A 72,089-nucleotide genomic window follows, 5' to 3' on the forward strand; every position below is an offset into this window, starting at 1 on the left:
TAAGAGAAAATACATTGTGGGTTCATAACGATATTTCTAATTTAATATAGGATTATGTAGTTTCTACTTCTTTGATTTAATATCTATATCTGTTTTTTCACCAGAAAAAAAAAATCATGGTTTCTAATGACATTGACATTAGGTTACAAGGCATTCAAATTGCAAAGTGAAGCTGAACGGCCCTTCTTTCTATAGATCACTGTGGGGCTGAAGTGATCTGAGGACTCTAGGGTGCACAGTACTGTTTGGCATGTCAAATGAGACACCTGGTTGGAAGATGGACAGTAAGAATTTTGAATGACACCTATCAGGGTTAGTATAGGTTGTTTATATGATTTGGAGCTAAATGTGTTCTTATGCAAGTTTCATTTGGAAATTCATGGATTGTATCAGAAGGAAGGGCCATACTCTGAATTAATGGAAAGAAGGGAAATTTTGCTGCTTATCAAATACTAGGGGCTTTACAGGAAATTCATGTTTTTCAGTGTTTTCTTATCCAGGGCTGGGTTTTACGGAGTTGGAGGTATGGAGTCTTTGTATGTGCATGTGTGTATGTGTGCATGTATGCGTGTGTGTGTGTGTGTGTGTGTGTGTGTGTGTGTGGTGAGGTAGAAGCAGGATGGTATAGGGGATTTAAAAAATTCCTCTCAGTGCTCAATTTACAAGCATCACAGTTTAAAAGGTATGATTACATGTGGCCCCTGGCTGGAGGTGGTAGTTAACAGCTTTGTAAGACCAGCTTATTAATATTAGCACATAGGATGGAAGGGACATATTTATTCATATCCACTTTTTTTTTAGGTTTATTTATTAATATTGAGAGAGAGAGAGAGAGAGTGAGCACATGAGCAGGGGAAGGGCAGAGAGAGAAGAACAGACAGAATCCCAAGCAGGCTCTGCACTGTCACCCCAGAGCCTCATGTGGGGCTTGAACTCATGAACGGTGAGATCATGACCTGAGCTGAAATCAAGAGTCAGAAGCTTAACCTACTGAGCCACCCAGGCGCCCCTCTTCACGTCCACTTTTTATCAGGTCCCTTTGCACACCACATATTTGTTACCATCCTCTAAAGAGGAAGAAAAGCAGGCCGTATCCTGATTTTGTTTTCCCCTTTTGATTTGATGGTCTTACTATGTGTGGTCTTACTGCTTACCCCTAATTTTGGCACAGCTGGTTTCTTGGGAATCACAGTATTTGGAAAAAGATAAACTAGAAATCCTTTTGACTAATTCATAACTCTTTTGAGTTGAAGGTTGTGGCCAGATCACTTCATGGAAGTGCTTTTGAAGAGATTCTGCAGTTTGGGGTGAACATTAGGGATAAGAAAAGCAGGCCATTTCTCTTGCTGTCCTTAAGTGGTCAGTTGTATTAGAGGAAAGTTATAACGCACAGTGATGGGTTCTCTGGATTAACACCAGCCTAATTTATTTGTTTCCAACTGCTGTTGTGAGCTGAATAGCTTATAATTCGTTTTGGATGTACTGGGGTTTATCTGAATTTATTATTCTATTTGACCTATTGACACTGATTTACATCAGACTGAAAACGGAAAGCTGACATCCAAAAAATAATTTCTCAAGCAGTAGTCTTGGAAACAAACTAATGCTTCCCTCTAAAGTGATTTCTTGGCTCACACTTTTCTTGGTGAAGGCAAACTCAAAATGTTTTGTTAGACAGAGTACATGTCTGTTCGACAATATCTGTCTGGATAGTAGGCAAACGACGTTTACAGAAGAAAATAGAAAAATAAATCTAATTTCATTATAATATCAATCACTTTCCTTTTCCCTAAAAGAAAGGCCACTTATCCATCTAGGTGATCTGAGCTCAGGTCACGTTGCTCTATTTATGACGAGTAAGACGTGGTGTTTCCCTACACCACTGAGCTCAGAATACGCTCTGGGCTTGAGGAAAGATGAAGAAGTACACTACTGGAAAATCTCATCTCATTGCTCTCACTGACTGTAATCTATGGCTAAAAGAAAAGAAATCAATTCAGGAAAGAATTATAAAACCACGCAATTTGTTAGAGGGAAAATTTTTTTGAAAGCTTCCAGATAGTTGGATTATTTATCCAGAACAAGAGAAAACTTAAGGCTGAAAGAACAATTGCTTAAAATTATTTTAGAGAGTATGTCTTATAGATGTTTCACTCATTCAATAGACATTACTTGGCCACGTGTGCCAAACATACAATGGTGAATAAGGTAGACGAGGACCCTGGCCTGAAAAAGTTTTGCCTGGGAGAGCCTCCCACCCCCAAATCAAATAAGGAATGAATAAATCACAAATTGTGATAAGGGCTGTGAAGGAAGCATGCAAAGGGCTCAGATAGAAAATAAGAGAAAGAGTCCAATAGGAGAGTCCTTTCTTTTCAGTCTCAGCTTAAAATGTCCCCTTTAGAATGGGATATCACCTTTAGAGGAGGTAACATTTGAACTAGGATCTGAAGGGCTCTTGGGTGGCTCGGTTGCTTGAACGTCTGACTTCAGCTCAGGTCATGATCTTGCAGTTCGTGAGTTTGAGCCCTGCGTCAGGCTCTGTACTGACAACTTGGAGCCTGGAGCCTGCTTTGGATTCTGTGTCTCCCTCTCTCTGTGCCCCTCTTGCACTCTGTCCTTCTCTCTCTCAAAAATAAATAAACATTAAAAAAAAAAGAGAGAGAAAATAAAATAAAAATAAATAAACTGAGACCTGAAAGAGCTAGCCATGCAAAAAGTGGCAGGGAGTGGTGGGGAGGAAGCGTTCTAACTTCTCTGTATGTGCAAAGGCCTCGGGGCAGGAAAGTGGTTGGCTTTGAAGACCCCTAGGAAAACTACGGTGCCTAGATGATGGAAAGCAAAAGGGAGAGTGACTCAAGATGTGGAAAGATAGAAAAAATCTACATCATGCAGACATCATAGCTCATGTTAAAGATTTTGGATTTTATTTCAAATATAATGAGAGTTTATTGACGAGTTAAACTCAAGTAGTGACATGATCCAACATACATTTAAAATATTACAATTTTATAGATATGGAAGTAGAGAGACCAATCAATAGGCAGATGCAATATCCAGATGACAACAGTTCTCCTTCTTAGGGAGAGGCATGGAAAGGAGAAGATGCATGGATTTGAGAGACACAGTGGAGTAGAACCCAGAGGTAGAACTTCCTATTGCATTGGGCATGAGAAGTGAGGAGAAGGAAGAAATCAACGTTCTTTTGAGTTATTGGGGGCTGGTAGTACTCTTTGCATAACAGGGCATACTCAGAGTGGTGGCGTGGAAAGCAGGTGTGGTGAGAAAATGAAGTTTTATTTTAGATATGTCAGGTTTTCTATGTCCATGGGACACCCACGCAGAGATGTCAAATAGGCTGTGGTGAAGAGAAATGTGGAGGGGCGCCTGGATGGCTCAGTCTGTTAGGAATTCGAATCCTTGATTTTGGCTCAGGTCATGATTTCAACAGTTTGAGTTTGAGCCCCGCATTGGGCTCTGTGCTGACACTGTGGAGCCTGCTTAGAATTCTCTCTCTCTCTCTCTCTCTCTCTGCCCCTCTTCCACTTGCACTCTCTCTGTCTCTTTCAAAATAAATAAATAAACTTAAGAAAAGGTTAAGATGGCAAATAAAAAAAGAGCAAAGTGGAGCATGGCCTGGGGTGGGGGCTGGGTTAATGATATAAATGTGGAAGTCAGCAGCTGCCTCAGTGCTGTGGGATTGGATTTCATCAGGTACGAAGAGAAGGAGGGAGGGAAAAGACCAAGGCTCATAGAGCACAATAGAGGCTGGGTCAGGAGCCACAGGACCCTAAAACAGGCTGGTCAATGAAGCAGAATGAAAACCCGGACATGGGGCACAGGAGCCATGGGGAGAGAGTTTAAAGGAGGGGAAGCTGGTCAGTCGTGCTGGGTGCTCGTTAGCGGTCTCAAGCACAGAGTAAGAACTATTGAGTTTGACAACACTGAGTTTTGGGTGATCTTGACACAGGTGTTTCAGTGGAATGGTAAGTCTAGAAGACTATTTGCATTAAGTTGAAGAATTAAATGGGAAGGAAGGTCATGGAAGATAACCTTCTGTCCTACTCTCTTCAGACCCGATATGTTCTTGATACATGGAATAATTTTATGACAGTCAAAATCAATTTCCTCTTTAAAAGTATAAACTCTCTTTTTTTGAAAGCATTTTAAAGCTACTCAGCTCCTGACGTATCTGTAATGCTTAATGGAAAGTCAAGCTACCAATATTAATTATGTTATGTGACCTAGAATTTAAAATTTGCCATCAGTCACTAATTGTAGAGTTTGCCTGCCTTACCCAAGTCATCTCCCACAAAAATTTACATCTGCATTTAAGTGATTACGAGCTGGTAAGGTTAGAAAAGATGCAAAGGCATAATCACCAACTTCCAAGGAATTTACAGTTTAAGTTCAAGCTGCCACCCAATATTTATAGAAAGCAATTCTATAGGTAATTCTTATAATAATCTCAACAAATTCCTTGTTGTCCTTAACATGGTTTATTATATATAAGGAGACTATTCTGCATAACCAGCAAATTAAATAGAATGTATTTGCAGCACTCCAAAATATATTTTGTAAATACATGATTATATGTATCTTAGTAACAACTTTTCAGAGGCAACAAGATGAGAAAACAGACAGGAATGAAAATTAATCAAGAGTTGTCTCTTTCCTCCTCCTCCTCCCTTCCTCCTCCTCAGTCTGTCTCTTTCCCCTCCTGTCTAAACCCCATCTCTCCTATGACTCCAATTCCATCTCGTCACACTTTCTCAGATTTTTCTTCTCTCAAATATCTCCCTTCTTCTGTATCTCCGACCCTCACTAGCAATTTGCCTCCATTATTAATGTAAACTCTCTCCAGACTCTCGTGTGTTGATGAAAAAAAGTTGAATGCTTTACAAGTCCCTTAAGCGTAAGAAGTGTCAAGTTCAATTCACGTAAATACTTCTGTTTTCACTTCTGGCACACACACATGCACATCCTTTAAAATAATTACAGGCTGCCCTCCAATAATCCTGTTGGTGCTCTACAGTTAAGTTTGGAGGGGAGGTGGGCGGGGGGGAGGGGATGGGCTACGTGGTGATGGGCATTAAGGAGGCACTTGTGATGAGCACTGGGTATTAGATGCAAGTAAAGAATCATTAAATTTTACACCTGAAACAAATATTGCACCGTATGTTAACTAACTGGAATTTAAATAAAAATCTGGAAAGAAAAATAAGATAATTACAGGCTGGGTTTTCCTTGTGAATGGCATCACCCATGCTCAAAACCTAGGATGGGGGTGGCTGGGTGGCTCTGTCCGTTAAGCGACCAACTCTTGACTTTGGCTCAGGTCCTGATCTCATGGTTCATGGGTTTGGCCCCTGCATCAACGCAGAGACTGCTTGGGATTCTTGCTCTCCCTCTCTCTCTGCCCTTCCCCTGCTTGCATGCATTCTCTCTCTTTCTCTCAAAATAAATGAATAAACTGAAAAAAAAAAAAAGCACTGACTCTCTCTTTTCCCTTTCATTCATCACTAGGTCCAGTTTATTTACCTTCTTTATATCTCTGTAGTCCAGCTACATCTTTCCAGAATAATCACCCTAGTCTAGGGCACAATATCTCTTACCTTAATCACCTATGGCCTTTTAACTGGTTTCTTGGATTTCACTTATGCTTTTCCTCCATTGTCCACAGTGCATCTGTGGCCATCTTTCTAAATGCACCTCCTGGATTAAAAGCCATTAGTGTCTCCCAATTGCTACCCAAGTCAAGTCTGAACTCTTCAGTATATAAATCCCTTTCTGAGGTGGCTTTTTTTTTTTTTAAACTCACCTATCATTTTCTCCTTGCCTCTGTTGACACACACACACACACACACACACACACACACACCCCTTCAGTGGTCATATCCTCTTTAATCTCTGTGCTATGTACATGGTGTCCTCTCTCCTGGAAGACCTTTCCCTGTTCTTGCCCTCTTTTGGCTAGCTTCCACTCACTCTCAGACTTCAGCTTAAATGTCTCTCACCTGAGGAAGCCATTCTTAAGTGTCATTGATTCTGGGCTCCTCTGTGTTTTCCTATCAGAGTTCTTACCAAACTCCATGTCATGGGATTGATTTTTGGTCTACGGACAAAAATAAATGAACCGCTGCGCTTATTTAAGATTTATTACTTTGTTTTCTCCACAATCTTTTAAATATGTACTGAGACAATGAATTTCCAAATTGACTACAGTATCAATTTAAGCAATTGAATTAAAGCTTTCCTGGTCTGAAAGTGTACCAGGATTATGCTTATCCATGGATTCTTGGTTATACTATGTTTCAACCTCTTGGAAAAATCATTTTTGTAGTACCACCTATAATGTGTTGAGATGAAATTCAGTTTCAACTACCCTTCACTTTTCTTTTCCCCCATGTCCTTTGGTTTGCTAAAGAGTTTAAACTTGCAAGAATAAATTTAGGAAGGCACTTGAATTTGCCTGTTTATTATATTGAACATATTGTAGTTTTAAAATCTGCTTTGGGATTTATGTGCTTAATAGATTAGCCAACACGACAAAATGCTTCCAAATTGCCTGTTTAGTAAAGTAACCTGTTTATACTTCTGTCAACTCCAAAGAACCCAGATACTCAGCATTAATAAATATCACTGTGATTAAGAAGCATAAAAAAATCTAACCAGAATGGCTACAGAGCTTATGATTCAAGATGTGTCCACATGCTTCACTGTACTGCTACTCCATTTTTTAAAATTAATTTTTATATTTATTAAACTAGTATATGTACCTAGTTTCCTGTAATAATGCTTATAATGAATAATAGATGCTTCCTGCCCCTACCTCAAATCCTTTGGTCTCATGAATGCCACACCCCTAAAATAATGACATTTTTTTCTCATTTTTTCATAGACTTTTCTTATTTTTCATGTTTTAATAGTTTTCCCTTCATGTTTCTAAAGAATATATGCTTACTGCTGTTTCTTTATTTCTAAATTGGATGCTGTCTATAGACTTCCTGTTTCTCTTTACTTTTTATTTTTATTTTTTAATTTTTTAATATTTATTTATTTTTGAGAGAGAGAGAGAGCGTGCGCACGCGTGTGTGCAAGTGGGGGAGGGGCAGAAAGAGAAGGAGACACAGAACCTGAAGCAGCCTCCAGGCTCTGAGCTGTCAGCACAGAGCCTGACGCTGGGCTCGAACTCACAAACCGCGAGATCATGACCTGAGCCAGTCAGACACTCAACCTACTAAACCACCCAGGCACCCCTCTCTATACTTTTTAAATTGTGAAATATAACACATATACACAAAAAGGGTGTAAGATATGTATACTTAAAGAAATATTCAAAATAATAAAGAACTTTCTGACCCAAAATGTCAATAGTGCTGAGGATGAGAAGCCTGTTGTAGAGCATGCCATTGTGTGGATCAATCCCCAAATTTGGCTCTTTAAATGATTACTGATGGAGTTTGAGTTTTTCTATTTTTTATGGAAACAAACAATACTTCTATGAACATTCTGGTATCTATTTATTGGTCATAAATTTTAGTCCTAGGCTAGCATATCTCCAGCTTTCCCAGATGGTTCCCAATTGTTTTCCAAAGTGGAGATTAAATTTTTATCATAGATAACTAAGATTCCCTTTTCTTGCATCACTTTCCTTCTCCCTTTTCTTCCAGTTTATTTGTATAACAAATCTGGTTAAAACAAACTTCCATGTTTATTCTGGCAAAGAAAATTTGCTTAAATCCAAGTCATGTATCTATGATTATATATATATATATTTTTTTTTTTTTTTCCCCTACAAGAGAAAAACTTTTTATGTGTGTGTGTGGGGGGGGGTATTAATAATTGCTTAGTTACTTTTTGTTTGACTTTCCATGGAACCGTTATTCGTTTATCCTTATGCTTTCCTGGAACGACAAAGTCCTATAAATATGGTAAGATAGCAGTCAGTCTCTGTTCCTTTTTTTTCCTTGGAACTATTCTTTCTTTGCTCTTCTGCTCTGACCCAGACTGACCACCTTGTAGACTGGTTGAATATAAGCCACCTGTCCCTGCCATCATCTTGCAAATCGTTTTTGAGTCTTTCCTGTTCTGGATTCACCTGTTTCCTGGTTTTCTTAATTTCCTCCCTTAGTTTGCTTAAGCATCCTTTGGTAGAGTAGCTTTACATTCTACTTTTCCTCAATGTCACCTTCAAAATTCTGTTATTATATTTTATTTCTGTGAACATATTTTCAATTAACCAAGACACTTTCTCAATCTTTGAATGCTTCTTTTGTTCACATAGCATTCTGTTTTTGCTTCTTGTTTCTTATTGCTCTTGGAAAATTTATTTTAATTTTCTTGAATTTTACTTGTTCCCCCTGTGCTTTTTCTGTTTCCTAAGTTCCCCCTGTTGTTTGTTTGTTCGTTTGTTTCAGGTTCTGTCTTTAACGTTAGACGTTTTCTTAAAGTGTCTACTGGCCTTAGTCTGCTAATTCATATTGAAAAGTGTGGCAAATTGGAAATTCTACTTATGTGGGCAGAATGAAGCAGGCATACAACTCATTTTGATGAGAACCCTCCTCACCCCTGTATTGATACCTATGGGTATCTTCTTCTTGAACTGATTTTTTTCCCTGGAACAGAATCTTCAATATTTTGCTGCTAGTTGCTTTTTTGGTTGCCGAGCGTGGGATGAGGGGTAAATTCTGACTGCCTATGAGGCAGATGTTTCCTTAATCCTTTGATTCCAGTAAGAGACCTCATTTCCACCTTCAGCCTATCCTCATTGTGACCAAGTCCGTGGATAATCTGGCACAACGCTCTAGAGAATAAGCCACCTGTCTTTTAGCTGGTTAGGGGACAACCACCCATTGTACAGGCTAGAGATGGATGCTAGAGTCTAATCTTTTAGAGTTTGAATCAATTCTTTTATTTTTGGCCTCACTTCAGACCCTGGCTTCCAAAGGTACCTGCCACCTCCAATTCCTGAGTCGCTTCTGAGATGTGAAACATGGTACCCTGCCTCCCTGGCAGACATTTAGCAAAGAGAACTGAAATCTGAGTAAGTTGTCCTGTACCATCTGGTGTTTATCTTACACAATGTTGGTAACATTTCTAGTCATCTTGTGTCTGCCTTTCATCTCTGTCCTCGTGGGTTTATACCATTTTTAAATATTTTTTTTGTCATTTTAATGGAGTGTTTGGAAGGATGACAAGAAAAGCATATATGTTTAATACACTATTTTTAACCAAAAGCTTTACCCTTCGCTATTGTTAAGGTAACATGATACATGAGATATATATACAGTATATCTATATCTATATCTATATAGATATAGATATACTGTATATATAGTAGACATTACTGAGTGAATAGGAGTTGAGGAAATAGAGATACATCATCATCACACCATCACACATACGTGCAGTAGCTGCTCTGGATGAAGTTTCTGACGCGTCTCGAATTACCAGTTTCAAAGGTAGCTTCTCATTCTCCCATTCCTCTTATTCGCATCCCATCCATGTTTTTGCTTGGGCTCCCCTGACTTCCGTGGGACGGGTTGCTCTTGCTCCCTGCAGCCTCCTGAATTTCTCTGCCCACTCCTCTTGCCTTGGTGACCCCTGTTGTTTTATTTCTCCATCTCTTCTTTCCTTTTTTTCCCCCTACTTTTTCTGATTCTCCTTGGGCATTTCATTCATCCCTTTTAATTGGCATCTCTAAACCACTCGAAGCACACTTTTGTCTTTAACCCAGATAGACGTAAGTTTCTCCACGGATGCTCCATGGTACCTGAAGCTCATTATATCCCAAACAGAATTCATTCTATCCTCAGAACTCTTTCCTTCTCTGCAGTTCAATTGCTGTCTCTCTTTTCCCTTATTATTTATCTAAGTCAAGGATCAGCACATTTTTTCTATAAAGGCCAGAGAGTAAATATTTTAGCCTTTGTGGGCCGTAGGGTTTCTGCTACAACTACCCAACTGTGCTGTTGTCGTGAAAGGCAACTATAGTCCATATGTAAACAAATGGGTGTGACAGTGTTCCAATAAAACTTTACTTACAAATACAGGCCAGCAGGCTGGATTTGACCCTGAGCCATAGTGTGCTGATCTCTGATCTAAGTTCATGATCATTCCAGCCAGAAACCTCTAAATTGAGCTTTATTTCCACATCAACCTGGTCAGTGTGTCTGGATGACTATCTTTTCAACAGACCAGACCTGTTTCTACCATCCCCACACATTTCCTGTCTCAGACCCTCAGCTTTTTGACCTGTCAGTTGCAGGAGCTGTTTATCCAGTCTCACTACTTTCTGCCTTGTAGTCCTCTGATCCTGCTCCACACTGCTTCCAAAGTAGTCTTACAAACACCGAACTCATTTTGTTATTCCTTGTTTAAAATACTCAGGGCTTTGCAAATATCTACACTCTAGACTTCCCCAAGTTTAGGTCCATAAGAGCTATTTGAAGTCTTTGTTAAATTAAATACTTCTGGGCCTCACCTCAGAGGTTCTGATTGTAGGAATCCAAGTTGGAGGCCAGGAATCTGTATTGTAAACAAGACATCCCAGATGAGCCTGTGGTGTGCAGTCCTCAGACATTTGAGAAACACTGGTCACGGGGGAGGGCAAGCCCCACTACGTAGAACACGGCCGCTCCCCCCCGGCTTGCCTATCTCTCCAGCCCTACCTCTCATGGCTCTCCCTCAGCCTGCTAGGACTCAGGCCCTTTCCCTGAACTGGCCATGTTGCTTTACCCCTTTTGGTTCTCCCACTTGACATTTAGCCAGCTGCGCCATGGACTCTTTGTTTGACCAACTTCCTTTAAGGTCAAGTAACTGACTCTTCCCGTGAGTTTCCCTAAACTTCCAGATTCTTACCATGCATGTATCTATATACCAGTACCTATAACTTGTTAGCTGCCTTGTTTGCTTGTCTCCCTTATTAGACTGTAAATATCTAAAAGGCAGGGATTATGTCTTCTGCATTTGTGTATGCCTATATGTTAGAGGTTACACTGAAATTATATAGTAAGTACACTAGAAATTTGTTGATTTGATAAAAGAATTAGACTGGGGATATTAATATATATTTTTAATAACATTAACCTAAGAAAATTAAACTGAGGCTCTGAGATGTTCATTGACTTGAGGTCACATTGTCAAAACAACTAAGGACATATTTTTCCTTCCTTCCTTCCTTCCTTCCTTCCTTCCTTCCTTCCTCCCTCCTTTCCTTCCTTTGTCCCTCCCTCCTTTCCTTCCTTCCTTCCTTCCTTCCCTTTGGTGATTTTTCCATTACACATGCTGCCTTCTTAACATGATGCATTTATTCCCTGTGCTCACATGAACCTTGAATCCTGGAAGTGTCCAGTGGGATTTACCAATTTGGGTATATTTATTCAGTCTGTTGATTACTTAATGTTGTCATTTCTGAGGATGACAAATGACCGAAAGCAAGTCATTCAGAATCATTGCTCTTATAAAGAGCTTGGCCTCTGCGTTGTTTGGATTTCTGGCCATTTCCATCTTTTGATTTTCTTCCAAGAATCTAAATTATATTTATTCTGCCTACTCTCTATAATAAGTTGTGCATGCATTATTATTATTATTATTGTAACTTGACAAGTGACTGTTCAAGAGAAGGTAGGATCTTGTTGGTGACGGCTTAAGGAGAGTAACACTTATGTTTGCTCTTCCTGTACTTCTCACATAGCCCCTGGAACTCTGGACACCTATATCTCAAATGCTCAGCTGAGATTAGGCAGCTGAAATCCAGCAAAGGTCAGGGATCACTCAGAAGGGTCTGGAACACTAGGCTGGGTTTAACATCATTGTATGGGAAAAGAGTAAACGCTAATTCTTGGTTATTTTGGTCAGAGAGAGAAAGGGATCATGTGCTAAGAGACACAACACATGAGCCTTGAGGGCAGTGAGTTTGTGGTTACTCAGTACTCATTTCATTTTGCCTTGTATTAAAATTTTTTATTACTTCTGTCTCCTATCAATAGGAAACTTGCATTTTATTAATTTCATCCTACTTCACACATAGCAAACACTGAAAAGAAGCTTGTGAAATGAAGCGAGTAATCCCAAAAGCTCATTTCAACCTTTCCCCTTTGACCTTTGGTCCAATAATTAGTAACCAGTGAAATGCTCCAAAGGCAGGCAACCAGGGATAGGAAGACAGGAGGGGCCATCGCAAACTATCAACCAGATCATCAGCCTTGGAAAATTGAATGTCTTGTGTGTATATCTGGTTATTCACAACAATAAAACACAACAATAATGCAGCCTGGAGACCAGAAATTTAACAACTCTTATCCTTCCATGATCATTGTATGCTTAACATAAATAATGTCTACCCATAACATTTGTATAACCTTTAAACACTTAATCAATTGGTATTTAATAAATTATTGCCTGCGCAGTGAAAAATAAGCTGGTCTTTTTTTTTTAAACAATTTAACTTTTTATTGATTTTGTTTACATAATAAGAAATCAGCAACTACAGTAGTTGCCACTTTAAGTGACCACAAGAAGACAAAATACATAATTATTTTACATGTTTATATTACAATTTTATAGAGTTAACAACAGCATACCCATGTTTTGCTACAACCTGAATTCCTTTGGCCATATTGGTTTTAATTATGTCCAGAAATCATATTTGCTTCTTACCAACTTTTATCAGATGTTAACATTTTCAAATCAAACATTTTTAGAAAAGCTACTGAAAGCAATTTCGTTATAAATAGTCCATGTACATACTCTTTGCGTGCGGTTTCAAAATTTGGAAAGATGATTACAGACCACAGTCTGATATGGAAAAGGAAAGGGTATTGGGATGTAAATGAGGAGGAAGAACCAAAACTCAGTACATGGGAATAAAAATGAGCTAAAACTTAAGTGGGAATAAAAAATATATTAGTTATCCAAAGTTAATTTAAAATCCAAAGTTTGAAATGTCTTTTGTGTTGACAAGTGTCTGAGAAAGTGATTGGGAAGAAACTAATAAACAAGACCGTGAGTGATCTGTAAATAGAATCCATGTGGCATGTGAATTAATTATTGTCATTTCTTTTTGGCCACATCTTGGGGTTTTGGTTTGCTGTATTGTCACATTAGGTGCTGGCAGAAAACAACATTGCTAGCTCATTTCCAGCACGTGGCCCAGGGTTACTAAAGGAAAAAAAAAAAAGTAGAAACTCTGCTATATTTTAAGACAGAATTAAAGCTCTTGGGCCCAATTTATTCTTGCAGTCACTCTGAGAACATTGCACTGTGTTTTGCTGGAACAGAATCAGGACCTTTTGCATTGATGTGACGGGGCAATGACGAACGTCAGGCTAAGAATGGGAATCCGTCCCTGTGGGTTTCCTCCCACCCCACCTCATTTCCTCTCTCTTCCGTTCTCTCTTGTACATATTTTCACACACATATCATCCCAAGTTAACCTAAGGCGCTTTGCTGGGGAGATGAAAGAATTAGGCAAGAATGCACAAAGAAAGAGGTCCTTACAGTCCCCAAAAGCACTTTTGCCTGTATGTGACAAAAAAGCACCACATCAAAAACGGTTTTTTATTAGTTATTTATAAAAATGATATAAAAATTAGTAATAAGCTTTACAAGTAGTTGTTAAATTGGTTAATTTGTGTGATTTCAAAAAACAGTGTTTTAATTATCATATTACCCCTACGCCAGAGATCATTTTGACTGCAGCAGGTGGAAGAGGACCCTGCTTTCTCCTGCGCCCTGTGGGCCCTGCTCCAGGCAACTCACGTCCTGTCCCTTAGGTGGTTACTGGCATCTCTCCATTGTAAAGGTACTAAACGCTGGGGCTGGCCCTTTGTTGAATCATCTGCATGTCCTATAATTGTAGCTAAGTACTTGCAGATGACAAAATAAACAAATAGTGTTTCAACTATAGTAGTGAAAGGAGAATATTGTAATAATCTTGAAAAAAAATCATAGGTAGCATTTTCTTCGCAGAATACATGAGTAGGAGACTTCAAAGCAGTCTTTTGGGAAAGCATTCCAAACCTTCTCTCTCCTTCCCTTTGTGACATTTGGCCTTATCTGAATGGAGAAAGATGAATGATTTTCAAAAACCTCAATCTCTCTGATGCTACCTCCTGATCCTTTAATTATGTTTCTAATGTGAAAAAAAAAAAAAAAAGATACACCAGCTAAACTTGCTTTCACATTTTATAGTCCAGCCAATGGTTTGACACCATGAATTAAGAAAAGTTTCTTTTAAAGGATTTTTTAAAATTTTAAATTGAGTCATTTAAACTTTATCCAAAGATTCCATTTTACAGTGACACAATTTTCCTTTATATCAGATTCACATGAATTTAAAACATAAACCTCTTGAACAGGAATTCAGAGTGAGTTCAACCTAAACCTAAGCGGTGCAGGAATGTACTGGAAGTTATTAAGAGCTACACTGGAGTGCTGGCTGTGTAAAATTAAGTGCTTTCACGAGGAGGCTTTCTTAATTCTCAAGGCTTTTGTTTTCTCAGGCAATAAATAGCTCATAGAGAGTCATGGGTCACTGTGAGTGTTAAGAAAATAATCACTCTCACACTTTTACATTGTTTTGTGCAAGCACACAGTTGTTTTGTTTTGGCAAACGCCTCCTTGTTTTAGTGACTTCTGTCCACAATAAAGAAAATGAAATTAAGTGACTATTCCTTCTCCTAAGATGAGCTGTATTTATTACTGGAGCGGAAGTTGTCATATCCGTGATCATTAGCTTTGAACTTCAGGCATGACTGCTTTTCCTCCAAGGACTGTTTTTCTTCAAATGACTGGCACCAGCAGCATAGGCATGACTGTACAGAGCAAAGTAACTCGTTAGCCGTTCACATCAGTTACTGTCATGACTCTTCCTACTTTCTAGGGTTCTGACTGTCTGGGCATGATCGGGAGTTCTTGGCCACTTCCTTTCTATGCTGTCTTATTTTTCCCTTTAACAGCATATAATTACACAAGTAGTATATGATAGTTTTTTATACTAGAAAATACAGGGAAAGAAATGTATATCACTAAAACTCACATTTTCATTAAAATTAAAAGGGAAAAGCACTCATTCTTGATATATACTCTTGCTTACTTGAGAAATTCTCTTAATATTTGATAAATATATAACGCAAGACTTCTTCCTATGCAAGTAGAAATATTACCACACACCATACATATAAACACGACCGTATATGTGCATGTGTGCATGAGTGTGTTATCTTAATAAAATTGTACTATATGTACTACTCTGTAGCCTGCTTTCTATGTCAGTGAATTTAATGTTGTATTGATGTTTTTGTCAGCCACGTGTTATGCTCGTGGGCCTTTTTAATACCGTCACACAATGAACTTAGAAAGTACATTAATGTCTCGGTTTGATCCATCCAATTTCTTTTCTTGGATTTTTTTTAAATCCCCAAACTTTGTTCATACTGTTTGCTTTCTGAGGATCTGTATGCATAAGGAACTGGGAGGTCCATTGTTTTCTGTTCTCTAAAAAGAGGGAGTCGATCTTGATGAACGTTCTCTTCTAGCTCTACAATTCATGAGCTTATGAGTGGGCAAAGAACTTAAGACTGATTTAGATGTTTTGAGGAAGCTGAGTTCTTTCCAGTAATGAGCTACCAGGGACAAATGGATCATTCCCATGTAAGGGAAGGGAATATGTCATTCATATTAGATTGTCAAAGGAGTGAATGAATGGATGGATGTTACAATGCAAGTGGCCAAACGAAGAATAATACACATATTCCACATCAAGTAGCACAACTCTGCTCTACAAGCAAGGTGGCAAAGAGGAGGTAGAACCTGAATTACATGTCTCCATTAGACTTGCTATTTTCATGTCCCATATGAAAAAGATACTAAGTTAGTTATAATCCAAGCCATGCTGCCTTATTCCAAAACCTACTGAAAATGGGAACAAGGCATTTAACTCATGTTTAGCTCTTATCATATGACACCTGTCAGATATCAATGCATGTCCTTTTTGTTAACTTTCTGAGCATTTCTCCAAGTACAACTGATTGGTTGAGGCAGAAGGGAGTGGTTGATGAGGATTTATAGGCAGAAATCAAGTAGAGTGAGTTTTGAGCAGAAGTCATATTTTAAAAAATTATCTGTGATGTAACGCAAGGGAATACTGTAAAATAATTGACTAAATCTCTTTAGATATAAATCTGAATCGTTTGGAAAGGTTATATTTGATGCCAGGCTAAAAAAGAGCTTTTTTATTTTGAAATACTCTCACCTTAAAGCAGTTTTTGAATCTTTTGCTCACCAAATACAGAGCTATAGGATTAATGCAGGAATTCAGGGAGGCCATGTTGATGCCAATGTAGTCCAACACCAACAAAAAGCTGTAAGAAATATTCCAAAACATGTCTTTGTTGCTTTAACCCTATATTCCTTGCAAACTCTTGAGTTTTGGGGGAAAAACATTACTCATATACAATAGTTTGACTTTATCACTAGTCTTTGCTCATAATGATCTCTCTCTCTCTCTCTCTGTCTCTCTCTGTCATCATGCCCATCCCTCCCATGCCCAATTCTCTCTTTGACAATAAAATCTCATTCGGAAGTGATGAGGCTGGCTGAGAAGGCTTTGCAAAGTGCCAAGGAGAATCGGAGCTTATATTTTCAATCGTGCCACCCACTCAACATTTCGATCATTTTACGATCGAATGGAGAGAGCTCTGCTTCTCGATTCTCAGTGTTCTTATTAGTCTACTTTATTCCTTCCTCTACAACAGGAGTGAAGGGGGAAAAGTGAAAATTGTAACTGCTCCCTAAAGACTAGCAAAATGGTACTCTGTCTCTGCAAGGCACCAGTGGAAAAAACCTTCTGAATGGCGTTTACCTACAAAAATCGGTCTAGTTTACTTTTCTTACCTCAAAAGTTCACATCTATTAGGATCATTCTGATCATAAAGAGTGAGCTTCAAAATCCTGCTGAGGTGAAGGGGAAGCCAGCACAGGGCAAAGACGAGGACCAGGCAAAAGACCGTTTTGGCCACTTCCCGTCTCTGTAATAAAACCATAGTCAGGGACTAAATAGAGGATTCAGATAATCACAGTGTTCCCACTTCCCAAACAGAATATTTAATATTGTTTACAAAAAGCCAGTGGCATTTGTACAAATTCAGAACATCAAGCTTTAAGTCGAATAGTTGATGTGAATTAGAAGTAAAGTGACTAGAGATTCACCTTAAAAAGGTAATGGATCTTTCTAGATCTTTTTAGATTACGTAGAACAGAATTATCTCTCGATAGATAATATAAAAAATATTCTTTGTATTTTCAAAAATACTGGAAGCAAGAGAATGGAAGTATGGTCTAGTGTATAATAATTTTAATTTGTTGTCATTGTAATAATTTTCTTATTCATAATTATAATCATGAGTCAGCACATATTTCTATTTTCTTACCTGCTTTAAGTGGTCATTTAAAGCAATCTGCATGCCACTCTTCTTTCTCAACATTTCACAGGTCATCAGGGTATAAAAAAATGCAGTGATGGCCAATGGCAAGCAGAAATAGAAACTAAATAGCCACCAATCTTTAGCTGTCTTGTAAAACTATGGAGAAGAGAAAATTCTATGAGTTAACATTCCTCTGTAAAAAACATCTTCTACACCACACGTTAAATTAAAAAAAAAAAAACAACAACATACTCATCTACTTCTAAAGTAGATACATTTCCTAAACACTATATAGAATATTTCAGGCCACATCTACTGAACAAATAACTAAATACTTATACGAAGTATAACAAACATTCCTTAAAGGGCATTTCAATTCTCTAAGGCAGTGTGCTGTAATTCTGCTCAAAAATTTAGGCAGTTGGGCAAAATTAAAAATATTTGGTAATTCAAATATTTTTGCCTTCACATAAGCAAATTATCCTTAAGCAAAAACATTCTTAAGGTACTCTTTCTGTGAAATACCACATCTGAATATGTGAAGACATCCTAGTGTTTAAGGGAAGCATTCACTTTTTAACAAGTGTGTTTCCCAGACAAAAATAGATGTGGAAAGGTCTGCATTAATTATTTAGCTAAGAAATGTACGAATCTCACTTATCAATTAGAAAATCAAAGCTGCTTATGACTTAGGCTTTTTTTTTTTTTTTTACTTTATTTCTGCTCTTTTTTTCCAACTGTGTTGGAGCAGAATTTATGTAATCTATGCAGAAAACTTTTTCCTTTTAACTAATAAGACACAAGAAGATAGCAATCTCATTCTCAATTTCACATTAATGTCCCTCTTTTTTCTTAAACAAATTTTTTTTTAACATTTATTTATTGTTGAGAGACAGAGACAGACAGAGCATGAGCAGGGGAGGGGCAGAGAGAGAAGGAGACACAGAATCTGAAGCAGACTCCAGGCTCTGAGCTGTTAGCATGGAGCCTGACGGGGGGGGGGGGGGGGGGGGGGGGGGGGGGTGTGTGGGGGGGGTGGGGAGGCTCGAATCCATGAATCACGAGATCATGACCTGAGCCAAACTCGGACGCTTAACCGACTGAGCCACTAAGGTGCCCCACTTCTTTTTTCTTTTAATTACCGGGATACATATAATCCCTAAAGTTGTATATAGTCTTCTTATATGTGAAATAGAAAATAACCATTGGTGACACCTGAATTAACACCTCTTAATCCATTCTGTTGGAAAGAGTCTTTTATACTCAAGATCTGTCTTCAAATACCAGCATTGCCATTTTCCCCCGTTTCCTGATTCAACGTTCTTGAATAAATGGCCAAGACGAAAAATTCTTTGCAATGGCAGCTTTCCCTTTAGACAGAGGGCAGGCTTGCCATTCAGAATCCTTCCATATCCGGGCATCTCCTACTGGATCACTCACTGAACCACCCACTCCCTCTGATGGCTGCTGTGTTGTCTTATGAGGAATATGTAGTAGTTGGCAGTCCTTATGGAGGAGATGAGTAGAAAAGCTATACGTCCAAATCGATCCTCTCATGTGAACTTGCTTTATCTGTATCCCTGAACACCAGGGAATTTTTGTGGAAGTAGTGACCTAGCTTTCCGCAGCATTGGTCATTAGTCACCGTTAGCCCCCCGGTCCAGAGGCTTACACTCTTAATTTATGCCAAGGACAGTCATAAATCAATAGCTTCCCAAGAAGGGAAGATCAGGCGGAAAGTAGCTAAATATTTATAAGGCAAGAATGGAAAGGAAAGGAAAAGGTAAAATTCACCTGCATGAAGGCTGTTTTCTGAGTGGGACGAAGCAAGCAGATTCGCAGGTAACGTCCTTTGTAGTCAATGGTTATCATATCAAAACCCACGGCTTCAGGGACTGCCAGAACCACAGAGACCACCCAAATTAAAACAATTTCGACTGCTGTCCATTTTGGAACCCCGATTCCTTTAATTCGACTCCAAGAAGCAACGGCTCGATATCTGAAGTACAAAATAGAATTATTTGTCAAGCTGCAGAGCCTGCTTTTATTGAATTACATACTTTAGTTTCTAAGTAACATAGCAATCACTAGTATAGTGTTCAGGATATACCTGGCTTAAATATACGCTCTTACCTGTCAATACTTAGAGCACATAGACTCAACACAGTGATTCCCACGGAGGCCTTCTGGATAAAAGGCACCAGCTTACACATCTCAACTCCAAAGGGCCAGTCCTCGGCAAGCAGCTGCATTGAGAAGACATGAAGCTCTGTGAGCAAGATTTTCACACGGTGCCCTCTGAACTGCATTACTTAGTGGACGGTAATTAACATGCAGAGTTAGATAACCAATTCCAGTTCTTCTTCTTTTCCTCATGGATTACTCCTTTGAAAAGCATCAGTGTTCGATATATGGATCAGGAGAGCGGTTGGGAATAATGAAAATGCGGCCAGTTCAGGAGAATTTGTTATGCATACACAGTAGCTTAGGATCAGAATCTCCACCATGGGGCTAACTGGGGCCGATCCTGTAAGTTCCCCTTGGAAAACTGAATGTGATGCACTGAAAACATCTCTTCTACTGTCATGGAGTCTCACATGCTCAGGTCATGGCCAAACCAAAATATAGATGATAAATGTTAAAAACAGATGGCAAATGTGTATTTGCATATTTCCACTTTACTGTAGTCAACTTGAGTGCCCAGAAACTCAGCGGGAATACGCACACTGCTCCTTGAACACCCTAGACACACTGCTGTGTTAGGGCTTTACTCTAGGTGTTTCCTTATTCTGGAAGGCTCTTTCCCCACAGATCCACTGGGCTAACTCCCTTACCTCCTTCAGATTTTGCTCAAACCTCATCTTTTCAACATAACCTACTTTAACCCCATTATTAGTACAGTAACTAGCCGGGTTCCTGTCTCTCTTACCCTACTCGACTTTCCTTTTTATCCATAGCACCTGTCAACAACTATTGCATGTATTATAACATTTACTTGTTTGTTTTGTTTAGTTTTTGCTCTCTTGAATCCCTAGAGTATAAGGCAGAATACGGCCACTGCAACTGCCTAATTCAGTTCCTGCCATGTTGTGGATGCCATATTCAAACCCCTAAAACATATAGGCACTGGCTCTACCATGAGTAAAAAGACATAAGTTCTTGCTATTATACATATATTTCTCTCCTTCCGGCTTTCACAATAGATGTACAACCATCTCTTGTGAAAACCAGTTAATTTCTTTCTTAGGACAACTGGGTGTGCCCACACTCGTTAATGAATCACTTTAGGTGAACATCTGGATTGAATGTTCCTGAGGTTTTGAAAATAAAGAAAAGTATTTCAAATCAATGTTTTTTTTTTAATGTTTTAAAAAATAATCTTCCAAAAGTGAAAACTATTTTGAAACACAATTGAGTCTTTCTGTCCTTTCACTTTAGTGGAGTTTCTTTGTGGAGTCTGTCAAGATGTGTGATTGTTCCAAAATGGCACCAAAGACTGAAATGTGTGTCTAGTATGAATACGACTTGGAGCTCCAACATGAGACCAATTTCGTTTCCAAGTTAGATACAAAAAGTTACTCTGACATGTAGGATAGATGTTGACAAGCTTACCACAGACATGCTTCATCTAGGGTCCTGAAGATCTACAGGGCCAGGCAGGCAACACAGAGGGGTAGAGAAGCCGGGTGTAAAGAAGTCATCGGTGTCAGGAAGATAATAGAGAGTGGTAGGGTGTGGGGTAAATCCCATCTAAAAGGGGAAGCTGCTTAAAGACCATGATATGATTTTTGCCAAGGAGTCCCACATTAAAAACCAACAACAAAACACAACTCTTGATTTTAACTAAAAAAATCAAATTTTTATATAAAACCTCATAATTATAAAAGTTTTTAAGTCATTTAAAAATTTTTTTTAACGTTTATTTATTTTTGAGACAGAGAGAGACAGAGCATGAACAGGGGAGGGTGAGAGAGAGAGGGAGACACAGAATCTGAAACAGGCTCCAGGCTCTGAGCTGTCAGCACAGAGCCCGATGCGGGGCTCGAACTCACGGACCACAAGATCATGACCTGAGCCGAAGTCGGCCGCTTAACCAACTGAGCCACCCAGGCGCCCCTAACTCATATTTTTAAAAAACACTGTCAAATAACATTGTATCAAAAAATATATATCTGTAGATCAGACTACTTGTGACTTCTGGATTAGTCAATTGGGTCAGAATTCTGCTTGTTCATTCATTCATTCATTCATTCAATAAGCATTTATTGAGCATTCACTATATGCCAGACACCATTCTGAGTACAGGGTGCATATCAGTGAATAAGGCAAACTCCCTGCTCTCCTAGAGATTACAGGCTAGTGAAGGAGTCATATAAAAAAGTGCACACAAATATTTAATATGGTGTCATACGGTTATTGCCATTATATGAAGAGGGTATAGTGGGATTTGGAGTAATTTCTTGATAAGCTTCTCAAGCAACATCTTTCTGAAGAGGCAACATAGGAGTAAGGGATGTGACTACAGTAAGAAAGTGAGCCATGCAAAGTGCATTCAGGGCAGAGGAAGGAGCAAGTGCAAAGGTCTCGGGGTAAGAAAATAAGCCTAGTGTGCTGACCTTACACAAAGAAGTCTATCAAGACCCAGGCCAAGTGTCTAAGAGATGATGTTGTAGAAGGAGTCGTCTGAATAATTTTCGAGGAAGTACATTGTCCGTTTTTAAACAGGGAAATGGCATGGTCTTATTTATGGTTGAAGAAGATCACTGTCAGGGGAGCCTGGGTGGCTCAGTTAAGCGTCTGATTCTTGATTTGGGCTCAGGTCGTGATCTCACAGTTCGTGAGTTTGAGCCCCACATCAAGCTCTGTGCTGACAGTGTGAGCTTGCTTGGGATTCTGTTTCCCTCTTTCTCTCGGCCCCTCCCTGCTTGTGCTCTCCCTCTCAAAAATAAGTAAACATTAAAAAAATAAAAATAAGTAAAAATATCAGTGTGGATGCTCAATGTAGAATAGAATGTGGGGTTGAGAAAGGAAGCTTTGATGAGAGATTGTGGTCAGCTGGACCCGGTGGTAACCTGGGGCTGAACGAATGGGTTGCAGACCAAATATATTTTTATATTTGAAGGTGGAGCCGGGAGGATTTGTTATGGTTTGGATACAAGACACGAGGAGTCAGGGAACTAAGAGGTTTGTCACATGAATGATGGAGCCATTCAGACTCATTCATCAGACTCAGGATGCCTTAGGTCTGAACCGGCTATGAACTTAAGATACTTTAAAGGAACCGCCAATTGCCCTTGGAAACATAAGAATAAAAAAGTTCCAACCAGTTCCAAGGACTCTACCAGACCAGCTTCTTATGAATTATCCAGACAATATTTCTAATTCTGATTGCTCTTAGAGGTATCAGGAAAAAAAAAAAAAAAAGAAAGAAAGAAAACAAAACTAACAGTTAGGTGGCACTTGCAAATGGGTTAGGCATTATTCTAAGCACTTTGCACATACCATATCGTTGACATCTCTGAAGAAATCCTAGGACATAGTACTACTGATCCCCATTTTACAGATAAGAAAACTGAGGCACTTAGAAGGTTATTAACATACTGTGTTGGTTTTAAATACGTCCACAAATTCTTTGCTGCTCCTCCCTTCACAAGGTGAAGAAGCCTCGTTTCCCTTTCCTTGAATGAGGGTTGGCTTTAACAATTTGCTTTCTACGAACAGAATGTGGTGAAAGGGATGATGTGTGATGTCGGAGACTAGTTCACAAAAGGCATATGGCTTTCTCCTTGTGGTCTGGTGGATCACTCATTCTCAGGAGACCAGGTGCCATGTCAGGAGGACACCCAAGTGTCTGTGGGCAGGCCAGCATGGCGAGGAACTTAGGCTTCCTGAAAACGACTAGCAAAAATTTGCCAGGGGCACCTGGGTGGCTCAGTCGGTTAAGCATCCGACTTCGGATCAGGTCATGACCTCACAGTTTGTGAGTTCGAGGCCCACATCAGGCTCTGTGCTGACAGCTCAGAGCCTGGAGCCTGCTTCAGATTCTGTGTCTCCCCCTCTCTCGGACCCTCCCCCACTCACACTCTGTCTCTTTCTCTCGAGAATAAGTAAACGTTAAAAAAAAAAAAAGAAAAGAAAAAAAGGTGAGACTAGCACAAATTTACCAGCTGTATGAATGAGAGATTCCTCCAGCTTTAGGCAAATCTTCAGAAAACTGAAGCCCTTGGCAAATACCTTGACTGCACCCTCATGAGAGACACTGGACCAGAAGCACCCAGCTAAGCGGTTCCTGAATTCTAGAGCCACAGACAAGGTGTGAGATAATAAAAGTTTATTGTTTCAAGCCACTAAGTTTTGGGGTTATTTACTATTCATCATTTGACAAGTAATATATCTGTCCTTGCTTTACTCACTTGGTTAGTTGTCCTGGTAACTTGGTTTATTACTCACTGAAGTAACCGATCCACATTTGAACCCACATGGTCTGATTTTAGAGTCTATATAGCGTTTTGGAGAAACTGACCATAGAAAAAAGATTGTTTAGAATTAAATCAATATTCGCATTTTGACCCATACCTATGTGTCAATGGTAAAAATATCTAGATGCAAAATAAAATCTCTCCTAAGCACGTAGCCATTTCATTCACATAATATCCAAAAATTAACATATTTCCAAATATCTTATTTGCCTCAAACTATTTCCAGATATGCAAATATTAGGATCACCTAGGTGCAGGCATCAGATGAATCAAGATGAATGAGCGTCCAGGCCACTGAAGGGAAAGAAGTCTGGCCAATGGAAAGGAGCCCTGTACTGAATCCAGGCCCTGTTTTGAGGTTACTATTGTTTTTGGCTCAGCCCAGAAATTGGAGGATTGTTCTTCATACCACTGGGAGACCTGCAGCTCAACCTCTGACCCAAGTTATCACAGGGGATAGGGAAACACAAACTGAAAATTGTAACCATTCTCTTCACGTTCGACACAGAGATAGTCAGAAACCGAATCATAACTGAGGGCTTACAATTTTCTAATCTACCCTTCCAAAGGGAAAGGAACTGCAAACCCGGGAGCATTAACCTTCATCAGCTTTTTTGGCTTTGTGGGCTTTTAATTCAGGCTCGAATGCTGCTGGTCCTGGAAGGCCACAAAAGATGAGAGACAAAGTGCCCACTGTCACTTCTGTTATTTTGTAATGAGAAGGGTGACTTTGGCAACCCCTGCTTCTCTCCAACCAGAAGGCTTTGTGGAGACTCTGAGAAGCCAGCTACCCAGTGGCAGAAACCATGCCCACTTCTGATGCTCATCTTGGTCTTCATGGCTTCCAGTAAGTCTTGGGCAATTTAGTGCTGGGAGCTTATTTAAAATGCAAAGACATCAACCCCTTGCTTAACGGTGAACAAAACCCCAAGTGGAAGTGAAGGAAGATTTACTAAAATTTAAAAACAAACATCACTCTCAACCAAGGTGCCATCTTTAAATTTCAGTGAAAGAATGTTCTTATAGATTTTTGTGATAACTGGAAATTAATTATTTCACTCTTTGTTGACAAAAATCCTGACATCCAACACCTAATTTGAAGTACAACAGTATAGCTTTCCTCTTGTAGGGGAAATTGATTCTTTTTATTGCAAGAGGAAGTAATTCTAACTTTAAACCCAGCAATAACACATTCTTATTCCTCATGTTGAGTTTTTTCTTTGGACTTCACTCCATTCAATTAGATAACTTAAGGGCAAGATCTGAATACTGAAAACAAATCAAGCATGCAATCAGACAAGTCTCTCTAATTGCAAAATCAATGTTAGAGTTCTGTATTGTTTCTTGGTCCCTATCACAGGAATTAAATGTCTAGGTTCTGCTTAAAAGTAAGTTTGAATATATATTACCTACCACTAATTAAATGTGAACCAGTTAGAAATTACTCCCATAACTGTTACTGGTTTTCATATTGCGATGACTCAACCAACCAAGAGCTTTTGACACTGTTAGGTCCTACAGCGTGGTGTCCATTCGACAAATGATAGCCCACGCTTGTGCTCATTCCCTTCCCTTATGGTTTACACTGCTTCCCGAGAACGTTTCTTTTGTATGAATAAAAACAAATAAGTAAATCAACACTAGACTGAAAAAAGACGTGATCGTACTGATTATAAGATTTCTACTCAAGGATGACCATGACTGCATAACTTTATGTTGGAATGGCTGTTTATGAAAGAAAAGAAGGCAATAGCATACAGGGGCACCTGGGTGGCTCAGTCGGTTGAGCATCTGACTTCGGCTCAGGTCATGATCTCATGGTTTGTGGGTTCGAGCCCCGCATCGGGCTGCCTGCTTCGGATTCTGTGTCTCCTTCTCTCTCTGCCCCTCCCCCACTTGTGCTTTGTCTCTCTCTGTCTCTCAAAAATAAATAAGTGTAAAAAAAATTTAGAAAAAAGGCAATAGCATACAAATACATTATTTTTCTATTACATTTAACAATTATTTTTATATTATATATTTTTTCTCAATTTCTAAAAGGATAAATAGCATGAATAGGAAATAAATATCCCCTTTTTATAAGTATTGTTAATGATTCCTACAAAATCTCTCCAACTGGGAGATTTACATTTTTCATTTATCTTTTTAATTAAAAATCACATTCCCGAGAAATTAAATGGAGAAAACCCTGTTAATACATACCACTGTTAATGCCCAAAGGAATTAAGCCCCATAAAGTCAGGAAATTTGAAAGTTAACCGTCTTGCACTAATAAATGTCCAATCGCTTCATTAACCTTATATACCATTTTCTTTTCCTATTTTTTAAATCAAGAGTATATACTGAGTTTTAACTATTTACTTGTTTCAGAATACTCTATCACATTTTTAATGTCCAGCATAGTGCCTGGCACACAGTGGTCACTCATTAAATGCCTGTTGATTAACAGTGAATGAGTGTGCAATGGATGAATGCATGAATGCAATCATAAGGCAGAAATCTTATGATAAAACTACTGTCATGAACTTTCAGTTCTCATATTTGGAACAAAGTCTTTAGAGAACTGAGATGGCTACGCATTTATTGTTTGTTTGTTTGTTTGTTTTTGTATCGTCTATTCCATGCCCTTCCTTCCTCTTTCCAGAGGATCAGATCTTCTTGACACATGGAGCCAGGGCCCTGAGGGATTGCGGAGTGATGGTTGGCTCCTCTCTTTTTGGAGTTCCGCCTTCCGAACAGGCTAGAAAAAGTGAAAAGCAAAAGTTCCTCTCCCATCCTGTCGCTCCTACTCAAAGCTGCCAAGGAAATGACTGACATAAAACAGAACTTACTGTTTCTCAATATCTAACGGGATCCTACCAGGAGCTTTAGTTGTAAATTTGGTGGAGATGGCTGCCTAAGCATGGAGATGCTGTAGGACATGATTGTTTAAAAGGCTGGGTGAGCAATATATTTACAACAACAACCAGGGTTACTTTGCCAGACAGCTGTGATGAAGTGTGAACCTTTCTTTCAAATGACTGGTATTATAGAAATGTTTTTACAGTGAGAGTCAAAAGAGGGAAATAATGGAGTGGTTGTGTTTCACAGCTTTGGGAAAGGGTGTATTCTTCTGTTTTTATCTGTTTCCTGCAGCAGATAAGAATTTTTCTGCATTTGAACTGGCATTTTAAAGATAGAGCACGCTTATTAAGGGATTTTCATTTCTTTTTTAATCGTACGTATGGACAGAATTTAAGGTAAGCTGCTGGTCAGGTACACAGAAAATATTTTCTTGACGTATGTCGTACCTGTGCCCTTGGGGACAGGTATCAATTACAAGTTCCATTCTGCATCCATTAAAATGCACTTAATCACCTAAAAATTAGGTCGTGAGGATTAGAAATATGTGGGTCAGAAATAATGCCAGCATAACCCCAGGGGTGACACTTCAACAGACCACAGTGTGAACAACGCCCCTGGAGTTGGGCGAGACAGAGGTTCTGTCTCCAAGAATCTGTTGCATGCACACCCGCAGAACAGAGGGTTTTTCCTGCTCTGGAAACATTCCTATGACTTGCTTAAATACAACATTGACTCCATGAAGGTGAATGGAGTTTCCTGAAACAAAATCTCCAGAAGCAAAAAGAAAAGATTAAAAAAATATATCTTAGGAGAAATTTAAGTTTACTTTAAATATATTCTCTGCTAGTGTTACAATGAAATCTATTTCCAAGTCTGTAACAGGTCAATAAATAGATTGCTACTCTCCTATTATTCGAATTTAAGAATACATGCACAGTTTGTGCTTAAAAACTCACTGACATGTTACATATTCTGAAGAGTCCAACTAAGAGCATTAAGAAATGCTGTTTACAGACCTAGTAGATTTTTTGATTCATGTAGCTGAACTGTATCTTCTATGATCACTGTGACACGTGAAAAATGTCAGAATTACAAGCCGATGGTCTCGCGGCTCAGAAAGAGACTCTGAAACTTCATGAAGTCAACAAATCTTATTAAATCATCTCATGTCTTACCTAAACCTAATTCTATCCAGAAAATATCTTTGGGACACTGGTAAGCTACTATGAGAAGACATTTGATTACCATGCAATCTCAAAGCCCTTTAAAATAGTTTGAAAACACTGAGCGAGGGGGAAGAAAGATATGTACAACATAAACATCCAGAGGATAGTTTTCCTCCTTTCTGGAAACTACAATTGAGCTAAAGAGGACAGAAGTAGAGAGAGGACACAAATCAGGGGGCATGAAAGTGGCTGTGAGTCTTAGGGACAGAGAATTGCTCGACAAATTCTCTGTCAACTTTGCTAATAAATTTCTGACTCAAGCATGAGCCTCTTTCTTGCTCTTCTACCACCACACTTGGGCTATTTTCTTCGTTTACATTTTCCCCAGAGGGTCTATAGGGGGAAAGAGAAGTAATCAATCTCTAAAATAAAAGCACTGGCAAGAGGAAAGGACAGAAGTCTAAAATTAGAGAAGTTGTTGGGTAAGATGTACCCAATACACCACACTCAGCTGCCTCCCAAACGTAACCAACCTCATCAAAGTCTTGAAAGAGATTGTTTCACATCATAAATTACATCTTGAATCTTATTTAAGCTCAGGCTTTATCTGTCAACACCCTTTGAAGCACTTAATCATTTATTAGCATTTGTCATGTTTCTCTAAAAATAATCAACTATAGCATATTAGCCACACATAGATCACCTTATATGGTTTTTCTTTGCAAAATGAAGCACGTGGCTCCCTGGCCTTGAGACAACAGGGTCTTGGCTATGTCATCCTCTTGTATACCTATGGAAATATCTTCATCCTGAACAACTCATTTAAAGTGAGCAAAGAAAAAATGTAGAGCCTTTGATAGATAAGCCTGGGCATATTGAAAGTAACATTGCCATGACATTTTAAGAGGCTTGGATTTATGGAGTGGCCAGTGGCAGATCAAAAGCAAACGCAAGGACTATAGAGTTAACCTAGCGAATCTTTCATTGCCCAAGGCCAAGAGTTTGCCAACCATTTTGTCACAGGAATCCACGTGTGGAACAATAAATTGGGAATGTGAACTCTTGAGTTTCTAGATTATTTGAATTATGCTATTGACCTATTATGTAACTATGGGCAATGTTCTCATACAGGAAGAGGAACAACTTCACCCTTCTTTTTCATCTGAACAGTTATAAAAATTATGATTATCAAAGCCCCACTGTCCTTATGTTTTATGTGTAACATCTTTTGTCCACAAGCATCTGTCTGGTACTGACTGTTGCAGGCATGACACTAGGTGGGTGTTGGGGTATTAGTTTTATCTGTTAGTTGATTCTAGGTCATTCAGAGCTAATAGCCTATTAATACTTTTTAAAAGCTAACACCTTACATGTGCTTAATTGGTGCTCCTTAATTTTTTTTCTTTTTTTTTTTTTTTTTTTTTTTTTTGCTTTAAATAAATGAATCTCAACATATCTAGGTTCCATTTTGGGTTCAAAGAGCTTCTGCCACTAGAATATCTCTAAATATTATAAAATGTTAGTAAAATATCTCAGTTACCTAACTGGAGATGAGGAGTATTATTATCTGGGAAGAAATCAGACTCCCCTATCCAATGATACTTTTACTTCTTATGTTGCTCTATGTGCATAAACCTCCACTTACCGATCAGACAATTATAACTTCAAAAGTTAAATCTGATGGAGTTCCAGTAACTTTTACTTATAACTATGAAACTAGTCAATTGCACATAAACTTGTTAATTACTAGAAGTAGTCTAACTTTGGAAGTGAGGAAGGTTAAGTTTGTTCAGAAAGATAGGGTGTCATAAGCAGAAAATGTCTGATTACCTGACAAGGTCACTTCACTCAAAACTCATTTGTGGGTTCAGTGAAGCAACTCCACATTTTTACATGCCAGCATTTAAATGTCAGGTATACCCTACCTTAACTAGTTAAACATTAAAGATCAGCGATTTTGCCTTTCAGAACTATGAAGGCAGGCTCTTTGCCTCTAATAGTAGCTTACGAAATCTTAACAGCAAAGCCATTCAAAGGCACTCCACCACCGCTGGACATCTGATTACATGTGGATCCTTATCAAACCAATGTCCATACCGATAACCTGTCTTCCAGTTCACAAGCAGATTTGTTTGCAAATGCAGTTTGCTTACACATAAAGGAAGTTACATTTGAGAATTAACTGTATTAGCTCAGTTACCCATGCCCATATAGCACTGAGAGTGAAATTGTTAAATGAAATCCAGAGATAATTTAAAAACTCATTATTTGCTCAAGAATTTTTAATTGCTTGAGAAGTTAAAAGAAGTTAAGTAAATTTTAACTTGAACTTGCCACCAACTTTTGTTAAATATCACTGCTAAACCAAACGAAGCCAAACGAACTAACCAACCAAACAATCAGCCACCAACAACATAAAACCTTCATGGCATCCAGAAGTATACCCCTGCTTTGCTGTTTGTACACAGCTGGGACAGCTTTGACATCAGTGCTACCGCAACTTACTAGTCAGATAGGTTCTCATAGGCAACAGACATATTGGTTACCCCATTCACCGCAGTCTATACAAGGAAGGACACAACTAGCCTGTGAATAAGAAGAGGTTCATCCTCACATCATATACTTATAAATACTGGCTTTTGGTTCAGGTACATGTATATAGACCATGTAAATATTGGCATGGTGATCCATGTATATACTAGAGATAGACATTAATACATGCATATATGTATGGAGATGTTATATAAAATAGTGACCCAAACTAAGAGTACAACCATAACTTTGGGGCATAAAATAGAGACATCTATAAAAATCACAAATGCACATACCCTTTGATTAGTAATTGTAGTTCTAGAAATTTTCAGATATAGTCACACATGTGTGCAAAGCCATTTGTATGAGTCTATTACTTGTAGTCACATTTATAATGGCAAAGCTGAAAAAAAAAGCCCAAATTTTCATTCTTACACACACACACACACACACACACACACACACACACACACACACACATTTATTTTTTTCTTACTAGGTGCCAGGCACTGTGCCAAATGCTATTTACCGGTCTATTTATATGTGTTTATATGTGTATACACCTGTGCACAGAGATATAAAGATACATATAAAAGTTATAATTTTCTGATCGGTAAGTGGAGGTTTATGCACATAGAGCAACATAAGAAGTAAAAATATCCGCTTTGGATGACTGCCTTTTCCATTTTCATCTGGATGGACTTACATAATGTAACATGTTAGAGCCTTAGCAGACACTGCTGGGAAGGATAAGCCAGACTCTTCTTTTCAGCATATTTACATGAATATGCATATGTGAAGTACTTCAACAGTTTCCTTTGTCTGGGTTTCCTATGATACCTCTGTGGCTTTCATCATAGGATTTCCTCTCAGCCATAGGATACCTGGTGAGAGGACTGATTTTACCTGAAAGTTTCCAGAGACCTTGTCTCTTGAGGTAGAACAGATCTATATCCTAAGGGTTGTCGGCACCTCCCTGTGAAGTCCTGTCCCATTCTACAGCAGTATCAGAGACTATGACATTTTGGGTTTGTCAACTTTCTTGAATGCTAGATTTACTGACCTCCAGATTAATGTAATAGATTCACATTGATGTCCCTTGGGTGTGCCAACAGATGGGTTAGGTGGGCTCTATGAAATTGCAAATGTTGTGTGTGTGTATGCATGAATGACTTTTTTTGCATTTTAATATATTATAATTATTATATCATATTAATTATATGTCAATTGTATATAATATATACAATTAAATGGATCCTGAAAGATAATTGTAATATCCCACAAAAACAAAATTAGAGATCATTAGTTTAGGGGTGCCTGGGTGGCTCAGTTGGTTAAGCATCCGACTTCAGCTCAGGTCATGATCTCAGGGTTCGTGAGTTCGAGCCCCATGTCGGGTTCTGTGTCTACAGCTCAGAGCCTGGAGCCTGCTTTGGATTCTGTGTCTTCCTCTCTCTCTTCCCCTCCCCTGCTTGCACTCTCTCTCTGTCTCTCTCTCTCTCTCTTAAAAATAAATAAACATAAAAAAAAATTAGAAATCATTGGTTTAGAGATTAAAGTCTCCCAGTTTAGGATAAGTTTAAATGGCATTCATAATTCACTTAAATTACTTTGTGTTAAGTATAATACCTGCTTATGCTGAGCTTCTAAATGCATTTTTAAAAACTTACTTATATGGTTGGGTACCTGGGTGGCTCAGTTGGTTAAGCATTTGATGTTGGCTCGGGTCATGATCTCACAGTTTGTGAGTTTGACTCCCACCTCAGGGGAGCACAAACCTCACTTCGGGTGAGCTTGAGCCCTGCTTCTGGTGAGCCCCGCTTCTCTCTCTCTCTCTCTGTCTGCCCCTCGCTCACTTGTGCCCTATGTTTCTCTCTTTAAAAAAAAAAAATAACTTACTTATATGGCATCACAATTATTTAGGAGAATAAATGGCTTTTAACTAGTCTGAATTGGGTGTTTTTTGTAAAATAAAGTCTTTAAAATAACAGTGATATTATCCATATTATGTACTACAGATCATCTGAAGGGGAATTTCAGGAGATAGAAATCTTCACATGACTCAGATTAAAGCTGGAAATGTTTACCAAGCACCCTGCCGTGTGGCAGCGTGTCCTGTAATCCCACCAGGGCACGCAAATGAGGTTCTAAGAATACTGCATGTGAGAGAAGGGAATGCTGGGTCTGAGCTCACTCAGTGCAGAGGGACAGGGAAGGCCCCAGGTCTAGGAAGACTTAGAACCTTCCGGGTTCTAGGGCCCAGATAGCCAGGGTCCAAGCCCTAGTTTCACCACTGTCCAGTGGTGCAACATTGGGCAAGTTACTTCCTCACCTGTCCAACACGGAGTTTTCCTGTAAAACAGGGATGACAACAGTACCTCCTCCCTGGGGTTTGCTGCAGTGATTTAGTGATACCGACCAAGAACCTAGTGCATAATAAATGGCAGCCATTATTATTATATTATGCTTCAAGCGACACATGTTTACATGCAAGATAAAAATAAACTAAAAGCTACTATGTAGCATTCCACTTTGGCAAACTTGGCAATGGGACCTTATTCTTTGTGATGGATGTGTTTATGACCAATATAGATGACTGGGGGGCCAGATTTGTAATGACTGTTTACTTCAGAAGTAAAAGCACAGTTTTAACAGATTGAATGGCTTCAGGCAAAATGATGTAATTTCCTAGGGAAATCGTAAAGAAAATTGAAATGAAAGTAAAAATTGTGTGCCCTCCACGCTCCCCACCCCGGGAGTCAGATATTCTCTGGTTTATCAAATGTAATCATGTGATCAGAGAAAGTAAGAAAGTAAGAAAGTCCTCCCCAAGGAGACCTTTCACACAATTCTATGCAAGCCTAGCAAAACTGGATTGTAATCTCCCTTTTCAGAAGGATTTTTATCTCACTCATTTAAATATTTTGCAACATCCACTCTACAGTTTCTCGAGTTAGTTCTGATGAATTGAATTGAAATTCTTTTGTCAAATTGGAACAGTAAGAGTTGGTCGTTGGGGCTGCTTAAGAAGTAAGCGCATCACTTCTGGCTCTAACAGAACTGTGACTGCATCTAAGGGACCATTTTCGATTGCACCTCTCCCAGGAAACACTCAGACTTCATGAGAACAAGTTGCCATGCAGCATTTTAGGATTTCTTCTATTTATCCCGCATTTGTGGGAGTGTTTCCTTCCAGAGCCTGGATCTTAATCCGAATCCTATATCTAAACTTCAGAAATTGCTAGAATTCCCTTAAAGTATGGTTATTTGGATTAGGATTAAAGGCATGTCTCATGGTGCTTCCTGCCACAAAGATCAAAACATCCCCTATCACCCCTTCTCAGCCTCCATGCCACATTTTCCCCCTTGTACTGAGCCCTGGATTAGCTTCAGGCAAATTCCCAAAGCACATTCCCTTTTCCTTACACTTTGGTTCTGTTCTTATGTGTGACTTTCTACTGCTGATCATGATGGGTAAGCAGAGTTTTAGATCCTTGCATGGGCTTTAAAAATTTTCTGGCTCTTTCACCCAGGCTCTTTTTCTTAACACCACAATACCCCAGTAGCTGGGCACTAACAGCCTCATTGTAGAGTTGAGGAAACTAAGGCCCAGAGATGTCGGGATGTGTCTAGAGTTCCAAAACAACCTGGAGTCAAATAGTGCGGGGGTTTATGTCCTGCCCTAGCTCTCTGTGCCCGGTTCCCTGTGGTAATCACAATTAACGTTAGCAGCTGAAACCATTTAGAGACTTCACGCTGAGTGCTCTTTGGTTTGTTCTCAAGGTAATCGATGGGGGTACAGCTTGTACTTTGGACCTGACAGATTTGGGCTTGAATCCCACCTCCATCTCTTACTAACTGTGAGGCCTCGAACATCTTGTCGATCATCTGTAAAATGGAGAAATACCTACTTGCGGGCTGTCAAAAGTAGTAAAGGGAAGTAACCCATCCTTTCCAGGGCTTGGTCCGCTCTAGACATGCACTAAAGAGCAGGTGCAGTTCAGTCATTCACAGCAGGTGAAGCGTGTTGGTGTACTCTCTAATCTGGTCTCTTTCTTCTAGCCCATTTGTTTCCTAAAAAACCCAATTCCAGCTCGTCTACTTTTAGGGCCCTCCACAAAAATGCTTCCCAAGGTTGGTGTGCATGTGAATCGCCTAGGTATCTAAAGATGCGGATTCTGCTTTTGTAAGTTTCAGCTGGAGTTGCAGTTCTAACCGGGTCTCTGGTGACATCGGTCCTGCCAATCTGTGGGCCACATTTTTTTTTTTTTTTTTTTTTTTTTTAGAGACAGTGGGCCCAGTGACCTAGGCTTAGGGACTAAATACTTCAGGACCAGTGGTTCTCAGAGTTTACAGTTCATCCTCATCACATGGAGGGCTTGTTAAAAATACATACTACTGGGCTCTATCTCAGAATTTCTGAAATCAGTAGGTCTGAGGTGGGGTCATAAAATGTCTTTTCTAACATGTTCCCTCCCAAGTGATGCTGATCCTGCTGGTGTGGGGATTATGCTTGCTCGAGGCTTAGCCTAAGGTTACTGAAGACCAGTAGGGAATTTGTTTCCAATGCTAGCTGACTTTTAGGAGGCTATGGATCTTCTAGAGTAAGCATCCCCCAAAGGCTCTTCCGTCTTCCTCCTCCTACCTAGGCACCCTCCCGTCAAAATTGGCCCTTTACCTTGTAGACAGTGATGGGGATGTCAATGATGATGTGTAGCAGGTCTCCCAGAGCCAGGCTGGCTATCAAGATATTAGGGCCGTTTCGCATGCACTTGTTCTTGTAAATGATTCTCAGCAGTGTGGAATTCCCGATGATGCCCAGCACGAACACTAGACAGGACACCACCGTGTTGATATACTTGAAAGTCTCCTTGATCTCAATGGATCTCTCGCACGGAGGAGGCGAGCGTGGCCGGGCTCCGGTTGTTCTCCCTGCTTTAGGCATCTGCGGGGGTGCAGAAGTCGACGGCAAGCTGGCGTTGGGATTCTTCGGCCAGGAAACCTCGGCGGGGGGCGTCATTATCTCTCCGGGTCCCGGAAGTGGCAGAGTGGCCCTGGTCGATGGGAATCCCCTCTCTTCTCCCTGGACCCCCGCCACGCCGCAGGCGATGACCAGCGCCAGCAGGGCGCGTCCGCGCAAGCTTGGCGGCGGCCGCATGCTGCTGCCTGCTCCAGTGGGCGTCGGGTGGCCGCTGTGCAGCTCTGAGTCTGGAGAACCGCAGGGAAGAAAGACTGGAAGCTTGGGGCAGCTACCCCAGCCACGCCCCTGCAAACCGCTAGCGCAGAGCGCAGCCGCGCGGCGAGCGTCCGCGCGCAAATGTAACTCAAGTTTGCGAGCCAGTGCTAAACCGGCGCGCGTGACACTCCTGAGTCGCTCGACTGTCCTTCCCGAACCAGCTTTCCCTGTGCTTTTTTTCTCCCTTGCGTTCCCCCGGGGGATTAGTGACTCGCAGTGGGGCGGGGCATTCTGGAAGGGGTGTGCCAGAGAGAGAAGGATGGGTGTCTAGGGCTTAGCTTTGAGCTCTTTGGTGCGTCCCGGGGAAGCACAGAAGTTCTGGCTAAGGGTGCGTGGGGACTGGGGGGACCAAGGCACCCAGAGGCCAAGGGCATATGCCAACCTCTGCATTTTGCTCCGCAGGGAACGCGGACACCCGGTGTCTGAACGTCGTCAAGACTCCTCCCGGCGGTGGAAGCCACTACTCCCCAGCCGCCTGCGCTCGGATCGCCCCGGCGCCCGCCAGAGTGCGCCGGCTGACCCACACAACTCGTCCGACTTGGGGGAGTGTCAGCATGAACTTCGAAGCGTCTGTCCCCTCTAAGTGGCTTCAAACTTTTATTTGCTCTCCTTTACTCCAACCTCATTTTAATTCATTGTATCTATGCGTCTTTTTTTTTCTTTAATTAGATTTAAAAGTAGATATCCCCAAACTCCCAACCCAAGCTGAAGCCCCAGGACAAGGTTCAATCACTAATTTTAACTCAACACCAAGCCAGAATGTTTACCTCGCGAATGGGAAGCACCGGGAGCAAAGCGATGAGCGGGGACCTCCTTCCCGGGACGCTCGGCTCGCAGGTCGGTTCCAGCACGCTCTGGGGGGCGAGCACGCCTCCCTTCAGGGCCGGGCGGTCCGGCTCTGAGGAAACGCCTAGGGAATGCCAGACCAAGTAACCTCCACAGTTGCTCGAGGTCTCTGCCGTCCCGAGACAAGTACTTTTATTCATTCGTCCTTTCCCCATCAATCACCGCCAGACTCCTCCCGCGCGTTCCGACCGCTCTGCAACCTTTCCCCCTGGGCGACGCCTGGACAGCATCAGCAGGAGCTGCCCGCTGGCCAGGGCAGTCCCCGTCCGGGGACGCGTCCGAGAGCCTGCTGCTTGTCAGCGTTCTGGGTTCTCCAAACCACCAGCCTAAACCAAGGACAAGTTTCCACGCACCAGACTAGAACAGGGTTCTGTATTGAACGAGTCAACCAGGACTTTCAGTGCGGAAGGCGACTTCTCTGGCCTTTAAGTACCTATCCCGCGGTGATGTAGAGGACCTGGGGGCTGTGCTCTTTGCTGGGTTTGGTTTGCCCTCAGATTTCAAGTCCACATCGCTCCCAACACAGAAAAGCTCTCTGTTCGTTCTTCTCAAGCCCTGGTGCTGCCCTGGGAGAGGACTGGCATTCCTCTTCATTTTTTCTAGCAGTGGCTACTCTTTCTTCCTGCTATGCCCTCAAGTGTTTTGTTAGGCCACCTCGGGGTGGGGTGTCTTACCCCACTGTTATACTGTCGGGGGATTTGATACCTATAGGGTACATATAAATAATCAGAAAGCTGCCATTCAAATTCAAGGTGATTTCTTTTATCAGGCAGAGCGATAAAATCCTTTCCGCCCATCTATTCTTGAACTCCCTTTTTATGGGGGTAGAGAGAAATAATGGTGACTGGCAGTTTTAGCTGAAGATTGTATGAAACAGGTCAGATATAGGCTGTGCAATGCACACTGGCTCTTCCTCTGCTGGACTCCACCCAACTAAATCCCTGTTCAGTCTGTAACGTTTCATGCCCAGGAGGAACCATTCCGTGTAGAGATTCACGCAGAGACTAGGTGGTTCATTCATGGCTTCACAGCTAATTGATAGCATAGCTGGGGCAGGAACCGTAGATTTTTGTTGTCTATGCAATGCTTCCTGGGGAACTGGAAATAGGATGTCAATTTCTATTTAAAAGGGTGAATTTTTTGGGGGCGCCTGGATGGCTTATCTTTGGCTCAGGTCATGTTCTTGCGGTCTGTGAGTTCAAGCCTGGCATCAGGCTCTGTGCTGACAGCTCAGAGCCTGCTTTGGATTCTGTGTCTCCCTCTCCACCCCTCCCCTGCTCGCGCTCTGTCTCTCTTTCTCTCAAAAACAAATAAACATTAAAAACATTTTTTAAAAAGGGTGAATCTTAAGTGTGAAATATGGTCTAAAGAACATAAGAAAAGCAAGCGTCAGGCTAAAGGAATGAGAAATGCGGTCTAGGGTTGTGCGTGCTAATTCCAAACCTGGCTATTTTGGGCGTAGTACTTATCCTCCCTGTCTGGGTAAAAACAATGTCAGCATTTAATTGCTTCATAGCTGAGCTGAGTAAAAATAAAGAGTGTTATGCGAATGAAGAATTATATGGGTGCATTTGGGAGTGTGAATATTCGCTACTTTGGGTTTGCCCTTCTTCCCCGAGACTTCTTATACTTCCTTGTCCCTGCAGGGGAAGCCCCTTTTCTTCCATATTCACCATCACCTTCATTCACATTTACTCTACCCGGTCCACACTAGAGTGAATACCCCCAACAAAGTGAGTCAAATGGATTTTTTAGTTTCCCAGTGTATACGAAAGTTATGTTTACACTATACTGTAGTCTATTTAGTGTGCGATAGACTATATCTATTCTATATCTAAAAAAAAGTACAGGCCTTAATTGAAAAATACCTTATTGCTAAAAATGCTAGTCATCCCTGGGCTTTCAGTGAGTAGTAATCTTTTTGCTGCTGGAGATGTCGATGGTTGCTGACTGATCAGGGTGGCGGTTCCTGAAGGCTGCGGTGGCTGTAGCAAGTTTTTAAAAATAAGACAGCAATAAAGTTTGCCACATCAATGGACTCTTCAAGAACAATTTCTCAGTAGCATGTGACATCGTTTGTTAGCGTTTTATCCACAGTAGAACTTCTTTCAAAATTGGAGTCAGTCCTCTCACACGCTGCTTTACCAACTAAGTTTATGGAATATTCTAAATGCCCTGTTGTCATTTCAACAATGTTCACAGCATCTTCACCAGGAGTGGATTCCACTTCAGGAAACCTCTTATTTTGCTCGTCCATAAGAAGCAACTCTTCACCTGAAAAAATTTTATCCTGAGAATGCAGCAATTCAAATGTTGTGATAATGAAAAAGTTTGAATTGTCAAAATGTGATAGGGAGACAGGAAGCGAGCAAACGCCATTGGAGAAATGGTGCCAATGGATTTCTTGACGCGGGATTGGCACAAACCTTCAATTTGTAAAAAACGTAGCATCTGCAAAGTGCAATAAAGTGCGGTGCAGTAAGTCAAGGTATGCTGGTAATCTAAGCCTCACTGAGATCTATCCCTTCTCTTTCAAGACTGTTAAACACAACTGAGCACTTGATCGAATTGAGACTTCCATGGGTCACTTCTGAGTTCATGTTAATCGATATGCTTTCCGGGACAGGATAGAATGACAGGTTCTTTCTGTACCATCACAATACCTGCCACCATTGAGAGCAAGAAATAATTTTATGGATCTGATAATTACATTTTAAGCTATTTAATTATATTTTACTACTCTAGTCATAGGTTTGAGGAAGAAAACCAAATAATTTAAAGGTAAACATACATATTCCACATCTGGGATTTAAAATACGATATTGGTTACCCACCACCTATACGGGGCACCTCATTTCATAGGATCTCATTTATTTCCTCAGGAAAATCTTTGAAATAGATATTGTTTTTTATGATAATATGGGAAGTGAAATAGTCTCAGGAATTCATTCAATCCACATAGCTGGTTAGTTGTGGAACTAGGATTTGAACAAGATAATCTGGTTACACACACTATGCTTTTGATTAATTTAATTACATAGAGTCTAAAGATTTTTTTTTTATTTTTTAAATATTTATTTATTTTGAGAGAAAGAGAAAGAGAGAGAGAGAGCATGAGCAGGGAAGGGATGGAAAAGAAAGAATCCCAAGCAGACTCAGCGCTGCCAGCACAGAGCCTGATATGGGGCTCGAACTCATGAACTGTGAAATCAGGAACAGAGCTGAAATCGAATCCGACACTTAACCGACTGAGTCACCCAGGGTCCCCCAAAATTTTTTTCTTATTTTGAGAAAGCAGTGTTTTCGACGTCAGTAATATCCAACTGAAGCTTAACCTGAAGTTGAGTGAAAATGTAAAGATAGCCATGTAAAAGATTTATTATTTGATCCTCATGAAGCACCTTAAGTCACAAGAAATGGAGTCTCAGTTTCCCCTTTTGTAACATGGAGGGAAAGGATTAGATGATGTCTAAAGTTACTTCTTCAAAAATGTCAGTCTGATGGGCAAACTGACTCTGGAAAGGGACCCGAAGTGCAGCAAGGTGAAATCTTGTGCTAGACTTTTTTTCCCCCCTCTTTTTATTTTCTCTACTTGTGCCTTGGGCAATACTATCACAGATACAGGGTTTTTTCACCTTATGACTTAAAATCCCATACTGATAAACTTTACTTATAACTTTACCAGTAAAGCACTGTGTAAATTTAATTTGTAAATATATGCAAAAAAAATTGTACCACATTTTAAGAATCCTGTCCTGAAAATTTTTGGGTGTGAACTGATTTTGAATTTAGCATTTATAAGAGATTTCTGTTGTTTTTGTCCTCGTTGTTGTGTACTTAGTAAATGTGGAATCTTTTACAAAGTTGCTTTTATAAAGGTACTTTTTCAAGTGTCCTAGGAAGTATATCAAAATCTCATATTGGCTAAGATCAGCCATCAAAGACAGAAAAAGGCGGTGAAGGACCACGTCCCACTATCCCTTTTACATTACTTTAACTAGAAGGTCATGAAGACATGGTTGAATGCACTTCAGAATTCATTCCTCAAAGAGGTTTGCCATGGGGAGCTTGCCCAAAGCAAACCTTTTCCCCTGGTAAAAGAACAAAGAAAAGCCCTTTTAGCCACAAAAAAGTGAATACTTTCATGTAATCCCCTTGATATGAATGTACCCTTGGAAATCTACCTTGCATTCCTTAAATCATGAATGCTGAGGGACAAGGTGTGTGAAAAACACAGAAAGAGTTGGTTCAGTTGCTTCTCCACACATTCCCCTAGGAACAGATCCAATGATCAAATAATGGTTGAAGTAAGGGAATAAAGATTAAAATGGCTGCACAAATCAATAGCAAACAGTCGGAACCTTTCTTTTCTCAGATTTTTCTCTTATGATTATGTGACTATAGCTCTTGGGCCTTAGGGGTAAGGATACTTTAAAAGTTCTTTTCCGATTAAGGTATACTTTATATACAGTTAACTGGATGGGACCTAAGTGCCCAGTCCAAAGAGTGTTGACAAGTTCACCCCTCTGGGACCCATACTTCATGGGCCTTTTCCAAATTCATTTATTCTTCGAAAGCAGTGAAATTTGAATCGTTGGGATTTGGACACTATTCGTGTTAAGATTTTTATCAAGACATTCTCTTGCTGAGTCAATTTGTTTTATACAGATTATCAGCTGCCGTAACTGAAACAAAATTTATAAAGTACAGGCGTACTTATAAATGAAAGAAACTAAGATTTGAAACTTTATTCATGGTTACTCGATCGTGCCTAGCTCTAGTCCATGCCCGCATAGTCATGAGAATTTGATAGACTTGTAGTAATTAGAAATAAGACATAGCTCTTTTCTGCTTATAAGAAATATGAGAAACAGGAAGGTCACACTTCCTTTGTTCTATCTGAGGAAAGAAGCATAGTTTGCTACTTCACACTGTGGTCGACTTTAATTAAAGGTTTTATGAAGGAGTTTGCTCTCCTGCTTATGGCTTAAGTAATTTTTGTATTTCTTTCTTTGATGTAGTTTTAAATACCAGCATGGGCAAAAGAAAAAATGAGGGTAACGTGGTCTATGAACTCTTTAAGCCCGTTCACAAGAGCTCTTTGGCACAACTTTTAAAATGTATTAGAAATTCCAGTCTGAGCAAGCACGCAGCCCAACCCGTGCTCTCTCGGTCTGTCGGTGCACGCTTGGCGATTAGGTAAATTACTTTCAGCCCATTCAATCATGGACCAAACACTATCATTACTTTTTATTAGAACAAGTCCAGCAGGTGTAAAGCACTCCTCTAGATGGTTGCTATTTAGGATGGGAAATGGTTTATGATAAGTTTATGGGTCATTTCTACCTCTCATTTTTACCTTTCTTTATTTTCTTTCATTTTTACCTTTGATTTTTCCTTCCTTTAATTTTTATCTTTCTTATTGCTGCTCTTTCTTTAAAAAAAATTTTTTTAACGTTTATTTATTTTTGAGATGGAGAGAGACAGAGCATGAACAGGGGAGGGGCAGAGAGAGAGGGAGACACAGAATCTGAAACAGGCTCCAGGCTCTGAGCTGTCAGCACAGAGCCTGACGCGGGGCTCGAACTCACGGAGTGTGAGATCATGACCTGAGCTGAAGTCAGACGCTTAACCGACCAAGCCACCCAGGTGCCCCTTATTGCTGCTCTTTCAATACCCTGATGGAGTGTCCCAAAGAATGTGAAATCGTCAAAGGCGGTTAGAAATAGAAGAGAAAGAGAAATTTGGAGATTTAACAATCTGCTGTTGAATCAAGGAGAGTTGCTACTTCTTCAAAGAAAGGAAAAGTTCTCAGCAGTACTGTATAGAATATGCTAGAAGGCACAGAAAAGAATTTCCACGTCAGGTCTCTTTTACTTTTTAAACAATTGTATTTTATCAGTGAGATATTTTTATTTCATTTCTGCTAATAGTTAAACTTTGGATTTGATGAAATCTTTTTAGTCAAAATCTGCTGACATCTTTGAAAAGTTTCCTAATTTGAAAAACCTAGTTGTAGGAAGATAGAACTACTTGAACCAAAATGTCAAGGGAAACAGTGGTATTCTTGAAAGCTTCTCTACTGTACAGTAGACGAATACTTTGATTTCCAGCCTCACCTAAAATAAGTAGCTCAGCTGTGGCATCTCTTTGCCAAGGTGGGGGATCATCAGGGGCTTTCAGAGCTGTGCCCAATGTTTATGGGGCTGTTTCTGGAGGCGTCTCTTAGAGACACATATACAGGAAAGTGCCTCTTCTCTTTTAGGCCTTCTAGGAAGAACACTTATTGCTACTGCTTTTAATTCTGTTGGACGTACACTCAGAGGTGGGATTGCTGGATTCTGACATGGCTTTATCAACCACGGATTATCCAAATGAAATCGTTCACGTAATCTTACAGGAGATGCACAGGAGCCACACTTCCCTCAAGGGCAGCCAGGTGGTGCGAGACTGGCATTTGAGGGACCACTGCGGAGGTTGGGGTGTACCAGTAGTAGGCAGGGAAGCGGGCAGGATACAGCAATAGGGAATCCAGAGAGCGGCTAATCCTTTGAACATTGACGTTGTTTTTGTTTTTTTTTGTGGTGGAAACACACATAACATAAAATGTACCACCTTGTGTACAGTTCAATGGTGTTAAGTATATCCATATTGCTGTGTAATCCAAACTGCTGACCTCCATATCTTTTTCATCTTGCAAAGCTCAAACTCTGTCTCCTTAGAAAAAACTCCCGTTTTGTGCTCCCTGTAGGCCCTGGTAGTTACCATTCTACTTTGTTTCTATGAATTTGACCACTCTAGATAGTTCCTACAGGTGGAACCGTTCAATATTTGTCTTTTTGTGACCGGCTGATTTCACTTAGCATAATGTCCTCGAGCTTCATCCATATGGCAGAATGTGACAGGACTTCTTCTCTTTTAAAGGCTGGATAATACTCTGTAATATTCCATTGTACGTGTGTGCACTACGTTTTGTGGATCCGTTCATCCGTCTGTGGCCATTTGGGTTGCTTCCACCTCTTGGCTATTGTGAATAGTGTTGGACTGAATGTGTGCTATAGACTGGGTGATTGTGAGCCTCTAAAAGGTGTATGTTGAAGTAGATTCCCCAGGGTGATGGTGTTTGGAGTTGGGGCCTTTGGGAGGTAGAACCCTCATGAATGAGATTAGTGTCCTTATAAAAGAGACTCTAGAGGGTTCCCATGCCCCTTCCATCATGGGAGGAAACAGCAAGAAGACGGTGGTCTATGAAGCAGGGGGCGGGCTCTTACCAGACATTGAATCTGCAAGCTTTGATCTTAGATGTTGCAGCCTCCAGAACTGTGAGAAATGAATGTCTATTGTTTATAAGTTACCCAGTCCATGGTGTTCTTGTTGTAGCAGTTCCAACGTGAGTGTGCAAATATCTTTCTGAGAACCTGCTTTCTATTCTCTTGGACATACACCCAGAAATGGGATTGTTGGATAGTAAGGTAGTTTTAATCTTTTGAGGAACTGCTCTACTGTTTTCCATAGCACTGTACCATTTTACAATGACAATATCTATATTGTCATAAAGATGACAATGACATATACAATGACATATCTATATTGAAGTAAACTACCTTTCAGGGAACAGTTCATAACATCATTGCACAGAAAAATACGAATGGTTAAAATATAAAATGACATAATAAATCTATGTCGAAATGTGTCAGGATTGAAATTGCTGTTTTCTTTGCCCCCTCTCATTTTTGACTCTTATACAATGGAGAGGATTGATGCCAAGCAAATGAGCAAATAAATAAGTTAATTTCCGATGTAAATTGCAACATCAAACCTTGATCTTCTAGAGCTTACATGAGAAAAGAAAATCTTTTGATTGTGGCAACAGGAAGGGATTTACCCTTGGGCAGTGTGGCCTGTGATTGACTTGACAACATGGTATGACATCAGGACTTCTGGGAAGATTTACCCCTTGTCCTCACTGCCCCTCAAATGCATACCTTTCCCTGTGGCTTCCTGAGGTCTGGAATTCCACATTCAGGAACTAATGTGCTCATGATCGTTTCTTGAGAGCAAGTTTTTTCCTAATAGGAAAATTGCTGGGTGGGAGGTGGGGTGGACAGGGCCAGAAAACGAATTCCATTCTGCAGTCAGACAGTGGCCGGGTGATGTGACAATGGAGTTTGAGAAGAATCCTTGAGATGCTGTGTGCCATATACCAGGCAAGCTGGGAGGATATAGCAGAGGGGAGCTGGGGATGGTCCATACTGGCTCCAAGCCCCCCACTAGGCCACAATGAAGTATCACCTGGGACTGTAGCCGTCTCAAGGTTTGACTGATGGAGGATGTACTTCCAGCTCACTCAGTGGCAGGCCCCACCTGACCCACTTCCAAGCCCACTCATGTGGCTCTTGGCAGACCACAGGTCCTCACTGGTCAGAGACATCAGTTTCTTGCCTTGTGGGCTGCTCCAGAGCATAGCTCACGGCCTGGCACCTGGCTTCCCTCGGAGCGAGCAAACGAGAGAGTGAGAGTGTCCAATATGAAATTCACTGTCTTTTGTAAGCTAATATTGGAAGTGACATCTCATCACTTATTCTGTATTCTATTTATTAATGCAAGACACTAGAGCTAGCTCACACTCCAGGGGAGGAGACTGCACAAAGGTATGGATACCAGGTTGAGGTATCCATTGAGGCATGGTTGAGGATTAGATGCTTGAACTATATCCTGCCTTGTTCTGGATTGGTGTGGGGACTGGACAGACCTGAAATTACACAAGAAGGGTGTTAGCTGACCCATTGTGGGGGAAGGGTGAGGATTGGGAAAGTCTGTGTCTAGGAACTAGGTCAAGGGCCACCAAGGGTGGGGGTGCTCGAGGCAAATTTAAGAGAAATTCCCCCTTCTTGAGAATTTGGTAAGAGACTAGTCTTGGAATTTAGTAAATTTGGCAATCAAGAACTTCATGGAAATGTTTTCATGGTATTTTTTTCAATTTCAAGTCAGTTGAAAAACTACATGATGGTTATCACGGGAGCACTGGATAGAATTTATCTTAAGTAAAAGCTATAATTTCTTAAGACTGTCACAATTTCTTTTCTTCTAGCACCTTTATCCATCCATCCATCTAAATATTCATGGTGAATAATCCCGATCTTGTGAGGAAGTCAAGTATTTATTAAAAAAAAGCAACACTGTTACTTAGGTATATCTAATCTTTTATTTGCAAGCAAATAAAAAAGCAATTGAATTAATCTTTTATAAAAATCTAGAGGGTAAGTAAGATATCACTTTAGTATATGTATGTATATATATATATATACACACGTGTGTGTGGATTTAATATTCTATATTGCTGAAACGTATCATATTTTCAAAGCTGTAATGTTAACCACCATTTTATGTCAAGAACCAAGTGACCTGATCTTTGGTGGTCTTCATTTACCAACAAGAGATATTCTGAGGAAATGTTTCATCTCTTTTGTTTACCACAGGGTGGTTTCAGTATTGTTACCAAATATTTTATATATTTTTTTTCATGACAGTTTTTTTTTTTTTTGGTATAAAATTAGCTAGAGCACATGATATTTTAAGGAGCTTTGTTTTCAAGGGGAATGTCTTTTCCTGAAAATGTTTACCAGTGGAGGCATCAAGAACGTGTTTGGCTTAAAATTAGCTCGAAAAACACACATTTAAGTTATTTACTCTAAAATATATAAATGCAAATGGATCTGCCTGAAAAACAAAAATGCCCTTTCTCCTTTGGAATTCCAGACATAACACAGCTTCTGCGAAGTCAAGAAAAAATCAAGTCTGAGAAGAGTGCTGTCTTTACCTTTACTCCAGGGAAAAGCTGAATTTGCTCTAGGGATAAAAAGCAAAGGCAAAAATGTCATTGTCTTAGTAACATTTTCACCAAATTATTTAAGTATAATTTCCTAAAGATTTCTTAAAATATTTCTAATGCTTAATTTAACAATAGCAACCATTTTCCAAACTCCAACTTTTAAATTAATTTCTATAAGTATCAAATTTACTTAGACCCTACTCCATTAGTAAAAGATGAACTAGGATCCAAAGTCATAATGGTTGATTCAACAATAAGCATTTTCAGTTGAAAAACCCAGTTATATTCCAACATGTATCAGCTTTAAATTTTAGGTGCAGACACTGATGAAGGTCAAAAGTTAGTGATTCATTTCCTGCACTTGTCACTATGCTGCTTGTTACAACAGATTTCTGGAAGTGACTGACAAGGGAAATAATCATGCAAAGGTCTTGTTTGTATGGCATGAGTAAATATAATGTGGGCCCAATACCATGAAATGTTTTGATTATTAGAAATTCTCATAGAAGTCACTCATAGCATATGAGTGAGAGAACCAAAATATATAGGACTCTATCTTCCCAGACAGTCACAAATATGATGCAAGGGGAAGAGAATAAGATAAACATATAAAGATTGGTCATGGTAGGATGCACCTTTCCATCCACACATACATGTGAATATTCTTTTGATATGTAGCATTATATTGGCTTCAGCTTGGTCTTATAATATAGCTTCCATTTTTTTAAGTGACCTTTATTTTTTTTAAAGCATATTACAACAGACTTTCCCTTCTGTGGCTAGTATTTGCTATTAATTTTTTAAACTAAGACCTATCTATGTTGGAGCAATGAGGCATCAATTGTCTTAGTTCTGATGTGGGCTAAATATTTGTTAAGGCCCTGAAGACTGAGTTGTACATGGCAGGTCAATTCTCTAAAAGATTTCTGATAACAACTTTCCTTTTAAACCTCTGAACTAAAAACAGAAGAGGAGCATGTCTTTTTCAAAAGAGGTGGCCTGGAAAAGAGAAGAGAACGAACCTTGGTTATTTATTTAGCTGAGAGGCCTCATGTGACTCATTTTACCTCCATGTATCTCTTGGGTAAAAGGGAGAATAAGATAGTGCCTCCATTGAAAAGTTTAAATTCTACGATGGTTGTAAACATTCAGTACAGTGCCTGGAATAAAATGACTGTCTAGGAAATATCAGAGATCATTTTTATTAATATATTTTCTGGTTCCTCAAAAGTAGATATTAAGATGGGTACACTTGTTAGACTGCATGATAGAGTCTCTTTAGCAAAGGCTTGTTTCTAATAGACATGATGTATTTTGAATTGATGGATAGGTAAGTCTGTGCTATCGTTTTTGGCCATTGTGCCGGGTTACCGTCTTTTGATGAGCAACTATGCAATGATCATGAAATGAGCAAGACTGACCACCTCAGTGAATGTTCTACTGGTCTTCAAAGATGTGGTCAAGGTCTTTATGACCAACTCAACAATAACCAAGGAAGCCAAGGAAATGGAAAGCAGTGAAAGCCAGTTATGTAAGTAGCATATTTTGCATCAGTTACAGAGCTACATAGACTCAGATGCCTTGTTAATTTCAGCAACTTCTTAAAATGTACTATCATGCATGAAGTGTAATCCCAATAAGCTACTTTTGGAGAGGACTATATGGATAACTGGAACACAACAGTATCAGTTCCAATTTATACGTCAGAATATTTTTAATTTTATATTTAATATTATTAAATATCTGTAGTGTGGCACCACAAATTAGTATAAATGATTTCTTCATTCTTTGGATGTTTGTTCTCAGGAAGACAATAGTGCTGTGATGGAGAAATGGTTTCAGATAGAAACTTCCACAATGGCGGACACAGACCATCCACATTAGGGCATATCAGAGATGAAAATCACGTCAGAAATTTTGATAGTTTGTAACTCACTAACTTCTGAAAAATACATACAAAAGACTATTTTTAAAAATCCAGGATTTATTGATTCATCTGTTATGTGCCAAAACGGAGCTTTTAGCAATTCCGAGCTGTTCTCAGAAACAATGAGACTTTGCTAAATACATGCAGTGCCTAAAGTTTGGTCTTTGCAGAGTTTAACATGCACAGCTGGGTCTTGTTATTGGCACCGGTGGAATTTGTAGCAGTCTCTATTTTATAACGCTTCCACACCTACTTTTACCTTATAAGGTAAGATCCAAACTCTAAATGTGTATTATACACAGGCCTATATTTAGCAGCAAAATAATGATTTTTGCAAGCCAAAGAGAAACAGAAATTCTGCCCCCAGATGCTGTTTTTGACAAGCAGCATCTAAATAGTTGCTGCCCAATGTCATGGTAGTTGATGACTGAGATGATTCCAGCCTGTTTTTCTACAGCCACTATGTAAAGCCAGATTTCTGTTTTGTAATACAACATCTAAAATACTTACATGCATAACTGAGACTAAAATAAGATGAAATTTTAAGTACCATAAGCACATTGATGAAGTGGCTAGTTTTATTAGACTTTATGTTTAAAGTCACGACCCCAAATGCGACTCTCTTCACAGTGTTGAGGAATTTCTCAAATTTTTTATAGCAAGTCCTGTTCTTAAAAAGCCCAAAACCTTTTAATCAACCTGATTATAATTGACATTCTTGGAGAAGCTTTCTGAGCCATCCGAGTTTCTTCCTCTCTGGGAACTTTCTTGGACATACAGGGTGAGATCCCCCAAGTGTCCATTGTGTACCATATGGCCCAGCCTTGGTGGCCATCGGTGACTGATGGGGAGGAGCAAGACCTAAGCTGTCCTAACAATGCCTCTCACAGTGTCATGGTTGTTGTTGTTGTTGTTGTTGTTGTTGTTGTTGTTGTTGTTGTTTTGGTTTGTTGTTGTTGTCTCGGTTTGTTGTTGTTGTCTCGAATAGATGAGGGAGATAATTTTCTCATAGGAGACCTTGGTAGCTTCCATCAAATGATACCAGTCAGTGCACAATTAGGATAATCTAGCCAACTAGTCAAGAGCAGTGGGGAAGAACTTTTTTACCTTTGAGTTTTTCCATCTGGCTTTTTTGAAGCCTAGCAATAGCCCTCCCTTTCCTTAGATTGGGCGTAGTGAAGTCTTTTTTCAAAATCAGTTTTGTACAGAATCACAAAACTACAAAATTAGTTTCAGCGTGGCTTAATTATTATTCAACAAATATAATAATCTAAATAGTTATGACTGATGCAAAAATCATGAGTAAGAGCTGTAATAGCTCCCTATCTAAAATAAATCCTATTCTAATACTTGTCTCCTCTTACTCTAATTATACTTCTATTTGATTGTCTATCCCACTCACTAGAATACGAGCTTACACAGGTAAGAGCTTTTTCTTTCTTGTTCGTCCCCGAATTCATGATGCCTAGAATAGTGACAGGTGCATGGTAGACTTTCAGTAAATATTGGTAAGTGAATAAATTGCCTAAATTTAAAGGTAGTATCCATTAGCATATCTTTTTTTCTGGGGGTTGGGAGGAGGTATTTATCTCTGAGAAATATTAGTGGATTAAAACCGAATGTGTGTGTTTGTTGTGATGCTGGGTTGCCCTAGTCGGGAGTCGGGAGTGCCAACAGGCAGCACAGCAGGGGTGGCATATGAATGATAGCTTGATTACCAGTTTTTAAATTACATTTCGTACCTGGGAGAGAAATGGTTTGTTACACTTTTTCTTTGTAACTTGTCCTTTATCTAATAATTATTTTCTTTGATGCTTAAGTTCCTAAGAAAATTCTTATTCAATTGGGTCTAATTCATGCATTCATTTCACTCATTCACTTACTTATCATTCTGAGTGTCTGCTGAGACAATTTTGAGTGTCTCTTGGGCCCATAATTATTCATGTAGCTGTTCCTGATTAGATGCTACTTCTTTATCTGCTTCCTTTCACATCTTTCTCTCTGTATCTACGTTACAGTACATGCCCTGCCATTTGGGGCGATCATTTCTTTTTTGTTTGTTTTTAAGAAATTATCTTTCATCTTTTTTTTAAAGTTTATTTTATTTATTTTGAGAGAGTCAGAGAGAGAGAGAGAGAGAGACCGCAGGAGTGGCAGAAAGAGGAAGTGCGAGAGAATCCCAAGCAGGCTCTGCACTGTCAGTGAGGAGCCTGATGTGGGGCTCAAACTCAAGAATGAACCATGAGATCACGACCTGAGCCAAAATCAGGAGTCTGATGCTTAATGGACTGAGACATCCAGGAGCCCCTGGGGCGATCATTTCTTATCTGGGAAAACCCGGCTTGAGAAGAGATTCTACCTGATCCTAAGTGCTTTACACAATCAAAAAACCAATAAAACAAATGTAACTAGTTATAAAGATCTCCAATTATTATAGCTAATAAACCACACACAGATAGTTTTTGTTTTTGTTTATTTTTAATATCACTCTGTTTTCTGAACTTGGGCAATGGTTGACTAGCCAATCAATGGATGCAGTTCTTGTAGACCCTTCCTCCCCATCTCTTTGTTTTAATTATGTATTCAGTAGATGAGTGTTAACTATCCACATGCCCCATAGGAATAAGATGATGAGGCGGGCATGGTCCAGGCTGCTCAGGAGCTCAATCGTACTAATGTGTCCTTGGTTGTATCTTCATATCTCTGCTGACATTTTATGTTGGAACACTTCTCTCTTGGTTAGAAGCTTCCAGACTCCCACAGCCATTAGATCTTGTTTATTTCATAGGTTTGACAAGGATTTTTCTGTCTCTTATTGTTAGCTGTGGGATTTTGACACATGTTGAGTTAGATGATGCTTCTTTCCAGGACTTAATTATGTGTATTCTTTGATCACTTACTAGAAAGTCAATCTATCTCCAAGACGATCAATTTACATAGTGCTAATTATGTTCATATTTGGGAGTGTCTTTGTTATACCTTATATTTTAAAATTTCTTTTGGGATTTTTAGGGGCTCCTGGGTGGCTCAGTAGATTAAAGGTCCAACTCTTGATCTTGGCTCAGGTCACAATCACACGGTTTGTGAGATCGAGCTCCATGTCGAGCTCTGCACACTTGCTCTTGCTCTCTCTTAAAATAAATAAATAAATTTAAAAAATAAATAAATAAAATTTGGGGGGGGGGATTTTTAGATTTTGAAGCTTTTATCTGTTTCTTCTTTACCTGTGGTGGAAAATATGTCCAATCACAAATGCGGTGCCTTTGATCAAGGTCCACTGTGAAAAGTAGGTGACTATGTTTAGGGTGTTAGGAGGGAACAGAGACCTGATGTGCCACAACATTTTAGGACATAAATGATATTTGAAGATTCTGGCCTTCAACAGAGATGCCAAGAATTCTACTGTCATGGAACTCTTGTGAAAATTCCTACGAAGACTTACATTAAGTAATTTTCAGATGGGAATTTACCTCATTATTTTATTTTATTTTTAAAATTTTTAAATGTTTATTTACTTTGAGAGAGAGTGAGCCTGAGTGGGGGAGGGCCATAGAGAGAATTCCAAGCAGTCTCCACACTGTCAGAACAGACCCCAAGACAGGGCTTGATGTCACAAACCCATGAGATCATGACCTGAGCCGAAATCAAGAGTCAGACACTAAACTGATTGAGCCACCCAGGTGCCCCATCCCTTATCATTTAGGATTTATTTTGAATTCTCAGATCACACACTACATAGGTATGACCCACAATACAACTAGATTCTTTCCCAGACACAAAATACAACAGTAAATTGTCCTCGACTTACAAACATTGAAAATAAGATTATTGAAACATCTGAACAGAACAAACACAAAATGGCATGGAATATCCTCTTATAAAACAAATATTTAAAGAAATATGCATGTAGGAAATATTTGGAATCTGGTCAGTAATCCCTATCTGATTAAGAAGACTTCACCATGATCTTATCACTACTATCCATCAGCATGTTTGTTTATTAACTCACCCTGAAACATGTCTTTGTGCCAAATCTTTGACACGATTAGGATTTACCTCCCAAGTCTTCAGAGCAATTTAGCATCAAACTCCCTTCAGACTGCTTCTTGGATTGTCTGGGTTACTTAAATAGATGACATTTGTTTGCACTTCTGAGTATCTGATCTTTAGTACTTTCCCAGCATCATCTCTGTTCTTTCTTCTAAGAGCTGCTTTCTCAGTATCTAAGAGACAAAGGAAGAAAATGAGAGGAAGGAACCATATGGGTTTTCTCTACCCTGAAAATATAGGATTATTTGTTATGTCTCCTTGAAATGAAGTAATTTCCATGTTATTAAATAAGAGTTAAATATCCTGTCATCATCTAAAAATAGTTATCTCTTTAAATATAATGGTTAGGGTAGTAGCTCGGACCATTCAATAAGAGCTCGCTTTAATTAAGAGACATTAGATCACAAACTAATTTTTATTCAACTGTGTCCTGAAAGATTCGATTGTTTCCTTTATGAAATATAAGACAAAATAATATCCGTGTCCAATTTTAAAATACAGACATAACTATCTTGGTGAATTAGATTATCAGAAAAATGTGAAGAGAGAGCCAGTTGAGAATAGGGTAGGAATAGATCCAAAGGTAGGGACTAAAGTATTGAAGTTTAGACACTGTCTCAGAAAAGGAAGGCTGAAGAGGGTACAAACATGAGGGGATGAAGCCAGGACTGGGGCGACTAAAGATGCTCAAATATGCAGATGATTCTGCAGTAAAGTGGTATCAGAGACAGCTTGACCTCCTTTGCAATCTTTTCAGTGTCTCTCCCTGGATCCAGTTTATCAGAATATACCTACATACTGACATATGAAAAAGACATGAGAATCACCAATCAACCAGTTTCTGTTGCTTATTTAACAAGGTTTATTTTTAAAAATAACAGTAGAAATATTTCCATTTATTGAGTGGGATCTCAATGATGTATCAGTCACTTAATTTCCGTATGTGTATTGCTTTATTAAAATCTTATTTAAAAAACACAATGAAGTAGGTATTTCCCCAGCATTAAAGATGTAGAGACTGACGCTCAGAGAGGGTAAGTCTGTGCCTATGGCCATAGGGCAAGTAAGTGACAGATTGGGAACCTGAGAACAAACCCGTCTGACTCCAATCCCATGCTCTTAACCCAATGTTTTGATCATACTCACACTGCCACTACATGTCAACGTCTGTTCACGGCTTCCTTGTCTGTCTTCCACTGACATACTTATTGGAAAAGACAATGAATAAAATCAACACCAAAATTATTAAGTGAATCTTTCCAATGATTGATGTTGGTCAAAGCGGTTTTTTTTCAATCATTTTTTAGACAGATCTTAACTTTAATGTTATAATTACACAAATTTAGAATTCAGTTCAAATTTTTCCAAGATTAAAACAAATGAATAAATCAGAAAGCATAATGACTTTTGGAAAACATCCAGTTGTCATAAATCTGTCATGACCAACTAAAGGATACAGCACATTAAAGAAGCAAACTTTCATGTTTTGCCAAGCATTAAAACATGCAAATTTCTCTCGTGCTGCATTATGTACATTTAAGAAATGTTGATGACAGGGCTATTTTAAAGGCTCTGCAATATCCTTTTTTGGAAATATTTGTTTCTGTAGCAACTTCAAAATGCTAACAACTCGTATGCCGATTTTAAAACACTTGTGATATCATGCAAAGGTTGAACTTCAAAATTTAACTTGTGGAACATTTGTTCTGGTGGACAGAGAACTAGGCACATTTCATTTGTGTGACTTTTAGCAAATTTTCTAATCTCTCCGAGCTTTAGTGTTATCACTTGTATATTTGTCGAAACAATACCTTCTTCAGAAATTTGTTGGGAGGATTGAATGAGGCCATGAATAAAAAATGCCTTGTACATTGTCGATGCTCCACGATGCCTTTTGCAAAAAGCTGTTGAGCAAATTAAATGAATAATGATGCTAACGGATTTGCACACAGTGAGGACTCAACAAAGGTATGTGTTTTTCTTCCTTAGATATTTTAAATTATGATAGCACACTGGACTTAAAATTCTCATTCACAGACCTATGTTCTTCCAGAATGCACAACATGCTGGCACTGACCATTCGTACAGCTATTTATTCATTAATTGATTCATGCATTCATGACATGTTTATTGATTAATCACTAGATTTCAGGTATGTCTAACATTCAGACAAAAACTGACATATCGGTAAATTTTTTCCTATTTATTGAAGCTATCTAGATAGTCGGGAAGATGCTGACTCAAACCAATTGAAAAAGGAAATTGAGAATGGAGGCAATTTCAGAAATATTATGATTAAGCCACATTATTTGTTTTCTAAGTCATATAAACATTTTCTTAACAGACTCTTAAATTACCCTTAAATTATTTTGCACAGCTTAAATTAACGGATAATATTAGTTGAGCAAGTATTATGCGATTGCAAAGATCTGCCTGATAGGAGTTGTCATTGCTCTCATAGAAGTTCTTTCTTTGATGGAAATGGTTAGCCTACCATTTAAGGCAACATCAGTCTAAAATACAAATTGATTCCTGACTTGAGCAACTGCTACATATTGTAGTTATTACATTCTATTTAAACACTCCTTCTCGGGGCGCCTGGGTGGCTCAGTCGGTTAAGCGGCCGACTTCAGCTCAAGTCACGATCTCGCAGTCCGTGAGTTCGAGCCCCGCGTCGGGCTCTGTGCTGGCAGCTCAGAGCCTGGAGCCTGTTTCAGATTCTGTGTCTCCCTCTCTCTGTCCCTCCCCTGTTCATGCTCTGTCTCTCTCTGTCTCAAAAATAAATAAACGTTAAAAAAAAAAAATTAAACACTCCTTCTCTTACAAAAGCTATTCTTTGATTTAACTTGCCTGAAAATGTATAACACTCTGTCCTGTACAGCAATATTTTGCCATGTGGATACAGTAATTGAGAACAGTGATTTACCTAAATTATCTCTAGTATACAGTCAGACTTGAACCTATTAGATTATCCATCTCTCATCAGATTAAATGTCTATGTAGGGCCTTGAATGTTGTTAAAATCCATGGCGTTAAAGAAATCTGTTTGGAGTCATCTCCATAATGGAGGCTTCTTACACACTCATGATTTCATCTCTTTCTTTATAATCCTTGGAACTCATCTATTGCTTTACTGAAACTCTTGCTTAGCCTAATTAATTTTTCATGTGAGTTTACTGAGGTAATTTTTGCCTGTTTAAATGTTTCCCAAATAGTACTGCTTTTGATTTCAGTGAAACTTCAAAAGATATTTCTTAGTTTTACTGTTCTAAAATTTAGTCACTCAGCCATGTTTGCTCTATTTAATAACTTAGTGGTCTTAAGCATTTTTATCTCATCCTCTCATCCTCTTCTCAGACTTTATCATTCCGGATTTATGATATCTAATTATTTTTGGCCTTTCCTCACAGAAGCCTCAATTTCCCCTTCATTATCTTATCTTTTCTTCCATGGAATTTTCCAGCTTCATTGTTTGTTTGTTGACCCCAGCCATCAGAGATATATCCAATATTCTGGGTTATGATACAATATGTTTTTGTTTTTGAATAATCAAATAGGTTTTTTTCTAGAAAACTTCTAGAAATATTCCTTCCATTTTTTTCTAGAAAGTTTCTAAAAAGACAGTTACCAGCACTCTGCTAAATTTCTGTAATGTAATTCTTTTCTTTCACATTGAAACAAATTTGGTGGAGACACGGGACATTTCAGAAAACCTGAGAAAATGAAATCCTGATACTCACTGGAGATGGTCAATCTCAGGCTGCATGACCACTTAACAGAATCTAAACAGTGCTCATGAAGCAACCAGTCTTATTTACTAATCATTAATTAAACAGACTACAAAATGAAATCTCTAATATTTCAAATTCCCTGATCTTTGGATGCTGAAAGGCCAATCTTATGAGAGTAAACTTTGAGAAGATTTACCAGGTTATGTGACTGAATAGGAAGACAGCAATGAGCCTCAGCGTGAGTAATAATAACTCCAAGAGTAATATCACTCAAAGAATGTTAGAAAATTCTTGGCTCTGGATGTTGAACCCATCTACAATAGAGACCTGATTATCAGTAGAATCCATTCCCTGTCTGTATTCATCTAACATGTTGCTTTCGACATGTTGGAATTCCCAACTTTGAAATGATATAACTCAGTGAGCCTTAGTAACTCACTGTTCCCAGCACAAACATGATATCTTTCCTTTATGCATTAGACTGATGATTTTTTTCCTACTATCTATAAGGCACCATGTATAAACTACTTCTTAGAAGAAATTAGGGGGGGTCTGGGTGGCTCAGTTGGTTAGGTGTCCAACTTCAGCTCAGGTCATGATCTCACATTTCATGGGTTTGAGCCCCACGTCGGGCTCTGTGCTGATAGCTCAGAGCCTGGAGCCTGCCTTGGATTCTGTCTCTCTCTCTCTCTCTCTCTCTCTGCCTCTCCTCTGCTCATGCTCTGTCTCTCTCTTTTAAAAATAAAATAAACATTAAAAAATATTAAAAAAAGAAGAAATTAGAACTCACTTTCTAGAGGAGATGAAGTTGGTGGACCTGAATTTAAATAAAAGGCAGAGTATGTTAAGGGCATAATAGAGGTGTAAATAAAGGGCTATGTAGCTTAAAGACAAAGTCACTGAATTGAGTAGATTCATAAAGTTGTTTTAATTAAAAGGCAGAATCGAATTTCAAAAGGCAGAGTGGAAGAGATTTCCAGGCAGCAGAGGCTGCATGAATAGAAGTGCGAAGGCATATTTTAGCGAATAGCCAGTCATCCACTGAAACTAGGTATCTAGAATGAATTTAGCCTAACTAGTAGGCCATGGAGTCGATTTAAGAAGCCAGTAATAAAATACTTTTGCTATAGCTGCCTCAGGTACAGAGGTGGAAGTGTTGGCGGGCTAAGGGTTCTGTGTTTTGATCGGGAAATTTCCAAGTGTGAGATCTTAGAAAGGATACAGCTGTGGCGTGACTGAGTGTATACTTTGGGGTTACAGTGAACTCGATGCTCTTTATCTTAGAAGGGTGTTGAATTACAACCAGGGGCTGTGGTAGTGCTGTTGTCCTGTCTTGATACCTTTGCTCTCAGGGACTTATGGATTTATTGACTTGGTTGTACGTATGATTTTATATAGTTAATTTTCAGTTTTAGCTCTGAAAACATATAACTCCTTCTCGCTGAGGCTAAAAGCAAAAAAAAAAAAAAAAAAAAAAAAAAAAAAAGACAAAAAACTCTAGGAAGATCTTGGGACGATCACTTGGGTCTTTCACATTAAACAAACAAATGGACCTGTTTGTGGATTTCTAAGACTAGACCATGCACTCATTGTTTCAGCTCCAATATTTTGAAAAGAGTTTGGAAGTCATCACTCCCATCCTTAGAGAGGAAAAAAAAAAAAAAAGGCCCCAAACATTGCAATTCAACAACTTTTCTAGAACCCATCAGAGAACTAAACTCACAGGACAAACACACCAAAATGTGGAGAGGTAGGCAAATCTGCTTTCCTAGAGACATAGCCAATATCTGCTTTCCTAGAACAGGAGTCACATAAACTGGGGTCCTCATAACAACAGTGAATTATAACTGAGAGCTGCAAGAGTGAGACTCCCTTTCAGGAAGAATACTTAGGGAAGCCCACGTCAGTAGAGGACACAAAAATCAAGGATGCTGGAGGAGTTGGAAGCCTCTGGTACCTACAGTAATAGCAAGAGTTAAATAGAGCCCAACTTCTAAATTGATTAATAGACTATCTCACACTAAAGGCCTATTTCTCTCAGTGCCTATTATCTCCGACATTATTTCCAGTTTACAACAAAATACTACAAGGCCTGGGAAACCCAAGAAAAAAATGCAGTCTGAAGAGACAAAGCAAGCATCAGAACCAGATTCAGATATGACACAGTTGTTGGAAATATCAGACTAAGACAGTCGGTCATGCTTTGTCACTATTTGGCATTATTACTCATTCCTTGAGGTTTACATACCACAAATCCTGAATCATGTTTGAAGCACTAATAATTACAAAATAAGACTCTTAAAAGCCACAAGTATATGAATGAATGTACACATGTAGAAACATCACAGGAACCAAATTCAGACGTTCTGCAGAGAAATCACATACCTGCTTCCCTGCAGAACACTTGTTATCTGAAGAAAAAGCCAACATCTCCCCAGAGAAGCCAGACTAAAGCTCTAGAGTATAATCCTGTAGAGTTTGCTGTCCTAAGCTATTTTCTCAAACGTTGGGGTGGGGGAGGGTGTGGTGTAGAGGGGAAAGGGAAGGAAATGATGCATTTGGCATGTTGTAAAGCTAGATTTGTCATCACTTTCAATGGTTCAGAAACTTGAAGCCAATATAGTTATCAGCACATAGGAAAGGGTTTATATTTAATATTGTTTCCCCTGGAAACTTCCAGCCTTTCCAGCTAAGATTTGTCCTATTGCTCAGTTGTTTTGGTTCACTCTGATTTATTGCTGAGCTCATGAATCATTTGTCTCACCCATATAAGAAAAAAAAAATTCTTTGTATTGATTTCCCTTCTATATCAGTGGCTGTGTGTGGCTCATTAGATGATAACTTCAGCTGTAGGCTGTAAGCCTGAGACTCAAGAGACTGATGTGCAGAGTACAATGACAGGAATTCAGGTTAGCATGCAACAGAGTTTCTATTTCCCCAGAGATACTTGTGTGGAAGACAAGGGAAATGCACTGACGTTATTAGCGATGTATTTAGAACAGCCAGTACTCCCACCCTCGGTTCCATTGTTGAACTGCCATTGTTATTTCCATAAAAATCACACTAGGCTGTTTCAAGTTTATACAAATGATTTACTTCCACACTTGCAAGAGTGAGAAATAGTTCTTTAAAACAAGCATTTATTTGAAAAAATTTTCAAACAGGTCCTATGGGGATACAGGATGGAGAAGGCAATCTAAGACCATTTTTAAAAGCCTCAACATAATTATGGAAGCTTTTCTAAATGAAAAGACATCCTACTAAAGTCAACATCGTTCACAACTCCAAGTATGACGAATTAAAGAATATTTATTTATTTAAAGTTTTTATTTATTTATTTTGAGAGAGAGAGAGAGCGTGAACAAGGGAGAAGCAGAGAGAGAAGGAGAGAGACTCAGAAGCAGGCTCTGTATTGCCAGCACAGACCCAACACGGGGCTCAAACCCATGAACTGTAAGATCATGGCCTGAGACAAAACCAAGAGTTGGACACGTAACCTACTGAGCCACCCAGGTGCCCCCAAGAATATGTGTTTAATTTGGGGATTTATTTTAGCCCTTTATTATCATGACCACATGCATAGTAATAACACTAACGATAATTTAATTGATTTAATACTGTCTTTGCCTTCATCTGACAATGAAGAGGTTGGTTTTTATTGGATTTCCTATTAGATAACCATCTGAAAAAATTTAAGATAAACCAAATTTATTTTTAGTTTTATAAAACTTTCTAAACATATCTCTGTCAAACATGTGTGGTGAACTTCTTAATAGCAATTAGAAAGGAGTGGTTACTGTTGCCAGAGAATACTTAACTAATTTTGTCCTAAAGTTATCTCAGTCTTAACTACTTAAAGGTGCCTTGCAAGTCATATTCAACAGTGCCTTCAGTGATCAACTAGTCTAATTCCCCTAAGTTTCTCATGTACTGGATAAAAATCTAGAAAGATGCAAGTAAGATTTGCTTTTGATTAAACTACATTTCTTTTGGGTTCAAAAAAAATTTTAAACTAGAGTCAATGGTGTGGTAATAACATACGTGGGTTTGGGAGTCTGAGAAATTTGGCTTAAATCTCTGCTCTAAAAATATATTTTAACTTGGGGGCACCTGAGTGGCTCAGTTGGTTAAGCGTCCAACTTCGGCTCAGGTCTTGATCTCACAGTTTGTGAGTTTGAGCCCGGAGTCGGGCTCTGTGCTGGCAGTTCAGCGCCTGGAGCCTGCTGTGGATTCTGTGCCTCCCTCTCTCTCTGCCCCTCCCCTGCTCATACTCTATCTCTCTCTCAAGAATAAATAAACATTAAAATGTTTTTTAAAAACTTAAGAAAAATAAAATTTACCTTGGGTCTGGACACGCACATAGCCTCCCTGAGGTCCATGTTTTATTTAAAAAAAAAAAAAATTTTTTTAACGTTTATTTATTTTCGAGACAGAGAGAGACAGAGCATGAACAGGGGAGGGTCAGAGAGAGGGAGACACAGAATCTGAAGCAGGCTCCAGGCTCCGAGCTGTCAGCACAGAGCCCGACACGGGGCTAGAACTCACGGACCGCAAGATCATGACCTGAGCCAAAGTCGGCCGCCCAACCGACTGAGCCACCTTGAGGTCCATGTTTTAATGAAACTTGGGGGCAGTTGCATAGTGCTGTGCTTGGTACATGATAAGGTGCTGCAATTCTCCTTGCCTTAATATGATAGTGCTCTTTTTGCTTGTTTGTTTTTTCATAAGCTATGATTTTAAGGAGCTTTTCAAATGTGTGATCGATAATGAGGGAATTTGAAGGAGTTCACATCTGATAGATAGCTTCTATTTTCTCAGTGAAGTGGGAGCTTATCAAGACTGTATAGTGTAATGAAGATTGAAATGAAGGTTTAGAATAGCTATCGTGCCCCTGTCTACATGAGCTCGGTATCTTTACTATACGGCTATTGATGCTCTGGTTTCTCAGGATTTGTGGCACTCATGACTCTACAGTTTACCTAAGAAAACCACAGCCACATAGTTGGTGAGATGAAATCAATGCAAGTGGAAATCAGAGTAGAAATTATGCTTTCTTTATCGTTTACAATGTTTTCACAAAGCTGACAAAGCATACTTTTGGAGGTGAGACATAGTGCTTACCACACTGTTATTCATTGTATTCATTTGTTCCCTCATTTATTTAGCAAACACAACCTGGTAGTTCATTTTTTTTCATCAATGAATAATATCCATTGTGCCAGTGTGTTTACTCATTCACCTATCGAAGGACATCTTGGTTGCTTCTAGGTTATGGCAATCATGAATAAACACGCATGTGTAGGCTTTGGCGTGGACACAACTTTTCTATTTATCTGAGTAATTACCAAACAGTATGATTGCTGGGGCACACGGTAAGAGTATGCTCAGTTTTGTAAGAATTGCCGAGTGTCTTCCAAAGTGGCTGTACCATTTTGCATTCCCACCAACAGTAAATGAGAATTCCTGTTGTTCCACATCCTCACCAGGAAGAAACGGTATTGAGAGTGAGAATGGGAGCATATCTCAGAGGTGTGCGAGCACAATGAGACCAGGAGAGAAAGTAGGGGGCTTAGTAGCTGCATCAGGTAGAAAGGTAGTTAAAAGTGAACAGCATGGGAGAGCTTGTCAGGCACGTGGCTAGGACTATAGTCTGTAGCAATCCATATGGATGGATGAATGGAGAAAGCATTTTGAAGTCAAAGAGGTAGGAGAACGTGAAGGGTAAAGTCAGGGATGCTAAAGGAAGAGTTTACAAAAAAAGGGGCAGCTATGGGGGGCTTATTCAATTACGTGTAGAAGTCGCTCGCAGACCACATAAAGGTTTTCAAGGTAGCCCACCAACACATAGATTCCAAGGTTGTTTACAAATTTTCCTAGTTCTCTATTTGAGCAACCAAGTCTTCAAGAAAAGCAAAAAGAATGGTAAAGCCCATATGCAAAAAGCCAATTTAACTTGATATAAATTCAAGTTCTATAATATTTAGTGTTTGTAGGTTAGAAATACTCTGCGTGAAGCGAAACTTGTAATGAGGACAGCGATCCGCTATTAGCTAATATGATTGCACTTTAAAGTAGAAATCCAATTTTACCCTTAATCTCATGATGCCTTGGACCGAAGATGTTTTTTTTATCGTATCAAGGGGCCCTTGTATTGCTCTGTAGATTGATATTGTACAGCCTGCTACATTGCTGATTTTCATGGATGTGCTGTAGAGGTCTTGGCCCCAGGCAAACTGCATTCCTTTGAGGTTAACCCAAGTAGGGCTTTATGGAAAGCACTGTAAAAGGGACAATGGCCCCAGAGTAAATGCTTAGGGAGTCAGCTAGCTCACCACTTTCTAGGCAGCCTTAGCCCTCAACAGGCAAAAGCATCTCAAAGGCCACTGGATTCCAAACTATAAGAGAAAGAAATAAGAACATCTAGCTTATATTTTTCATCATCTTTATCATTTGTTTGTTGATCTTTTGAGATACTTTGAAACTACCAAGACGTAAAACGCTACCTCTATATAATACCTCAAAATTATAGAATTTATCAAGTTTGGTTTAGATTTAGTGCCCGGAAATGGATTGAAGGAAGCAAAGAACTCTACTGGGATCTTTCATTTTGAATATTCAAATGAGCAATTCCTCAGTAATTGGCACCATCAAATTGGTCAAATTAAGTAAATACCATGAACCTATTAAGATGAAAATCAATGCACATAAGTATTTTTAAATATCAAAATGTATAAATATATGTCTTTTATAATATGCTTATTTCAATGTTCAATGTTTTAATTCATGGCGCATATTCTCATTTCAAATAAACATGAGATGAAGACACTAATAAGCATTCAGCAGTCCTAGCCACAAAGGTGAAATTTAGAAAAATTCAAGAAAATGACCTAAGTTTCTGCTATTTGGGATCAAAATCGCTATTTTATGGGATATGTAATTACAGGTTAGAAACCTCCATCTATACGTAATGAAAATGCCTTGCAAGTACAGGCCCTGTGTAAACATGTATTCAATTGACTGTTGAAATAACAATAAAAATGGGGTTCAAGTAGTGGCTGAATTTAAACAAATGACAGTGTAACTACTGACGTTACTTTTTTTTTTTTTTTAAGTAGTCTCCACACCCAGTGTGGAGCTCAATTCGGGGCTCGATCCACGACCCTGATATCAAGACCTGAGCTGAAATCAAGAGTTGGACACTTAATCAACTGAGCCACCCAGGTACCCCAACTGATGTTACTATTGATGATAACTTTAGGTGAATGTGAAGAATAGCATATAATTACTAAAATCACCAGAATTAATAAAGGGGTATATTAATTCTGAAAAATGCTACATTATCTCCACTTGCAGTTGAAGACATTGGGATCTGAAGAATTCTTTAGCAGTAAATGGTGATTTGATGGCAGATCTAGGACTGTATCTGTATTTATTTATTTTTTAATTATTTTAATGTTTTATGTATTTTTGAGAGAGAGTGTGAGAAGGGGAGGGGCAGTGAGAGAGGGGGACAGAGGATCTGAAGGGGGTTCTGAGCTGATGGCATCGAGCCCAATGTGGGGCTGGAACTCATGAACTGTGAGATCGTGACCTGAGCCGAAGTGGGACATTTAACTGACTGAGCCACCCAGGTGCCCCCCTGTATTCGATTTTTATTGCTGCCATAATGAAGTGTCACACATTTAGGTTGCTTAAAACAGCAAAAATATTGTTGTACAGTAAATCAGAAGTCCAACACATGTCACAATGGGCTAAAATCAAGGGAACAGCAGGGCTGGTTTTTTTGTTTTTGTTTTTTTTTCTGGAGGCTCTAAGAAAACTATTCCTTGCCTTTACTGGCTTCTAGAGGCTGCCTTCACTCTTCGCCACCTATCCATTTCCTCCATCTTCAAAATCAGCGAAGGTGAGTAGATTCTTTTTCAAGCCACATCTCTCTAACCCCTTTATCTGTCTCTTCTTCTACATTTAATGAGTCATGTGATTAGATTGATTCCACCCAGATCATTCAGGATGATTTGCAATCTCAAGGTTCTTAACCCTTATCACATCTACAAAGCCTCTTCAGCCTCACAAGATTACATATTCATCGGTATTAGAGATTAGATGTGGATATCTTTATGGCGCCTTTGTAGACTACGACAATAGTGTCTTTATTATTTGAGTGAATACATTGTTTCCAGCCAATATGGATTCAATTGTAACAATATAATATTGATAAATCATTAAGCAATGAATTCTGTCACTAGAGAATGGGTCATGTGTGTGCGTTTTCTTTTATTTTTATTTTTTAATGTTTATTTTTGAGAGATAGAGAGAGACAGACCTTGGGTAGGGGAAGGACAGAGAGAGAGAAGGAGACACAGAATAAAAAAAAAAAAAAAAAAGGCTCCGGGCTCCAAGCTGTCAGCACAGAGCCCAGCATAGAGCTCAATGTGGGACTCGAACTCATGAACCATGAGATCATGGCCTGGGCCAAAGTCAGATGCTTAACCAACAGAGCCACCCAGGTGCCCCTGTGTGCATTTTCTTTAAATATGAATCTACTGGTCTGTGGAAATTTTGAGTCACTGTAAATTTCCTTTGAATTGCTGTGGTCTGCTCTAGCCTTGCTGAGAGAACTAAGAAAGAAATAGACTTTGAGAAGGAAAGGTCTCACCATAGGCTTGAGGTTTGGAAGGCAATAGGTTTATGTGATATAAAAACAGATTTAACAGACAGGTATTTTACCATATTCACTAGATGCAAGCAGTTAAATCTTGGCATTTATAGGCATAAGGGTGATGATTCTATTTTCTTATCCTGAAAGTCAATGTCATGTAGTAATTTATAATTTTATTTAGACATCAAATTCTATGAAACTGATAAGCAAAAGCATCACTTGAATCTCTAAGCCTTATTTTCCTGGTGTGTACTTTGGGGATAATAATATTATCTATGCCAGAAGGCAGTTATGAGAATAAATTTTAGAATGCATATAAAGTTCTCAGAGAACTTTAAGCACATAGTAATTGTTCAATAAATATTAACTATTATTTTTATTGGCAAGTGAGAGATCCTGAATTAACTGTCCTGTAGGTATTCTTTCATATGGCTTTATGGTTGTTCATTCATATTCTATGTTTTATGGAAGAAGCCATATATTTTGGCAGAATCCATGAATTTGGGTAACTTTGAAAGCTTCCAAACAGGGCACATTGATCAGTAATATCTATTTGCAACCAGTGAAGTGTTGGCCTTTCAAAAGAAATCACCTGGGAGGGTTACAAATGGATTCACGCTAAGGCTTCTTTTTTGTTTTTGCTATATCGTTAGGGTCTGTGGCAAATTTAAAAAAAACATCTGAGAGGTAGGGACTCCTGGGTAGCTCAGTGGGTTAAGTGTGCGACTTAACATGATCTCATGGCTTGTGAGTTCGAGCTCCACATCTGGCTCTCTGCTGTCAGTACAGAGCCTGCTTCAGATCCTCTGTCCTCCTCCCTCTCTGCCCCTCCCCTGCTTGCTCGCGTGTGTGCTCTCTCTCTGTCTCTGAAAAGTAAATGGACATTAAAAAAAAAAGAGCAAGAATAAAAACGTTTAAGAAAATTTCTGAGAGGTAGATTCAGATTTTGGAAAAAGCCAGGATCCACGTGGAGGTCATTTCTTTGAATGGAGCAAGCTATTAATATTTTGGACCAGTGATGAAGTGTGTATGCAGAGTAGCGAATCTCAACCCCATATTGCATATTAGAATCACCTGAGAAGTTTTGGAAATTGTGTATAGATCTTATTCCCAGAGATTTATATTCAGATTTCTGGAATTAGGAAACAGGTATGTGTATCTTTAAAATTACCCACAGGTAATTCTGATGCACAACCTAGAGTAAGAATCAATGCTTTAGCCCAGTGAAATCAGAATCTTCATGTTGGAATATTGATGTCAGCAATTTTTAAGTTTCCCTAGGTTATTCCAAAGTGTGACCAATGTTGAGAACTTTTGCTTTGTACTAATAAGTTTAAATGAGATCTGAAGATGTTCTACAAAGCTTTTGAGCAACGAGGCGTGCCTGGGTGGCTCAGTTGGTTAAGCGTGAGACTCTTGATCTTGGCTCTGGTCATGATCTCATGGTTCGTGAGTTTGAGCCCCATAACAGACTGCGCTGACAGCATGGGACCTACTTGGGGTTCTGCTTCTCCCTCTCTCTACCCTTCCCCTGTTTGAGCACAGTCTCTCTCTCTCTCAAAATAAATAAATAAACTTAAAAAAAAAAGTCATAAAAAAGCACTTTTGAGCAACGAGCCATCCTGAGATGAGCGCTGTGAAAGAAGAGCTTCATGTAAATGTGAAGGTTTATGTTCAAGTGTGTTTTCCAGAAGTTCACCATCTTTACTTTATGCCTCTGTGATCTGAGTGCTTTGCGTGGGATGCAGCATAGGATATGCATTTATAAGACGGCTGTGCATTGCCTGCAGCCGAAGGGCACTTTCTGTGGAGGCAAAGCATTGTTCACACAAGGAGGAGGAAGTACATGATCCTGTGCAGGTACCTTGCCATATTGACGAAGGGACAGAAGAAGAGCACGGATACTACAGGTCCTCCTGTAGTCAAGTCTCTTTTCTGTCATCCTCCATTACGTGAGAGTCACACAGATTTGCTAGGACCTATGTGCCTGATGATCTTCTGACTGTTTGGCTCCTGGGATGCTCTCATGAATAGCAGGAGACAAAAATGAACACCAGAAAGAGAAAATAAGTATTGAAAGAGAAAGGAAGATTCGATGACAGATGGATCCCCATAATCACCATGTGGATGATTAAGTGCCCTTAATTATATGAACGTCATGACTTCCCATCAACTGGCTCTTAACCATTTTTCCATGTCCTGGACCTCTCTGAGGATCTGATGAGAGCTCTGGATTTTTCCTCCAAAAATTGCATGTGCCCTCAGGCACAAAAACGTTTCTTTAGAGTCCTCCTGGAGTCATCACTAGACTGCCCGATTTTCACAACTCCAAATCACTGGCTACTTTTTCTCAGCCTCATCTCACTATAAGCTGTTGCTGTGCCAAATGTCCAGAGTCAAGAATATTTTGGTGGTTTAGTCGGTTGAGCATCTGACTCTTGATTTTGGCGCAGGTCACGATCTCATGATTTGGTCTGGGAGCTAGAGCCCCATGTGGGGGTCTGTGCTCACAGTGTGGAGCCTGCTTGGGATTCTCTCTCTCTCTCTCTCTCTCTCTCTCTCTGCCCCTCCCCTGCTGACTCACATGCTCTCTCTCAAAAATAAATAAACATTAAAAAAATACTTTGATCTTAGTTTTTGCGAAAGGTAAGTGTTACAAGTATGAACATTAGTTAAAAAGACTGTTTTCATGTTTCATTTAAATAAATTACTTCTTGGGGCGCCTGGGTGGCTCAGTTGGTTAAGCATCCAAGTTCCGTTCAGGTCATGATCTCACGGTTCATGAGTTCCAGCCTGGGTCTGGGCTCTGTGCTGATGGCTCAGAGCCTGGAGCTGCTTTGGATTCTAAATCTCCCTCGCTCTCTGCTCCTTCCCCCCTCATGCTGTCTGTTTATCTCCCTCTCAAAAATAAACATTACAAATTTTTTTTAAATTAACTGTTTCTTGAGGAGGGTGAGAATGCCTGAGAATACTGCACTTGTATGCAGGTAGAGTGATCAAAGCTTAGAACAGGAGAACACAGTCAAGTGCAGAAAGAAGGCAGAGATGAGAATAACCAGAGAACTGGGTGGAGGCTTAGTAAATATAATTCTGTTATTTTCCAGAACTCTAGGATCCTTTAAATATGTCCTGGAGATTCCAGCAACCCAAGTAACAATCAGAAGAGCACGGGCAAACCAAACATCTGTTCTTTCAACAACTTTTGTGAAAAGTAGTAGTGAGGACATGGATTGTTAGTTTGCAGGTGTTGGAAATATTGTGCCTGAAATCATTACGAGGCAAAGAAAACGTGAGAAGGGGAAACGTAAAGATGTAAATATTGAAAATGGGTTTTTAAAGGGTAATCAAGAAAGGCTTTGGTAGGGAAAGTAATGGGATGGCTTGATTATAGAACTACATAGGACTCAGTAAGACTCAGCCCTCTAGGATTCAGGCATGGTGCACTTGTCCCAGGAAGTATTTCTTGATCTGCTCAGTTTGAGGGCATTGAAGTGGTGGTCCACCCACCCACCCCCACCCTGGCCCCCCGCAGCACCTCCCAGAAGCATTCTATCCTTCGAATGTTGCACAAACTATGCAACTATGCAACTATGCAAACTATGTTGTCCCGACATCAAGTGCATGTCTTTCTCCCCACTACGGTGCAAGCTTCTTTGTGCTACCCCCAGCCTGTGGCTACAGCAGTGCTTAGCACATAGTAAGTGCTCAACACATGTTTCTGTCGAATGCAGTGGAACTGATCCAAACTAGATTTTCATGACAAAATACAACTAATGTTAACAAGGTTTCTGAAAATGGTATTGTGCAGAATGCACAGAATAACTAAACTCTTAAGCAATGAAATGCCCATTTTAAATGAAAACGTGGGAGAAATGTCCCACGGATGTCCCTCTGAATACTTTTCTGATAGCCTCCTAAAAATAAAATTTGGAACTTCTTTACACAACTGGTCTTTCAACATAGATAAGCATAGATCTGGCCGGGGTTGTTGTGGCAATAAAATTATTTTTCTATCTCTGATATTTATGTTTTCTTCTGAGAATGTCTAGCTGAAATGGTGACATCTGTGCAGTTTATTAGCAGTCAGCTACATATGTAGTGAAGTAGTATTATGTAACCCTAAATAGCTTGAAGTCCCAAAGGGACAGCAAAGATTTTGTTGGATGACATGCCTTATTATTCAAGACTCTTAGGATATCTTTAAATAGTCCACCCACTAACAAATGTGGCTTAAAAATATCGGTTTGTATTTAAAATGTCTTTCCTTTCCAAAGAGATACTGAATTAAAATTTGATATCTGATTTCGAACTAAAAAGGCATCCAAATGCATTTTCATATTAACGTGAGACAAAAAGATGGTGGGCCATAACAGTTCAAGTTCATTCTCTCATTCATCAAGAATTGCATCTGAACTCAGATGAAAGATTGCTTTCTAAGTGCTACTACATTTATTAAATCAAATACTATATCAATGAAAGTCATTAAATACAAAATAGATATTTTTCTCCCATCCATTTGCCTACTGTAATAAAATTAACTTTTTTTTTTTTAATTTGAAAGTTAGCTTACCAGAAACCTATGTTTGACAACTTTCTGTCAGAGTAGGCAACATTAAGAAAATTTATTTATTGGGGAACACTTGGGTGACTCCGTCAGTTAAGTGCCAATTTCGGTTCAGGTCATGATCTCATGGTTCATGAGTTCGAGCCCCGCATCGGGCTCTGTGCTGACAGCTCAGAGCCTGGAGCCTGCTTTGGATTCTGTGTCTCCCTCTCTCTCTTCCCCTCCTCTGCTCGCACACTGTCTCTCTCTTTCAAAAATAAGAAATAAACATTTTAAAAAAGAATATTTGTTTATTGGTTATAGAGAAAGGAATGCTATTCTCTCCAGAATTAGAGCTCATTTTAGTTAGACCGTTACTTCACAATATGCTTTAAGTGTATGATTTCACTTGAGTTTTTAAAAATCCTATGAAGTAGATAGTATTCCCCCTTCCCCCAATTCACAAGTGAGAAAAATGAGTTCAAAAACTCATTCACTCATCCATTCAACAGATATTTACTAAATTTTCATTTTGTAGCCAGACAAGTGCTAGGGCCTGGGAAACAGAAAGTTGAACAAGACAGACATGCTTTCTGTCTTTATGTAATTTATATATTGGAGGTTGAGACTGTAAATAAAAAAGGAAATAAAAATAATTATAAGTTGTATTAAGTGTTATGAAAGAAAGAAAGAGAATGCATTTTGGGAGATAAGGGGGAGTGGAGAATGATCTGAAATAGGACAAGTAGCCAAGGCTTTTGGTCACATAGTCAGCTGGTCCTTGGTGAGTCAGGGCCATTCTCACATCCTCTGCCTCCTGAGCTGTGCTGTGTGAACTGCCTGATATCGCTGTGTGGGCAAAACTGTGAACTACTCTTGAAAACAAGTTGGGCACTTTGGGAAATGACATTAATTTCGTTCAGGTCCCACATTGCCCTTGAAGTTGAACAGGCAGGAGTAACAGAGGCACACTTCCCTTACCTGTCCATAACTTGGGACATCTTTAGAGTTATGATATCTCACTGGTCCCCAAAGGAGGAGCATTTGACACCAGTCTCAGTAGAAGCACTGAGTTCCATTTCTGCCCTGAGAATAAAAGATAAAGTATTTATTTCAAAAGTTAAGCAACCAGGTCTATGGCTGAACTAAGATGAGAAGCTAAATTTGCATGCTCAGGATTGCTGTTTGCAAAGACCATTTATTCCTTCCCAACAGAGTCAGGAAAGCAGCTGAGCAAAATGAAATTCGTTTTTCTAGAGGGTTGTTATAACGACAGGAGTCTGGCACAATAATGTCTATTTACTCCTCTCAACACTTGGTTACCTCCCTCGTGACCCTGTGGAGCCTGAAGTAATGCATTCTGCATGGTAGCTTGGGTCTGAGAAGGTTCTAAGAACATGCTGACAATTATGCATTGTGTTTCATTATTTATCACACTGGGGTAACGTGAATCTCTCTGATGTCCACTGCAGGCTGATCTGAGGCCCCTGTTCACAAGGGCAGTCATGAGGAACCTTATTCCACTTTGAAAGCCAACCCCCGCCTCTGCCATTTTCATTTTATTCAGTAAGGATAATAGTAGTAGTTTTTGTAACGGAAAACTACCATCTTGGTTCCAAGAGCGTGACTCTGTTTTAACCTAGTGTATTTGCTGTGCGTTGCGTACCTCATGTTATCTGAAATTTTGGATATTTGCTCTGGAAAATCTTAACAACTTCAAAGTCTAACTGAGCAGCCAGAAATGTTTCTCCGGGGTCAGCTGCATTCCACCAACACCAGAAGCCTGCACATATCTGGTGTTGTAAATAAATAAGGGACATGATGTTTGAAGATGTTTGAAAAAACGTGGTTTTCCCGGACCTATGCAACATCGATTGGAATGTTTCTGTAACATTCCTGCTTGCCTTTTCAAGCTATGGATCAAGGCAAAATTCCAAGACTTTTCAGGAACTGATGTCTCCATTTTCTAGTGAGTTTGTGCGACTTGTTAAGATCCTTTGATGTGAACGTTTAGGAAAGGACATTTGCTTTATTCAAAGCTTTTTAAAATTGGTACTGAAACAAAATTATGTTTCTATGCATGCTCATTGAGCTTGGGTGTTTGAAACTGCAGAGTTCAAAATTCTGAAAAATCCCACTGAAAAACAAGGAATGTCAACTATAAGAAATAAATAGCTTCTAGAATATTCCAGCATCCTGGTGGTATTTTCTGGGTATTTTTGGGGGCTATAGAGTGTATCCCCATAAGCATAAATTGGCTCTGGGGGTGTGGATTGCTCCCCAGTAGTAGGGACCAGCTGAGGAGTGCCCTGTTGAAGCTGACAAAGGATGACAGAGGCTGAGTCTGAGTCAGGCAAGTGAGGTGGGGCAGGATGGTATCATTTAAGGGGCCAGAGAGTGAGCTGTTGAGACAGAGTGTTGGAGCCACAACTGAAAACATGCAAGACCGTGTGAGAGGAAAGAGGGATGCTTTGACGGGTCTTCCTGCACTCTTGCTGCCCCTACAATCAATTCTCCATACCCCAGCCAGACACCAAATAGTTACCTAAGTCAGTTCAAGGCATTCCCCTGCTTAAGACTTTTTAATGCCTTCCAGTAACTGATAAAGTTTAAATACATTTCCCAAAATTAGTTGCAGATAAATTTCTAGCTCCTTGCCACTTCCTAAATGGGCCTAAGTGTATGTCCTGGTGAGTTTTGCAACTTTCTTTCCAACTCTTCCCCCACCCACTCCAACCACAATGACTTCCTTGCTGATCCCTGAACATGTCAAACTTAATCCTTCCATGGGGGCTTCGGGCCTCTACAGCCCCTC

General features: G+C 39.5%; 1 protein-coding gene across 2 annotated transcripts; it reads right to left on the reverse strand.

Moving 5' to 3' along the window:
• Positions 1-12,443: 12,443 nt before the first annotated feature.
• On the reverse strand, positions 12,444-36,919 carry EDNRB (endothelin receptor type B). 2 transcript variants are annotated; one of them, XM_042928462.1, is made up of 8 exons: positions 36,454-36,638; positions 35,129-35,658; positions 19,563-19,675; positions 19,224-19,428; positions 17,436-17,585; positions 16,900-17,033; positions 16,259-16,367; positions 12,444-14,819 (listed from the first exon to the last, which is right to left on the reverse strand). In XM_042928462.1, exons 2-8 carry the CDS (start codon positions 35,606-35,608, stop codon positions 14,685-14,687), a joined length of 1,326 nt encoding a protein of 441 aa, XP_042784396.1. In that variant the 5' UTR covers positions 35,609-35,658; positions 36,454-36,638; the 3' UTR covers positions 12,444-14,684. The 2 variants fall into 2 exon arrangements, with proteins under 2 accessions (XP_042784396.1, XP_042784388.1); XM_042928454.1 differs by lacking the exon at positions 35,129-35,658 and having other exon boundaries at positions 36,454-36,919.
• Between the last annotated feature and the right edge of the window lie 35,170 nt (positions 36,920-72,089).

This window comes from Panthera leo, chromosome A1, assembly GCF_018350215.1.
Source record: "Panthera leo isolate Ple1 chromosome A1, P.leo_Ple1_pat1.1, whole genome shotgun sequence".
Lineage (NCBI taxonomy): Eukaryota > Metazoa > Chordata > Mammalia > Carnivora > Felidae > Panthera > Panthera leo.

Excerpts from the sequence above, each read along its gene's own strand:
- EDNRB (XM_042928462.1), bottom strand. The coding sequence starts at position 35,608 with ATGCGGCCGCCGCCAAGCTTGCGCGGACGCGCCCTGCTGGCGCTGGTC. Across the intron at positions 17,586-19,223 it reads AGAAAACAGCCTTCATGCAG|TTTTACAAGACAGCTAAAGA; the intron begins GTGAATTTTACC and ends TCTTCTCCATAG. Across the intron at positions 17,034-17,435 it reads TAAATGACCACTTAAAGCAG|AGACGGGAAGTGGCCAAAAC; the intron begins GTAAGAAAATAG and ends GTTTTATTACAG.